The 69,540-nt window shown below is 51.7% G+C and overlaps 5 protein-coding genes across 5 annotated transcripts; 2 read left to right on the top strand and 3 right to left on the bottom strand.

The window, feature by feature from the left end:
* The first annotated feature begins 2,205 nt into the window (after positions 1-2,205).
* On the top strand, positions 2,206-4,748 carry MCEMP1 (mast cell expressed membrane protein 1). The gene is made up of 7 exons (XM_081136735.1): positions 2,206-2,340; positions 2,700-2,789; positions 3,345-3,467; positions 3,660-3,710; positions 3,800-3,946; positions 4,222-4,287; positions 4,386-4,748. Exons 1-7 carry the CDS (start codon positions 2,286-2,288, stop codon positions 4,400-4,402), a joined length of 549 nt encoding a protein of 182 aa, XP_080992861.1. The 5' UTR covers positions 2,206-2,285; the 3' UTR covers positions 4,403-4,748.
* Positions 4,749-5,773: 1,025 nt separating this feature from the next.
* TRAPPC5 (trafficking protein particle complex subunit 5) lies at positions 5,774-7,861 on the top strand. The gene is made up of 2 exons (XM_081135589.1): positions 5,774-5,839; positions 7,246-7,861. The coding sequence occupies exon 2, from the start codon at positions 7,261-7,263 to the stop codon at positions 7,825-7,827; it is 567 nt and encodes a 188-aa protein (XP_080991715.1). The 5' UTR covers positions 5,774-5,839; positions 7,246-7,260; the 3' UTR covers positions 7,828-7,861.
* Positions 7,862-12,012: 4,151 nt separating this feature from the next.
* Positions 12,013-16,456, bottom strand: FCER2 (Fc epsilon receptor II; the record flags this gene model as incomplete). Its single annotated transcript, XM_081134022.1, has 9 exons — positions 12,013-12,151; positions 12,433-12,539; positions 12,677-12,828; positions 14,781-14,870; positions 14,960-15,022; positions 15,120-15,182; positions 15,381-15,443; positions 15,978-16,031; positions 16,270-16,456. 9 exons carry the CDS (start codon positions 16,454-16,456, stop codon positions 12,013-12,015), a joined length of 918 nt encoding a protein of 305 aa, XP_080990148.1.
* Positions 16,457-33,703: 17,247 nt separating this feature from the next.
* CLEC4G (C-type lectin domain family 4 member G) lies at positions 33,704-36,920 on the bottom strand. Its single transcript, XM_081136732.1, has 9 exons — positions 36,843-36,920; positions 36,429-36,530; positions 36,008-36,061; positions 35,796-35,858; positions 35,517-35,621; positions 35,100-35,189; positions 34,756-34,904; positions 34,489-34,604; positions 33,704-34,205 (listed from the first exon to the last, which is right to left on the bottom strand). The coding sequence occupies exons 1-9, from the start codon at positions 36,895-36,897 to the stop codon at positions 34,067-34,069; spliced, it is 873 nt and encodes a 290-aa protein (XP_080992858.1). The 5' UTR covers positions 36,898-36,920; the 3' UTR covers positions 33,704-34,066.
* Positions 36,921-55,746: 18,826 nt separating this feature from the next.
* Positions 55,747-59,477, bottom strand: CD209 (CD209 molecule; the record flags this gene model as incomplete). The annotated part of the gene is given in 7 exon segments (XM_081134021.1): positions 55,747-55,853; positions 55,856-55,896; positions 56,970-57,018; positions 58,435-58,511; positions 58,554-58,620; positions 58,883-58,962; positions 59,404-59,477. Coding segments are annotated over 7 exon segments (495 nt in total).
* Positions 59,478-69,540: the final 10,063 nt, after the last annotated feature.

The raw sequence follows: 69,540 nt of genomic DNA, 5'->3' as shown, positions 1-69,540 counted from the left end.
CATCCCCTACAGGAGCCCAGGGTTCTAAACCCCACATGTTCTGTGAGCCTGGCCCTCCCCAGATGGGCAGGGCTGACCCAGCCGTGGGTCTCTTGGTTCCCTTTTCCAGCCCCTGCAAGATTAAGGCTCTCTCCACCCCCCTCCTCCGCATCCTGGGGCTGCTGGTGTGCGGCAAGTTGCCGTGCCCTGTGGATGAAGCCATCCGTGAGAAGATCCAGGGTGTTATCAGCTCCCTGAGTAAGGACTTTCACATCCAACCCCAGCAGGGGCCTCAGAGGCCCCTCTGATTCCTGACCCGGAGCGAAGGTCAAGCCAGCCCCAGCCCCAACCCAAACTAAAACTGACCCCAACCCAACCCAGTCCTAACCCCAATCCCAAATAAGCCTCAACCTCCAGTCTAAACCAAATTTAAAGTTCAAACCTCACCCCCAAGCCCAACCAACCCCAAGCCCAACCAAACCTCAACCTTGAGCCCAACCCCAACCTTCAAGCAAATCTCAACCCCAAAACCCAACCCAACCCCAACCCCATCTAGCTCTAGCTAAATTTAACCACAGCTCCAAACCTTCCTTCCTCCAAAATGCCCACAGACTCCAGGTGAGCTCTCCGTCACCAGAGCTCCCCACCAGGGCCTTCTCTAGGGGAGTTTTCTTGACCCCCCCAAACTCCAAGCCACCAGGGCCTAGGCTACATGCGAGTGGAGGAGGGGCAGCTTGGTCTCACAGAGCCCCTCCTTCCTCCTGCAGCTCTTGGGGCAGTAAGAACCAGTCATCGGGAGTGTCACTTCTGGGAGGTCCTGGTCACCTGACCAGCACATGAGTACAGAAGTCCGTTTTCCATGCTCTCAGCTGTTCCCGGCGTCGTATAACCCCCTTTCCCCATGTCCAGCCTCTATTTCTCGAAGACCACGGAGCCAGCCCCCGCCTCTGCTTCCATAGGGTCCTGGTCCACATTCCCAGCCACCTCCAGGGCTCCATTTTCTTAGGACACTGATGTCTAGGCCCCCAGCCTCCATAAAGCTCACGAATCTGGCTTCCACTCCTCGGTGTGGGAGCCTCCAGCCCCCCACCCCCCCACCCCCAAGCCTCGAGCTTGGGGTCTAAGCTCCATCCTCTAGGCCCACAGGCTTTGCTGTCACCGGCTGCACATGTGACTCTGTCTGTGGCTCGTGGGACGTGCCTTCCGAGACCCCCAGGAGCGTGCAGCTGAGGTGCGCAGCCTGGGTAGGTGAGCAGGGGCCTGAGAGTGAGTGTGCTTCTAGGTGTTTCTTTGAGCGGGGTCTCCAGGTTGAGGGAAAAGTAGTTCCAGGGAAGGTCGAGGCACGGACCTGGCCTCAGTTGCAGGCGGGGGTGTGGAGTCCAGTGGTTAGCACCGTGGCCTCACATCTGTTCCCTTACTCCATGGGCCTTGAAGAAGTAGAATTTCTTGGGGTGGGATGGAGGTATGGGATTGCTGCGGAAGGAAGAAAGGTGTGGGGGACCCAGGAATCCTGCCTCTGAGGCTGGCTGCCCCTACCCTAGAAGGTGGGACTCGGAGGTGTCACAGCTTCTCTCTTGAGAGAGAGGAGACAGGAGGATGAGGGTCATCCAGACAGACAGACAGACAGACACACACACAGCTTCCCGTGTTCCTTATCTTTTTTAAAAAAGCTTATTTTTGCCCTGGCCAGTCTGGCTCAGTGGTTAGAGCGTCGGCCTAAGGACTAAAGGGTCTCGGGTTCAATTCCAGCCAAGGGCACGTGCCTCGGTTGCAGGCTCGATCCTGCCAATTGATGTGTTTCCCTCACATCAATGTCTCTCTCTCTCCCTCCCTCTCTCTCTGAAAAGCAATGAAAAAAATATCCTCAGGTGAAGATTAAAAATAATAATAAAAAACTTATTTTTATTGAATATAATTGACATACATTATATAAATTTAAGATGTATAATATGTTGATTTGATGCATTTATGTATTTTGAAATGATGACTGTAGCACTTGCTAACATCTATCACAGGTTCCTGACCATTCTGATCCGCCTCTAGGTCTGCAGGCTTCTTTTCCTGGTCCACCCTGAGACCTCTGGTCTCCTAAGACCCCTCTTGATCTGGGGGAGTGAGGATGCCCCGGGGTGGGAGGGTTCTGGATCCCTGAAAAGAGGAGGCTGACCTCTCCTTCCTCCCCCACACCCCAACCCAGAGATTTCCTCATCTGCTGAGAAACCTTCCGGTGGGTGGGGATGTGTGTGGGCAGACTGGCACACGGGACCATGGAGGCTGAGGGAACCTGAATAAACCAGGAGGCCAGGATGCAGGCGGCAGCCTTCAAAGACAAGCAACAGGAGGCCCCAGCCAATAACAAAGGTTAGGTAACTTGGCGTGGGGGGGGGGGTCAAGAGGGGGAGGCTGGGATGGGAGAGGTAAGGAGCTGAGAGTGGGGGTCAGAGGTTCTTCACCTCCCCAAAAGGCGTGTGTGTGTGTGTGTGTGTGTGTGTGTGTGTGTGTGTGCACGTGTATCCCCCAAACGTTCACAGACCCTCTTCTCTTAACCAAGAAGCAGGTCTTACTTAACTTTTATCCCCAGAAATGTGTTGTAGGCAGGGGTGCGGCGAACCAGGATTTCTGAGCCCCCTCCCAGTCCACCCCCAGCCCCACCCCCACCCCCAGCTCCACCCCCGAGCTCCAGGCCGGGTTCCAAACCCTTCCCACTGACCCACCCGCAGGTGCAGATGATCCCGACTACGAGAATATCACCTTGACCTTCAGAAAGCAGGACAAGGCCCGGGGCAGACATTCACCACCCAAGAGTGAGGGTAAGCAGCCCCGCCAGCCCACACCTGCAGCTCTGGGAGGGCGTCGCGGGAACAGCGGGCAGCACCTGGGGGTCGGGGTCGGTGGTGCAGGGGGTGGTGGCGCCAAGGCTTACGCGAGACGGGTGGGGGCAGCTTTGCGGGCGGCGAGGACCGCGGCACGGTGGTGACTGTGTAGGTGGAAGTGTTGGTGAAGGTCTGGGTGATGGGGAACAGGTGACAGGGAGGATCCACCGAGACAGCTGGCAAGGGTGCAGTTGGTGGGGACAGTGTCGGCCACAGTGAGCACTGATGTTGGTGGCTGCTGGTAACAGCTTCTGCTGACATTGCTGATTAGTGGCCATGGTGATGACAGGGGGGCATGGCGGTGAGAGTGTTAGAAACAAGCGCTGGTGGTGCAGGCCAGGCTGCATGCTGGCGGCAGTGTTGCTGGTGGGCACAGCTGCCAATGGCATTGGGAAGAGGGAGTGAGGTGACCGTGTTGGAATCGGTACTAATAGTCCAAGTGGTGGTCCTGAACCCTGGAGGTCACCCGCCCTGCCTCTGCCCCACTGTCAGCCCGGTCCAGGCCATCCTCGGACTCTGCCCAGGGCTCCCCAGGGTTGTACAGAGCCATTGTGACCCTGTACATTCTTCTTGCTCTGCTTTCCATCGTCCTGTTGGCCTGGATCCTGGTAAAGAGTGAGTGGGCTTTTGGTTTTGGTGGTGGGGAAGGGGACCGGGGCAGCATGGAGGGGTTTGAAGAGTTGGGGAGGCCCAGTGTTCCCACTGTCCCCTTTCCCCCCAGTCCCTCTCCCTCCCCCCACCCCTGCTCCCAGGGCTGCAGAACTGGGGCACTTCAAGGGGTTTTCTACCCTCCCCCATCCTGAACAGATTCTGAGATGTCCCGGGAGATGCTGTTCTTGAAAATGGAGCTCTCGAATGGTGAGGGGAGGCCCTGGGGGAGGCCCAAGGGGTTAGAGGGTGGGTAGAGACAGCCGCAGTGACACAGACATCCCCGCCCATACCCTCAGTCTCTCACTCAGCACTTGAGTGCCAGGAAGGGCAGAAGGAGGGCTGGAGCAATATCCAGCAGAGCATCAGTGAGGTCAGAACGTACATCGGCAAGGTCAAGAGCGATGTCTACCATGGGAATGAGAAACTGAAGATGCTGCCAGCAGGTGCTCCTGTGGCCCTTCACTGCATGGACTGTGGTGCTGGGGAATCTGGGGAGGGGACAGCAGAGGTCCTTCCCTCCCAGAGGGCAGGGTTTGGAGGGGTGATGGATGTCACCTTTCAGTGACTTGGGGGGTATTTAAATGCTGCTGGGAACCCCAAGTGCAGGGCTCTGCAGCACCCTAGCCTGGGGGTTTGGGCAAGGAGAGGACTCCCAATGAAGGTGGGGGCCTTGTCCGAGGCCCCACCCCAGAGTTCTCCTGTCTCTCCCCAACCCCAGACATAATCCAAATCAAGAGTCAATTACAGAAAATCTCTGAAATGCTGCATAAAATGCCAAGTCAAGGTAAGCTGGGGCCAGGGGAGGCGGAGCCCTGGATTTGGCCCTAGCTTCTCTCCCAGGGGGGATCTGTCTGATTTTGGATCTCCATCTCCCTCCTTCAGCACCCCCATCTAAATAAATGAGAAGATATGGAAGCCCTGGGTGCAGCTTGGAGGACACGGTGGTACCTCCCAGTATAGGTGAAACATGGGGGCCCCAGCCTGGTCGGAACCTGTTCATCTTCTCCCACATAAAAAATCGTATGTCGCCCGGCCGGGCGTGGCTCAGCAGTTGAGCATCGACCTGTGATCCAGGAGACTGGGGTTCGATTCCTGGTCGGGGCACATGCCCTGGTTTTGGGCTCGGTCCCCAGCAGGGGGCGTGCAGGAGGCAGCGGATCAATGACTCTCACCATTGATGTTTCTCTCTCTCTCCCTCTCCCTTCCTCCCTCTGAAATCAATAAAGATATTTATAAAAAATCCTATGTCATGGAGAATGAATGTTGTGGAGTTGCACGTGTGCACGCGTGTGTGTGGGGGGGCGTACGCGTTTCATGGAGGGCGGGTATTTCAGTGTGTCCCACAGGAAGGTGTTTTGGGTGAATGTTGAATGTGGGTGTGTGTGCACAGCTGTGTGACTGTTCATGTGGCACGTGTGCATCATAGCACGTTGTGAGCGTCATGCACGTCACAGTGGGTGGCTGTGTCAGCAGAGACCGCAAGGGTGTCACAGTGAGCGAGGGTGTTGGTGACACGTGTTACCCATGCATGTTTCACTGTCAGTGTGAATATGCATGAATGTCCTGCAGTATGTTGTGTGTGTAAACGTGTCAGGGCAGAAGTGTGTGTGGAGCACACTGTGGGAATGTATCATTTTAACTGTGGGTGTCAGGGTGTGTGCCCTGTTACTCCCTGTGCCTGTGTGAACAACTGTGTCAATGTGAGCGTGCCTGATTGTGTCACGGAGAGTGCTCAGAGCACGTACACACAGGTGGCCGGCTGTTTTTGCATCACATTTTGTGATTCATGGAAATAAAGGCCAAAGGAAAACAATGTGGCTTTCAGATCTGTTATTGGGGCGACTGGGGGTTTGGGGGAAGTCTGCAAGTGTTTGGACTTGGGCAATGGGAAAAATCACACCCATCTGGTGGACGTTATGCCAGAAACGCTGGGGACACGAGGGTGCATGAGAACGATGTCCCCAGCGGGTCCCTGTGTCCGTGAACGTGCTCAGGGAGCGACCGAGTCCCTGTGCCCCTGAGTGTGTGCCCACCAGAGTTTGTGGCCTGAGCTGTACATGTGTGCACATGTGCCCCTGAGACAGACGTGTGCCCGTGAACATGTGACCATCCGCGCTGCCGTCCCCCTGAACCGGGCCGACCAAGGCCGGCGAGATCCCAGGCCCCGGACCGCACCCTCGGGTCGGGCTCGGCGGACGCGCGCGCCCTCGAGCGGCCGCTCTAGCGAATCGCGGCGCGCGCCCCGCCCACTCGCCTGCCCACCGCGGCGCCTGCGCACATGGGGCCATTTACGGCGTCGTAAAGCAGCTCGGCCGAGCCGCGGGCCGCAGTTCCCGGTGAGACTTTGCCCGCCCGCGCCCCCTGCCCGCGCCGGGTCTCGTCCCGACCCCTCCCTGCGGCCCTGTGGGTCCTGGGCCAGATTCTCGGCGTCCGCGACCCCCGGGCGGCCGGCTGCGGCGCACCCAGGAGGCCCGCAGGGAGGGAGTGCCCCTCCGCGGCCCCTCCGCCCGCCCGGGCCGGGGTCTCGGGGCCCTGGCCTTTCCGTGGTTCGGCTCGCGACCCGCGTCACGGCCCAATAGAGGGGCCTCAGCACAGCCCCTCCCGTCCCGCGCGGCGCCCTCCGTGTAGGCGGCTGCTCACCCGGGCGGGGGCGCCCCGGACCCCCGGGCCCTGCTCGTCTTCCACCCCCCACGCGGAGGCCGCGGGCGCCGTCCCGGCCTCCAGACCCCTCCGGCCGCCACCCCGTCCCCGCCTGGTGGGGGCGGGGCGCTCAGTTCCCCTTCCCCACCTCACCGGGGCGGCGGCTGCCCACCTTAGTGGGCGAGGGTGGAGGAGAAGAGAGGGGGTGTCAGCGTCCTTGGGCTCCTCCCCTCACTCACTGCCGCCCCCACCGCAGAGCAGCAGCGTGGGGGTCTCAGCCCCCCTCGGGGTTTCCTCCTTTAGCCCCCTCCCGAGTCTCCCCCACGGACCGCTGCGGCTCCTCGCGCTGGGACGGAGGGTCACAGCGCCCCCTCCTGGTCCCTTAGGCCCCGGGTCTGAGGGTCAGCCCCCTCCCTCTCCTCCCCTCACCTCTCTGGAGAGCCCGGGGGGAGGGGCCCCCCGCTCCTCCGCCCCCCGCCCCTCCCGCCCCGGCTTTGTTACAGATGCAGGTCCCTCTTTGCCCCAAGGAGGCGTGCTTCGTGCGCGCCGGGTTGGCGCTGCCTGCGCGGGGTTGGAAGAGTTCCCAGCGCCCCTTCCTGGCTTGCCCCGTGGATCGCGTCTGTTCCCCGAGCCGCTGGTGGTCTCAGCACACCCCCTAGTCCCACCTTCAGCGTCTCGCTTACGCCCGGGCAGAGGCAGGGGAGTAGCTGCACCCGCAGGGAGTCAGTGCTGGAGCGCACACCAGGGTCCTCACGGTCCCCATCCTTATTTGCCGCCTCCCTGCCCTCGTTTTCTAGTTGCTGCCACAGTGGTGGAGGGGGCGCAAAGGTGCTTTTCACGCACAAGAAATCACCTGGGGATTGGGGTTTCCCTCGTCCCCTCGTGGTTCCACTCTTGTCTCTCCTCCCACCTTACCCCCTAAGCTCTCTCGGGCCCCCGTTTCTCCTCTGCTGGATGGGGCAGGAGGCTAGGTTTACGCCCAGGTGAAAGCCCCTTTTCCTTTCCCATGTGAGAAGTCAGTGGTAGAGCGCCTGGGGGCGGGCTGGGGGTCCCAGGGCTCTTTCTCCGGCCCTGACGCTGCTGTTGCCTGGTCTCCCCGCAGGGAAGCGGCTGTGGCATGGAGGCGCGCTTCACGCGTGGGAAGTCGGCGCTGCTGGAGCGCGCGCTGGCGCGGCCGCGCACCGAGGTGAGCCTGAGCGCCTTCGCGCTGCTCTTCTCCGAGCTGGTGCAGCACTGCCAGAGCCGCGTCTTCTCCGTGGCCGAGCTCCAGGCGCGTCTCGCTGCGCTGGGCCGCCAGGTGGGCGCGCGCGTTCTAGATGCGCTGGTGGCTCGCGAAAAGGGTGCCCGGCGGGAGACCAAGGTGCTGGGCGCCCTGCTCTTCGTCAAGGGCGCCGTGTGGAAGGCGCTTTTCGGCAAGGAGGCCGACAAGCTGGAGCAGGCCAACGACGACGCGCGCACCTTCTACATCATCGAGCGGGAACCGCTCATCAACACTTACATCTCCGTGCCCAAGGAAAACAGCACGCTCAACTGTGCCAGCTTCACGGCGGGCATCGTGGAGGCAGTGCTCACACACAGCGGCTTCCCCGCCAAAGTCACAGCGCACTGGCACAAGGGCACCACGCTCATGATCAAGTTCGAAGAGGCTGTCATCGCCCGAGACCGGGCCCTCGAGGGCCGCTGACCCCGCAGGAAATAAAGGATGAGAGAGCCCCCTTTCCAAGAGTGTCTTGTGTCTTATGTGGGAGCCTCAGAGATCCATTCAATACGATCCAGATCCCTGCCCCAGACCATGAGGGAGGCCGAGGTCCAGGCTGTTTTTACCATGGGGAGGGCCAGGTTGGACCCAGCTTGGGCTTTCAGGTAGGGCTGGGGGAGTCCAGGGACAGTTGGGAGATAGACCAGGCAGAAGGAGTGGAGGGATGCTGGTAGTTTCTGGAATCACAATTGGAGGCTAACTATGCTGGAGAGGTCACCCCGATGGGGTGTCAGGCTCAGAAAGACTCCTTTAGGTCAGGGGCTAGCACACTTTTTCTGCCAAGGGCCAGGTAGTGAATTGTTTGTAGGTCAAGGACTGGGCGTGGCTGTGTGCCTGGAAAACAGGCTGACCTGCTGTAGACTTGATACTCAAAGTGTGGTCCAGGGACCAGCTTCATCAGTATCTCTGGGGAGTTTGTCGGTAATACAGACTTTCAGGCCCACCCCAGACCTACTGGCTCAGAGCCTGCATTTTAGCAAGACCCCCAGGGGGTTCCCGTCTACCTTAGTTTGAGAAGCAGTGTGCCGGGGCACAGAATATTAAAAATTTGGGCAACTGGGCTCCACCACCCTCCCCTCCTGAGTTTCAGATTCTGCAGGTTTGGGGGGTCCAGGAGATTTGCATGCTTAACAAGTTCCCAGGAACTGCTGGTGCACCCTGGGCTCCTCTTTGAGAACTAGGGCCCTAGACACCTGGCTCTCAAGGGGAAGTCAGTGGGCTCACTTTAGAATCATCTGGATGCTTAAAATAGCTTGAAGTTAATTTCTAAGTACACAATTGATAGACAAACACACCTTGTTTTAAAAATACTACACCTCGGGCGGCCCTTTCCCTTTTGCCCACTACCCTGCATCCCTAATCACTCCTCCCTGAGGGAAATCTTGCCACTCTTGGGGAAACTTGTTCAAATTTTCCCTGTTCCCTCACTCCACCAGTACCTGAACAAGTCCATTTCCAAAAGGAATCTCAGGTGCTTTCGGCTGGGCCCCCTCACTGCTTACGGAGCTTTTAAGGGTGGCATGGGGCAGCTCTTCAATGTGCTGCTTCAGTGCTCTGTCCAAGAGGGGACAGGGCGCCGGCTTGGTCAGGGGGCAGTTTCAGTCCCAGCAAGAGGTGATGAGCTGGGTGGGCTTCAGCACGTTGCCAAGGAGGCAATGTCCACACGGTAAATAAAACTACTTGGGACTCAGTGTGTGTAGCACAGAGGTGGTCAGGAAATAGCTGTTGGCTTGAGGTGAGGAGACCCAAGGGAGCTGGGAAAAGGGTGGCAGCCTGAGTCTGAGGTGGGGGGAGGTGACTATGAGGCCAGTAGGGATTTGGAGTCTGGAATCCAAGAGAGATCTGGGGATCAGGCAGACATGGAAGCCACAGATCTGGAGGAAGGAGAGCCAGAGAGTGTGATGGGAAGCGGATTTTGAAGGGAACCGCAGGGGTCATCTTCGGGTTTAGCAGACTGAGGTCTTCAGGGACCCTGGAGGGAGCGTCCTTCGAGCGCCTGCTGGGGGGTTGGGGGCCAGATTGTAGGAGAGAGGCAGGAGACAGGGATGACACTGCCAGCTCTGCCCAGAGTCCCAGCAGTGAAGGATGCCAGAGAGAAAGAGGGAGGGAGGGGAGGAGACACGGCCGGTCCCCAGGGGAGGGGAAGCAGGAGAGCATACACACTGTGAGAGGAGGGCCCAGGGCCTGTTTCCTCTGCTGAGGATGAGAGGCTGACTTGTGGAGAATGGAGCAGGTTTGGAACAAGCAGTAGGACTGTGGGACTGGGCACCTATTTGGGGCAAGGGAGGGTGAGGAGAGAGCCTGAGGCTGTGGTTCCCATCACGGCAGCTTTGAGTTAGGAAGCCCCCAGGCAGGTGGGGGTGGGGTGGGTGAGAGGAGGAACCCAGCACCAGCCCTTTGGTGACTCAGGCAGGCAGCGCCCACCCCCTATTTAACAGGCCACCAAGCAGGATCCCAGAGAAGAGGGCATTCACCCATGGTCATGCATTAATTAATCTGACAAATATTTACTGAGTGCCTACTGTTTGCCAGGTGTTGGGGACACAGCTGAGAACAAAACAAAGATACCTGCTCTGAAGCTGAGCTCTAGCCAGCACGGAGAGGCAACAGACAGATCGGTAAATTCAACATTTTGTTGAAAGGAGGGGTGCCGTGGTGAGAAAATACAGTGGGGCAAAAAAATCAGCGTTGGGGTGTCATTTTAAATGGGAGGGAGAGGGTGCTCAGGATAGGCCTAGCTGAGGAGTCGGGGGGGGGGGGGGGCAGCATGTTCAAAGGCCCTGAGGCTGGAGTGAGCCTATGTGCTTAAGGAACAGTGAGGAGGCTGGGGTGGTGGGAGGAGAGAGAGATGAAGCTGGGGAGGTGAGGCGTGTGGGATGGATTCTGTGATGGCAAAGGACTTGGACTTTTTTTTTTTTTTCTGAGCAAGAAGGAAACTTCTGGAATGTTTGGGACAGTGAAAAGTGAGACACCACCAGTTCAGGTGGAGTGAGGATGGGGCTACACCAAGGCGGCTGCTGGAGCGGGTAAAAAGGGGGCGGATTCTGAATATGGCTTGATGGCAGAGCCTGTGGCTCTCCTTATGGGTCTGGAGGGAAAGGGGTGGCAAGGATGACCCCAGTGTTGGCCTGAGGGACTGGTAGACTGAAGTGATGAGTTCCCCACATGGAGAGTTGTGAGGGGGGGGCCCTGGGGGAGACAAATATGGGGGTGGGCAGTGGACAGAGAAAAAGGTGATCTGGGATTCTAACCCATGTTTCACTCCAAGGGTTTTGCTCTGTCCCTGCCTCGTCCTGAGCCCCAGGACTCCCAGATGTCACTATAGCACCCTCCCCAGGCCCCTGGGTCATGGCTGGACCTTGGCAGTCCAGTGTGGGCATCTGCCCATGGATTCTTCCTCCCCCTCGAGTGGGCCTGAGAATCGTGTGAGCGTGTCTGGCCTCCTCTAAGCCAGGAACTGGGGATGGGGGAGGCAGGAACGGGGTTTAACAAGGGGTGTCCTGAGATCCTGGCCTGCTTCCCTTCTACCTTTGGTGTCCCTGCTACCCTGAGAGCCTGGGCCTGGTGCTGCCTCGGCCACTGAGTGGGAGTAGGGTTGGAACCTCTGGGCTTCAACTGACTGCCGGGTGACCGGGCCACCTCCCCATCGGTCTCTCCAGCCGGCTAGCGCTTACTGAGCACCTTCTGTGCACTGGGCTTTGTGTGGACTTAGGCCTTTCCCAGCAGCCTGGGCAGGGGAAGTAGGCTCAGTGTCGTCAGCCCACTGCTTCACCCTGAAGGATTCCTGGGGCACTAGAGATGTTCTGTGCGCCACTGGACCCAAGTCCTTATGTCCAGCCCTGCCTAGTAAATGCTTCTTGTAATGAAGGAGGGGGCAGAAAGGTGGGGAGGTAAAAATGCCACTTCAGTTGTTCCCAATACTCAGAGGTGGCCTCAGGCACCAGGCTCTGGACCTCCCAGCTCCCACCTTCCACCCCTGGAAACCAGAATGAGTGAGGCCCCTGAGGAGAGACGTGTGAGGGGCTGTCTTCGCTCCATTTATTGATGCAGGGAGGGCGGGGAGGCCTGGCTGCTTGAGCTGCAGGTCTGTCCTGTGGAGCAGGGACACAGGGGCTGCATCTGGGGAGCACAAGGGCTTGGTCCGCTCCTGCCTCCAGCAGCGGTGAGGTGGGGATGATGGAGGAAGCGCACAGGTCAGGGTGGCCCCTGCTCTCCCTGGAAAGCTGCATTGCCAGGCCCTGTACCTTAGCTGGAGGGAGCTCCCAGCCTTCAGGTTGATGGGCAGGGGTTCTTAGGGTGGGAACTCTGAGCACTTGAAGGCAGGGAGGTGGTGACAGCCAGTTGGGCTGAGGGGCAAGGGACAGGCCCTCTGGGAAGATGGCATGAGCCAGGGATGGGTCAGCCGCCCTCCTTTGGGCAGGAGAAAAATGTCTCCAGGACTCTTCAGCCATAAAAGAGGCACCTAGGCCTTGGTTGGTCATCCTCAGGGTCCCACTCTGGCCCTGGGTGTTCCCTGTTTGAGGTGGGGGAGTCACAAAGAGGGGAACACCTGGAGGGCAAGCAGGGGGCTGTAAGGTCCATGTCTGGGGGACCGAGGCGGCAGGTGGGCAGTCAGCATGTGGCCAGCCGGTCACATACCCAGCCGTCGAGATAGCTGTTGCAGAAGGCATCATTCCACTGCCCAGAGCCTAGCATCATCACGCAGTCCTCGCCCTGGCCCCCGTTGTTGGGTTCCCCTGGCCGCCAGTTGCTGGAGCAGAAGGCTTTGGGTCAGGTTGGGGTTGGGGGAAGGAGCCCCACTGCCTTCAGCCTAGACACACACCCCTGAACCTGGGTCCTTCTCACCCCACCCCTGGATCCGGTCTAGGCCTCCCTCCAAACCCTGAGCATCTCCTGCCATTACAATCCAGAAGCTCTCCTGAGGCCGGGCCTGGGGCACCTGCCTCCAGATACCCTCCCCTCTCATCACAGGGAGCTCCCGCTCTCTGAGTCTGGGCCCAGGGCCATCTCCTTCACATCCCCACTTCTCACCTATAGTCCAGGGGGTTCTCGTCCATCCAGACAAATTCCCCCTCTGTGTTCAGGTCCCGAAGGCCAATCCAGGAGCCCTTCTTGTTGATGTATTTGGCCAAGAAGTCCTGAGGAGCAGGACAGGGCTGGAGGGCTGGGGAGATGGGCTAGGGTCCCTCCACCACCCAAGAGGCTGTGCCAGGGCTCTGCCTCCCCCTCCCCCTCGACCACATGCTGGCCACGCCTCCGCAGAGCCCAGGCCCACCTGCTCCTCCTGGTTATGGATGCTGACCAGCCGCCCCTGGAGCTTGCTGCAGGCATACCGTGCCTGGATCCACCTCTTGGCGCCCTCGCCGAAGTAGTAGCACTTTCGTTGGAAATTGACCCACTTCTCAGGGCATGTGTTACACGTGGAGCCTGGGGTGGAGGAGAGACCCAGGGGGCAGCTGTGGTGGACACCACGGCAGGTGTCATGGCTGGTGCTATGGTGGGTTCTGAGCACCTTGTTGGGTACCATGGGTGCAATGGGCCGAGTGGGTGGCAGCACCTCTCCTGGAGTCACTCCTGGGATGTGGGCTGAAAGCAAACCCACCTGGAGACCAGAGGGTCTGGCGGGTACCCTCCTTCCCTGGAGCTCACCTGCTCCACCACAGGAGCACCTCAATTGCCAGCACCATCGCCACAAATGCCTCCACTGTGAGCAGAAGGTCAGCCGCTGACACCGTGGCCATAAGCATGCCTCGGCCACCAGCGCCGCAGCCGTCAGTGAGCTACCACGGCCACACGCCCCAGCACCGCAATCGCCCGCATCGCCTCCGCAGCACCAGCACAAATGGCCGGCAGCACCTCGATCACGTCTTTGCCACAAACATTATCACGGTCAGAAGCCCTCGACCACCAACACGTTACCACAAATGCCTCTGTGGTCCACAGCGTCTCATCTGCCAACACCACGTCCCCAGACACCACCACTGTCAGCAACACCGTCATCACTGACATCAGCACAGCACCATCCGCCCAATGCCAGGCACCTTCCCCAGCATCACACCAGCCACGTCTTAACCACCGGTGCTGATGGCGACGCTGGGACCAGGACGGCCAGTGTTACTTTACCCCGCACTGTTCTCGCCAACTGCTCCGGTAACCGCCCCGGCCACCATCAGTGCAGCACCCCCAAACCAGCACTCCTGGCCACTTTCTGGGATAGGGAGTTGATTTTCTTCTCATTGGCCAGGAGAGGCTGGCGGGGGGGGGACTGGAGAGTTGGGTCCCCATGGCCTCAACCCAAGGCCACCTTGGTCTCTCTCTCCCCCCTTGCTCCCACCTCGGGGAAACTCTCAGGCACTGTCACTACCAGCAGCATTTCCAGGGGGAGGGTTGAACCCACTGTTACTGGTCCACTCAGCCATGATTTAAAATAGCTTTTCTTAGAGTGGCGCTTGGGAGGAATTGTTGTAAGGAGCCTGGGGTCCCCAGAAGTCTGTGAGGCCCTGGGAGGAACAGAGCCGGTGTGCTTCCCACTCATGAAATGGCAACCGGTACGCAGCCCTCTGGGGGAGCCACGTTAAACAGGAAGAGAACATCTCTGGTCCCTTTAAGAAAAATTTGGGGAAGGTGTCGCGGCTGTGTGTCACCTGGTCATCGAGAGACAGCCCTGGAGCTGGCGATACAGCAGAGGTATCCTTCAGCATGAGCATGGTCCAGACCCCTCCTCCCAGCCTCCCCGGGGGGTGCACATGGGGTTTCTTGCTGGAATTCCCACAGCCACACCATGTCCCAGGGGACAGCACTCCTTCCCACCAAGCACAGATCCTTCCTCTTCTCTCCCCCAACTGAGGCAGCTGGGGCTTCCCAGAGGTGGAAGAACAAAAGTCAAGGGGGGGGGGGGAGCGGGACTTCAGGCTAAAGGCACAGTGATTAAGTATCTACTCCCTCCGCAGCCTACTGGCCTGCTGGGGCCACCCCCACGATCCTTGTAGCTACCAGCACTGGCTCTGTCACTGCCACCCCTGGGGACTATGTCACGATGGCTTCATCCCCATTGCTGTGGCAGTGATCCTCCTGCACCCTCTGGCTGGGTCAGACAATCTTCTGGCGGGTGGCGGGGCTGTGGCTGGGGCATCCTACTGGTGACCCTCTGCTGAGCCATGAGGGACAGGGGACTGGTCAGTAAAGAGAGCCCAGCGATGGCAGACACAGGGCTGCTTCTACCTGGAGGAAGACACTGGGCCCGCCCACCCTCAGGCCGGTGGAGGGGAGCAGCCAGACTCAGAAAGGGCTTTCTGCGTGTCCTTTGTTGGCCCCGCCACACACCTGCATTGTCACATGCACATACCTGCACACCTGTGGGCACAGGCCCACGCACTCACCGTTGGACACCCGGAGCTCTATCCACAGCTTCGCCACCTCCTCCCAGAGTCTTTCCAGTGAATTCAAGGCTGTGCGTCTCTCATTTAAGCCTTGGGTGGTTGGATGGGGCCAGCGGTCACAGACAAACTTGTGGGCCTCTCCTGGTCCCTCCCTGACCCCGGGCTGTCCCAAGCCTCACCCTGGGACTTGAGGTTGCTCAGGCCCTCTTGAAGTCCATCCAGGTTCTGAGAGAGCTCCAAGTCTGATGGGGCGGGGGCGGGGGGTGCAGGAAGGGTGTCAGGAGTGATGCCTGTGGATCTCGAGGTCCCCGTGGCTCTAGGACACCCCCAGTCTCTCACCCTGAGTTTTCATTCTTTTCTGCTCTACTTGGATTTCCTCCACGTTCTGCAACATCTGGGCAGCTGTTTGCAGGGAGGGGCTCAGTGTAAGCAAGTCTGTCAGGGCCCCAGGCCCCACACAGGCCCCCTTGGCTCTTAGCCTGGGGTTTCAGGGCCACCTGCTCACTTTGTAATTCACAGGTGACCTGCAGCACAGCATACACATGTGCTTCCAAGTCCCCTTCCTCTCTTTCTCCCAGACCCCCAGCTGAAGCCACTCACCCTGGGATTTCTGGGCCATCTGGTCACCCCTGTGTCTTTCCAAATCCTTGGAAACCTGAGAGACTGGGGGAGTAAGGGATGTGTCCTCAGGAGTCAGTCCCCCACACTCCCCAGCCCCAAGTGCAGGGACCCCCTCACATAATCACAATGGCTGCAGCTTTTTGTTTTTAATTTTGGTGGCAAAAGTACTCAGGAAAGTGCAGGCAATAGAATGGATTTGTGCACTCCACCCCCCGGAATGGAATATAAAAGCAGCAGGCATTTACTGAAAGCTCATTGGATAGCAGGCACCTTCTAAATGCTTCACAAGTCTTAGCTTGTTTCCACCTCATAGCACTGAAATGATGCCCATTTTACAGGTGGCTAAGCTGAGGCATGGAGCAGTTATAACATTTTAACAGGCACTTCTCAGAGTCCTCCCCTCCCAGAGTCACTGGGCTTAACCCCCACATGAGGAGAGAGGAACACAGGCTGACCCTTGAGTTCTGGGGGGACACTGGAGCCCAGTCCTTCTCCCATGTCCCACAGTGGTCAGTGGCAGAAGCAGGACAAGAGCCTGGTGTCCTAGGCCCCTCTCTCACCCTGGCCCCTCCATACCGTTCAGGGCAGCGATGTCTTCCAGCCGTTTCAGACCCTGTACAGTGTCCCAGTCTGGGCAGGGGGAGAGAAGAGGAGAGGAGAGGAAGGGGTTTTTCAGGTGCCCCACCCAGGTGGGGGGCTCTTGAGAGTGGAGGAAAGGAGAGACATGAGAAGGGGCTGGCAGGGACAGGGTGGAGACATGGTGGGGGAGTTGGGCTCCAAGGGCTGTGTTGGGCTCCCCAGGATCTTAGAGTGGGTGTCTGGGAGGGACCATGAGAGGCAGGCCACATGGGACTGGGGATGTTCTCACGCCACAGAAGAAGCAGGGTCAGCAGCCCAGCCCACAGCATGGCTGTCACCAGCCCCAAAAGGGCCATCTGCACCCCTGGCCTGCAGCATCGTCCTCTTCTGCGAAACTGCAAAACGTCTGCCAGGAACAGGGAGAGCGACAAGGGGCACAGGGTGAGGCTGGGCTCCAGCTCTGCCCCTTCCCCCATTGCTCAGAGCCCCAAAGTCCTGGGAGCCTGTCCAGAGCGCAGGCTGGAGCAGAGGGTCTCAGCAGACACCCCCCCCCCGCCTTCTCTGTGCACCTTCCCCCCACTCTACACCTCATGTCTGTCTGTGCAGCTCTGAGTCTGTCCCTCTGCATATCCAGCCCAAAGTCTGCCACTCCTGCCCTAACTCCAGCTGTCAGCAAGCCAGACTCAGGCCCAGGTCACTGTCCAGAGAGACATGCCAGGGGCCAGGAGCCGAGACCCTTCTTCCACATGCTCCTCTCTGATGGCTGACCCCACCCACCTCTGCCTCTGCCTCTCTTCCCTTTTATAGGTTCAGCTGCCCCCCACCACTATGCTGGGGGCCGGGGCTTCCTTCCCCTGTGACCCCAGCCCTTACCCTGGTGCCTATCTCCCACCGCGGCCCATTCCCTAAACACAGCACGTGGGGTCTCAGTTCTTCCCCATATCTGAGCTTCCCCCAGCCCCTTCCCCGGATACCGGCACCCCCGGGCCTCGCCCCAGCTCCTGCCCCTCCCAAAGCTCTACCTTGATGCTCCGCTGCAGGCCCAGGCCCACTCCCCTCCTGGCCGTGAGGACTCATCACACTGAGCCCCACTTGCTCTGGGTCCCCGTCTTCCAGTCTACTGGGCTTCCAGGGCCCCAGCTGGAACTGTTTTGCTGTTGAGTCAGAGAAGGGAGGTGCCCTCGGCTTCCCTGTCTGTGTGGCTCTGTGCCATGAAGGCCCCCCCATAGTGGGCCTTTCCTAGAAATTCACTCTCCTTCCCAAAGAGAGACGCAGGAGCCCTTCTCTTCTCCTGGATGGAAGGTAGGAGGTCAGGGCCCTTGCTTTTGGCAATGTCAGCTCCAGAGAGTCCTCTCACCTGAGTATAAACCGTCTTCCATGGCAGCCCTGATTGGATCCTCCCGGCGATGGGGTGCTCACCACCTGTCAAGGTAGTCCACTGGATGGACACAGGCACAGCTTGGGCTGGGATCTGAGTTCTAACAAGGCTTAGGGTTAGATTCAGGCTCTAGTTCTTGGCTCAGGACAGCATCTGAGGGTTGAGAAGCTCCGTGAGCTTGAACTGATTTTGTTTAGTTCACAACTGGGAGGTGCAGCTGGTGTCAAGGGCCGCAGGCTTAAGACCAGAGGTGAGGGCCCCAGAGTCCATCACATGTGAGGTTCATGGCAGATGCTCAATAAACGTGCACCCATGTGATCTTGGCAAGTGGCTGAACCTCGAAACCAATTTCCTCATTTATAAAATGACTATATTAATACCTGTACTATAGGGTAGTGGTCTCTTCTCCATGAATGTGTAATGTGCTTCAAACAAGGCCTGGCACATAGGAAGCCCCCAAATATCCTTGGCTCTTGTAAGTCTTGCTCCCTGTGCAGCCTTGGCCGGGGACTCAACCTTTCTGAGCCTCAGTTTTTTCCTCACTAAAATGGGATCGATGATAGCATCCAACTCATGAGGCCGTGGTAGGATCAAATGTGTGTGAAGCTTTCGGCACCGTGCTGAACACAGTGGGTCTTCAGATACTAAACCTTTATCAGGTATTTACTCTGTGCCAGGGCTGCTGGGAAATGCAGAGGCCCCGTCCCCAGGCCTCAGCTACCTCTTCTGCCAACCTTTCCAAGACATCTTTAAAGTTGCTTGACTTTATTTATTTTTGTTAATCCTCGCTGGAGGATTTTCCATTGATTTTTAGAGAGTGGAAGGGAGAGAGGGAGAGAAACATCAGGAGGAGAGAGACATCAATTGGTTGCCTCCCACACGCACCCTGACTGGGACCTGGGATCGAACCTGCAACCCAGGTACATGCCCTTGGCCAGGAATCGAACCCAAAACACTTTTGTGTGCAGGCCGACACTAACCACTGAGCAACACTGGCCAGGGTGAAGCCACTGACTTTAAAGCACCTACTATGTGCTGAAGAATGTGGACTTTTGGTCAGACAAGCCTGGCGATCATTGGCTGCCCCTCTTGCTGTGTGACTACAGGCAAGGGGCTTCCCTTCTCTGAGCCTTGGGGAAATGAAGATGTGGGGCTGCCAGGCTCTGATTACTGGCAGCTCAAACCAAGTATTTGGCCAACCTGGAGGAGGCCAGAATGTCACCATTCTGTGGCAGCACATGCCTGAGCCCAAGCCCGCCAGACCTGGGGCTGAGTCCTGGCTTTGCCCTGGATGAGTGATTCAGTTTCCTCCTCTGTAAACTGGGGGTGAGTGACACTGCTGACTCCACTGTGTGAAGTACAGTCGACTGTGTGAGATGCTGGCGTGCAGTAGGTGCTCAGTAAGCCTACTGGTGGGGTGCTGGGCAAACTGAGGTACTGAGAGGGTAATAAGTTGCCCACTTCCCAGTGCTTGAACCCAGGACCTGTGACCTTGGAGCTTGTTTGCTCAGCCACCTGGGGACATGGCCTCCTGGTGGGTGTTTGCTGGTAAGTGTCAAGGTGGCAAGGTACAGAAGCCAGGCCATTTTTCTAACATGAGAGCTCTTGCCTCTGCTTACAACCTTCTATAGCTCCCCAGGGCCCTCCATCAACAGCCCCCAGTATACAGGCCAAGCTCATCTTTTTGGCTGGCTTTCACTTTGCCCAACCAGGTCCCTGCACACCTGGAGGTTCTGTCCGTGACACCCATCGCCCACTGCCCTCTTTGCATACAGATCTCCCCTCGGTTATTTCTTGAGACAGCCCAGAGCTGGTTTCTTCTAGTAAACCAATGTCCACTTCCCACCACTACCCAATACACACATGGACTCACACATGTGCACACACATTCACACACTCACACAGGCACACACTCAGAGGCACTCACACACAGGCAGACACACGTGCTCAGTCACAAGCATCGCACATTCACACTCACCTGTTGCTGTCCTTCTGGTCCGTTGGGGCCAACTGGAAAGGCCACAGAGGCACCAAGCTGCGGTGAGAAGTTGAACCTGGAAGCACACTTTCTTCTGAAAGCAGAGCCACCCCCAGCTTCTATTTTCATGACCCAAAGGCAGGCTCCCACCCAGATAATCACGCTACATGCATGGCCTCATCTGGGGCGCCCACACCCGGTAAAGTCCGTACTATTATTATCTCCCTGTCTCAGGTGAGCGAACTGAGGGTCAGAGATGCCAACCCGCGTCCCCAAACTGCTAAAGGAGGTAAGCGGTGGAGTCAGGGTTTGAACCAGAGGGACTAGGCAGGAAGAGGGGAGGGAGTGGGAGAGGGAGGGAGAAAAGAAAGAGAAAGACACATGCGGTAACATGATAAAACTGTGGTCAGACAGTGGCAATTTTGTTGTACAGTTTAATTTAGTAGCGACATGTGCTAGGCACACTTCTTAGCACCTTAGGTGCAGAAACACATTTGATGGTCATAATCACCCTATAAGGTAGATGCTTTTGTTATCCATGCTGCCTTATGGGTGAAGAACATGAAGCACAGAGAGGTTAAGTAACTTACCCAAGGTCACACAGCTCTTACATGGCAGGGGCAGGATTTGAACTCAGGCAATTGGAGTCCCAATGTCCCCTGGCCCTTAGCGCCATCCTGCTAAGGGAATGCCCTATAAGGTAGAATAGGGAATGCCCAATGCCAACGGCCCGCTCCTGGATGGGCCGCCTTCTCACCCCACGCCTGACACCCTTGCTCCCACTGCAGACGACGCCCACTTGTGCCCCATGCCCCAACCCGAACTAAGCCGGGCCATCCCCCAGATGCGGAGGGGCCTGGTGGGAATGTCCTTTGGAGCATGCCCTCCAAGACAATGGGACGGTGCTGCTTGTCTGTCACACTGTCCCCAGCGTGGGGATGTGGAGCCCTCTGTGCATGTGCATGGAATGAATGGCTCTGGTGAGCTGGGTCACTCATGCACCTGCACTGTCCCCCTCGACCTTGATGGGAGCTGTTGCGGGAGCTTGAACCCACTGCATGGTGTGCCAAGTGGCAGAGGATGACCGTTTAAGTAGGGAAGACAGCTGTCAGGTGGGCAGCAGAGAGGTCTCTGGGGGCTGCTGGGGGGACAAAGGACAGCAGAGGCCTAGAGGGACCTGGGAGCTGTCATGGGCGAAGGAGGGGGAACTCTGAGAGGGCTGTTTTTAGAGGGCCTGGGGGGCTGGAGACACGGTGGGGGACTGTCACCTGGCCCAGCGGCCAGAGGAGGTAGCCTGAAGTAGCGGCTTGGGGATGGAGAGAAGCGGATGGGTTTGAAAAGGGCCAGGCCTTGGGGACGGGCGCTTGGAAGACGCCGTGAGAAAGGCCGGGGCTCAGCCCCGTGTCTGGGTGGACGGTGGCGCCGTCCTGGTGATGGAGGCAGACAGAGGGGCAGGTGTGGGCCGCAGTGAGGCTACGGGGCAGGTGGGGGCAGAGGATGGGGCGGGATCGGACCTGCGTCCAGGCGCCGCTCTGCGCGGTGCCCGGGCGACAGTCCAGCTCGGACCCCGGGCTTGGTCCAGGCGCCGCGCCTCTGGCCGGCCGGGCCCCTGCCGACATTCAGTTTAGACCAGAGGACGCTCCGGGGGTGAAAGCTCACGGGTGCCCCTCAGCTGAGGGCGGCCCCTCCTTCCCCTCTGCGGCTCCACCCACGCCCCCCACCGCCCGGGGTGAAAACAGGAAGCTGCGCTGCGGCCTGGGGGGGGGGCGGGGGGGGGGCGCCAGGCGCTTCTTTCGGGTTTGGGAGCCTTGGGCCTGGGCTGCGCCGCGCTCGTCGCCAGACCTGGATCCTGGCTTGGGAACGGGTCGAGTTGGGGGTCCCCAGACAGGACCCCGCCGCAGCCGCAGCCCTGACCCTACACCACCCCAGCTCGGCCCCACCGACGCTCGGATTTCCAGGGGAACCTGCGCTCCCGGCTGCTCCGAGCCGCGTCCACAGCGCCCAATTCAGGGCCTGAGCTCCCGGGACAGGGCCCACGCCCACAGCAAACGTGATGCAGGAGCCACACCGCCCGGACCCCAGCCGCATCCTGAAACAGCCCTGGGCTCACCCCACCTGCTTAATCTCCGCTGGTGACGTGAGGCAGGCGCTGTGTCGAATCCAGGAGGGCTTCCAGGAGGAGGTGTCTCTAAAGCTGGGTTTCTCTTTCTCAGGACTGCGGCTGGATGAGTCTTGGGTGTGGGAGGTGTCCTGTGCATTGTAGGTGATTTAGCAGCATCCCTGGCCTCTACTTACTTGTTGCCAGTAGCAGCTCCCTCTCCTCCTCCCTTTCACCAGTGGTGACAACCAAAAATGTCTCCAGCTATTGCTAAATGCCCCCTGCGGGGAAGAATCACCCCAGTTGAGAACCACTGCTTGGAAGCATGATTTTTATTTTATTTTATTTATCTTTATTGTTGAAAGTATTACAGATGTCCCCTTTTCCCCCAGTTACCCCTTCCACCCCACACCCACTCCCCTCCCCAGGCCTTCACCACACTATTGTCTGTGTCCATGGGTTATGCATACATGCATATAAGTTCTTATGTTAATCTCTCCCCACCCACCCAGCCTTCCCTCTGAGATCCCTTAGTCTCTTCCATGCTTCTATGTCTCTGGATCTATTTTGTTCATCAGTTTGTTTTGTTCATTAGATTCCACATATGAGTGAGATCATGTGGTCCTTGTCTTTCTCTGACTGGCTTATCTCACTCAGCATAATACTCTCCAGGTCCGTCCATACTGTCCCAAAGGGTAAGAGATCCTTCTTCTTTACAGCTGCGTAGTATCCATGGTGTAAACGTCCCACAGCTTTTCCATCCACTCATCTCCTGATGGGCACTTGGGCTGTTCCCAGATCTTAGCTAGTGTAAACTGCGCTGCTATGAACACAGGGGCGCATATATTCTTTCTGATTAGTGTGTTGGGTTTCTCAGGATACATTCCTAGAAGTGGGATCACTGGGTCAAATGGCAGCTCCATATTTAATATTTTAAGGAGCCTCCATACGGCTTCCCACGGTGGCTGCACCCGTCTGCATTCCCACCAGCAGTGCACCAGGGTCCCCTTTTCTCCACATCTTCGCCAGCGCTTGTCACTTGTTGACTTGTTGATGGAGCCATTCTGGCAGGTGTGAGGTGATACCTCACTGTGGTTTTAATTTGCATCTCTGATGATTAGAATTATGGAGCGCTTCACGAATTTGTGTCATTCTTGCGGGCCATCTAATCTCTGTACCGGTCCCATTTTAGTACACATGCTGCCGAAGCGAGCGCTGGAGGCCTGATTTCAGGAGGAGAAGGCGCTGGCTTTAGGCTTCAACTTCCACTGTTTCTCTGTCTCCATCTATCTCTCCATTTGTTGTCGACAGATCACCTCCTTCCTCTTTCATTCACTCAGCCATTCATTGATCACATACTGTGTGCCAGACTCTGGGGACAAGGTAAAGTCCTAGTTTTCATGAGGGAGGAAGACAGTTTTATTTTTAATTATAGTAAAATATACATAGTATGAAATTTATCATTTTAATCATTTTCAGTGGCACTAAGTACATTATTGTGTAACCATCCCCATCACCCCTCTCCAGAACTTTGTCATCTTCCCAAACTGAAACTCTGTCCCCATTAAACACTAACTCCAACACCCTTCCCCCAGCCCCTGGCTCCCACCATCTACTTTCTGTCTCTATTGATCTGACCCCTCTAGGGACCTCCCGTGAGTGGAGGACACAGTATCTGTCTTTTTTGTGACTGGATTTTTTTTACTGAGGGTTCATCCCTGTTATAGCATAAGAGCAAAAATTAAACTTCATACATCCCAGGGCAATTGTAGGTGGTGGGAAGCAGGATTGAGGATACTTTGGGGAACAGCTAGTTTAGACTGAAGGATTAAGAAACCTGGGGCCCGGGAAGTGACTCTGAGCAGGCCACTCCGGGAGAAGCCGAAGCTGTGGCTGTGTTTTCATCCTGATGTTCCACGCGCCGCAGGTCCTCCCTGGGCTTTGCAGTCTCAATGGCATGAGCTGATCCCACGCGCCCTCCCAGCCAGGGGAAATCCACGCCACCCTCCTCCAGAGGCGCCAGGTCCTGGAGCAGGGCCAGTGCGGCCCCCACCCCACCCCCACCCCAACCTTGACCGTGTGGCTGAAGCAGTCTCTGCTTTCCTTGGGTCTCAGTTTTTCTCACAGAGAAGGGCACTGGACTCCTGGCCCTGGCAGCCTGGAAATCTTATAGCCTCGGGAGCTGGGAATCCTAGAGAGCTGGGGCTGGGCTCAAGTGACAGCTGCTGTGACAGTAGGCTGAGGGATGCAGGGTGCGGGGCTCTCAACATTAGACATACAGATACAAACACGTATTCACAAAGTGCCACAACATCATCACTTGCAGGGTCACACACATAGACAGAGACTGACAGGCACTACACAGCTGACCCAGACACATGCACAACACACACAACACATGCACACAGACACAGTACAGTAAAAGCTCAAACACACACAGACACTTACACCACACACATGCAAAGATTCAGACATACAGACAAACGCAATACAATCCAGTCACGCCACACACACCACATACACACAGTCACAACTCAGAGACGTCTGCACAACACAGACACAGACACAGACACAGACTACAGGATACAACCAAACCACACACACATTACAAAGAGACACACGTGATGTACATAATGCATACACACAGACACAAACAGATACAGACAAATATATAGAAACTCAGACACAATACAGCCAACCAGACACAATACAATAGGACCACACATACAACCCATAGACATTTATGCAACACAACACAAAGATGCAGAGCACATGCATGCAGACACAACACTGCAAAACCACAGACACACACACAACACATACACACAGAAACACAGATACAAACACATAGACACCCACAGAAGTACACGCAGAGCACACACATGTCATAAACACACAGATACAGACACAACACAATTGAACTACAGGTACAATATAGACACAACCAGTGTGCGCATCGATACAACACAATCGCATGTACAAACACATACATACACATATAAATGCACAGAAACATACACACAAACAAAATGCACGCACATACAGACACAACAGATATGAGCGCATGCACAGACACGCACATCTGCCTCTGCTAGCCTTCTGCAGAGCTGGACGGGGGCTGGACCCGAGGCGCCTTCCCGCCCGCCACCCTCCTGCCTGACTGCTCGCCTCCCTCCACTGCAGGCCTCTTCCCCTCCCCCCCCTCCCCTCCCCTCCCCTCCCCCCCCTCCCCTCCCCTCCCCTCCCCTCCCCTCCCCTCCCCTCCCCTCCCCTCCCCTCCCCTCCCCTCCCCTCCCCTCCCCCCCTCCCCTACCCTCCCCTCCCGTCCAGCGTCCCAGCCTTTGACGACTCCCCCATCTCTGTGTTCAGTCCAGCCCCCTCTCCTGAGCTTCATTTGTTAAAGCTCTGACTCCCTCCCTCGTTCGCTCCTTCATTTATTCAGTGAAGCACCGGGCACTGTCCCGGGCAGTGAATGAACCAGACAGAACGCCCTTTCCTCGGACCTGCCCTCTATCCAGCGGGAGAGAGACCAAGGGCGGATGGTGGCGAGTGCCATGGGGACATGCAGCAGGCGGGACTGGGACACAGGCGCTGTTTAACTAGAGGGATCAGGGATGGCTCTCTGAGTGGAAGCTGTTTGAGCCGCCCCCCCCCCCCCCCAAGGACTGAAAGAAGCAGCCTTCAAGGGTCGGGGGAATAGTAACCTTGGCAGAGGGAACGGCAAGTGCGAAGGGCAGTAGCCTGCAGGCCCAGTGTGGCTGTCACTCCCCCTCGTGGTTCCCCTCTGCTTGGCTGGGGATCCGGGGGCTGACTGTACCTGCGGTGCTGGAGGAACACCCAGGAGGCCAGTGTGGCTGGAGCGGAGTGAGCCCAGAGGCGTCGCTGCCCCAAGCTGGGTACTGCATCGCCCCCCATTGCCCCCAGCCATGGGCCCCACTTTCTACATTTCTCCTTTGATTGCTCCTGTTTTTCCTCTCCTACGACCCCACCTTCGGTCCCTGTCCTTTCTCCCAGACAATGGCGGCAGCCCCACCCACCCCGTCTCATCTGCCACCAACTTTACAGCCCCTCCCCGCACAGCAGCTGCCTGACCGCATCCTTCCCGTGCCTACAATCTGCTACGGCGCCCAAAGTTCCAGCTCCCCATCAAGAGCCTTACTGCTCAGGCGCCCAATGCTGTCTCTCAGCCACCCCCAGCCCCACTCCTGCATGATCCTCCAGGTGCCTGACGTCACAGAGCTCTGCCACACCGTGCTCTCCGCACCCCTTTGCACTGGCGGGTCCCCGTGCTTGCAGTGCCCAGCTGGTCTGCAGCATCAGTTTGCAAAGAGGCCTTTCTGACTGCGGAGGCCAGGCCAGGGGCCTCCTCTGAGCCCCTGCAATCCTCTGGACCCCTCTTCCCCAGCGCCGAGCTCCTGTGCTGCATGGGCCTCTCCTAGGACTGGGAACTCCCCAAGGGCAGGATCTGGGTCCCCTTCCAGAGGGGACAGCCATGTGTACCCCCCTTTGCACTCCTTCCTGACCCTCACCCATGCAGAGAGCAGGAAGAGGGAAGGCACCTGGAAGAGGCTGGTTCTGCATTGTCACCTTCCTGGAGTGTTGGGCTCTGGAGCCAGGCTGGTTTTGTTTTTGTGTGTTGTTGAGGGTGGAGAGAGGTTGTGGGAGCTCAGGAGGAGGGGACACAGAAGCTGGCTTATCCACAGCTTTCCTTCTGGCTGGCCTCTCAGGCCCACTGACCACTCCCTCCAACGCCCAGGTCCCAGCACACCTGCAGGCGCCAGCGGGCTGAGCTGGTTTATCCAGGAATCCTGAGAGCATTCTAGGCCTGCACTGGTAGATTTGGGGATTTCTCTCTGACAATCCCATGGTTTAGTGACAGAATGGGACATTATGTGGGGACCAGAATGGAGGATGGCTCTCAGCCCCTCAGGAATCCAGAAATTCCTCAGGGATCCAAAAGTCCAGGACCCCAGAATCCCTAGCCCCTTAGGGACCCAGGAATTCAGGACCCAGGTACTGACTTTCAGGGGCCCAAAAAGCCAGGACTCCAGTCCTGCCGTCAGGGACCCAGGCCCCCAACCCCTTAGGGACTTCTATCTAAGATTGTGGGTTTTTTGGTTTTTTTCTACTCCATCCCAATGGACTGTTTTGCCGGCTAGTGCATTAGGTGGGCCAGGACAGTAGGGGTGCTGCTCCCTGCTGGACACACCTAGTCACTGTCCCCCACTGGGTGTAAGTGAAAGTTGCAGAATCCGAGCCTCACCCCCTTTCCCTGCAGAGTGACTTTATCCTGTCCAGGCCTCAGTTTTCTCAGCTGTAAAGTGGGGATAAGCACAATTCTCCCACATAGGTTGTCATGTGCGTTAGGCCTTCTGCACCAGGCCGGATGGAGAGACATGCTCAGCACATGGAGAGTTATTAGTGCTACTTCTGCAAATTCGTGGCTATCCTGTCTCTCCCATCATTAGTCCCCACCTCCTGCAAAGGCCCTTAGAAGAAAATCCAAATTCCCTGCATCCAGCAAGGCACTGTGTCACTGGCACCCGCCCCGCAAGCATGAGTTTCCCTTTGCTATGCACCCCCCCCAGCCATTTCCGATGTTTAAGCCCTTTCCCTGGTCCTCCTTCATCCTCCAGGACTCTGCTCTCTGAGGGAAGTGACCCTGGCTAAGTGGCCCCAGCCCCTCAGCCATCCCTTTAATGGTCTCTGTGACCCCTGCCCCATGTGCGAATGTGTTAGGTGTGCCTATGGTCATCACCGAGTAGTCAGCTCATGGCTCAGGGCTTGGCACACAGTAGGTGCTTTACAGGCATCATATCTGAATTCGTTTCCTATGACTGTTGTAAGAAATTACCAGAGACTTGGAAGCTTTAAACAACACAAATTTATTATCTTGCCGTTGTGGAGGTCAGAAGTCCAACACCATCTCACTGGGTTAAAATCAGGGTGTCAACAGGGCCAGTTCTCTCTGGAGGCTCAGGGGAGAATCTAGCTTCTAAAGGCACTCACATTTCTTGGCCCATGGCCCCTTTCTCCCTCCTCAGAGTCAGCAGTGTAACATCTTCCCATCTCTCCCTGACTACTTCTGTTGTCATGTCTTTTTCTCTGACTCTGACCACCCCCCCCGCTCCCTCTTGTAGGAACCGTTGTGACAACATTGCCCCCCACCCGAGAATCCAGGATCATCTCCCATCTCTAGATCTTGACCTCAATTCCACCTGCAAAGTCTCTTTAACCATGTAAAGCCACATGTTCACAGGTTCTGGGGGTGAGGATGAGGCACCTCTTAGGGGCTGTTATTCAGCAGATCACAATATCCTAGAAGGTGGATGCTGTTGTTATCATTAGTCCCACTAGAGAGATGCAAACACTGGGGCTCAGAGAAACAAAGTCACGTGCCCAGGCTCACTCAGAGTGAGTGGCAAGCACCAGCTCGGACTCTGGGCTTTCTGTCAGCGTCTGCCAAATTCATCCATTTGAGCCATCTGTAAGTGGATCTGGGCACAAAGGAGAAGTGACTCTGGGGGCCGGGGTGTTGAGGGGGCATCAAAGAAGATGGGGAAGGGGCTGGGCTGCCCAGGGCTGGAGGAGAGTGTGTCCTGTCCCACCCTGGGGGCTTCCCCAGACACCTCAGCCAAGCTGATAAGATGCCTTGGGATCCCAGGGGCTTTCCTGGCATTGGGAGGAGGGGGTGGGAGGTTGGCAAGGACAGGCAATTCTGTGTCAAGGCCATTTCCTTGGAAAGTGGGTGACGGTGGGGCCACTTTGTCCAGGAAACCCTGGTTGGCCTCCAAGGTCACCACTGACCTACTGATTGAGCCCCAGAAAGTGTGGTCGTATCGTCACTCAGGGGGTTTCAGGGACACACACTGGAAAAAAGGCAGAGGGCAGCTGAAAGTGACTTCTCCTGCCCCCACCTCCTGCTTCTTGGCAGAAGCCCCCTCTGCCTCTCCAAGGCACACCGCCCTTCCCCCACCAGCCACCTCGCCCCTCAGGCTAGAAGTTGGGGGGATTGATTTTCTAGAAAATTCCACCTCCAACCTCACCATGTGGGCATGCCAACTTCTATTTCTCCTCACCATCTCCTCTCCCTGCCTGACTGTGAGCCCCAGGGAGGCAGCAACCAGGACCTGAACCCCAATATTTCATTGTGACAGTCTTTGAGCATACAGAAAAGTTGAGCTTTAAAATGAAAACCCCATCCCTAGATTCTGCAATCAATATTTTCTATGTGTGCTTTATTACAAGTCTATATATCTATTTACCCCTCAATCCATCTTATTTTTTATGCATTTCAAAGTTAGTTGTATATACAACTCAACACCAGGAAGACAGACAATGCAATTAAAAAATGGGCAAAGGACCTGAAGAGCCACTTTTCCTTAGAAGACATACAGATGGCCAAGAGACACATGAGAAAAGGCTCAAGGTCCCTAATCATGGGGAGATGCAAATTAAAACCACAATGAGGTATCACCTCACACCTGCCAGAAGGGCTCCATCAACAAATCAACAAATGACAAGCGCTGGTGAGGGTGTGGAGAAAGGGGACCCTGGTGCGCTGCTGATGGGGATGCAGACTGGGGCAGCCACTGTGGAAACAGTATGGAGTTTCCTCAAAAAATTAAAAATGGAGCTGCCTTTTGACCCAGTGATCCCACTTCTGGGAATATATCCTAAGAATCCTGAAACACCAATCAGAAAGAATATACGCACCCCTATGTTCATAGCAGCGCAGTTTACAATAGCTAAGATCTGGAAACAGCCCAAGTGCCCATCAGTAGGTGAGTGGATGAAAAGCTGTGGGACGTTTACACCATGGGATACTACGCAGCTGTAAAGAAGAAGGATCTCGTACCCTTTGGGACAGTATGGATGGACCTGGAGAATATTATGCTAAGTGAAATAAGCCAGGCAGCGAAAGACAAATATCACATGATCTCGCTTATACGTGGAATCTAATGAACAAAACAAACTGATGGACAAAATAGATCCAGAAACATAGAAGCATGGACCAGATTGAGGGATCTCAGAGGGAAGGGGCTGGGTGACTGGATAAAGGAAGGTGAGAGGATTAACTAAAGAACATATATGCATAGCCCATGGACACAGACAAGTGTGGTGAGGGCCAAGGGAGGGAGGTGGCTGGAGCTGAGTGCAGGTGGCAAAGTGGGGGGAAATTGGGGACATCTACAATAGTGTCCACAATACAAAAAAGTTAGTTGTAGACTATCTGCTCACTTCCCCTGAAATAGTCCAGCCTGTGGAACATGAACTAAAGTCCAATATTTGTTTGCCACGCTCCTTACTTTTTTTCCTTTGAGTAAGATGACATAGAGTGAAATGCACAAATCCCAAGAGTGTTTCCTTTGAGCTTTTACAAATGCATTCACTTTGTAATTCAAATATCTATCAAGATCACAGACCGTTTCCATCACCCCAGAAAGTTCTTTCCCAGCCCTTCCTGGGAAATCCCTGCCTCTGCTCCCAGACAAGCATTGTGCCACTTTTTTTCCTATCTAGAATAGTTTTGCCTGTTCTAGAACCTCATATAAATGGGCTCCCGGAGTCTACACTGCTTGGTGAATGGCTGCTTCCACCCAACCTAAGTATTTTCAGAATCCTCCACATCCAATCTTCTTGTTTTCTGTTGCGTGCCAGTGCCCGATGTATAAAAGGTAATAAGCGTTGGAGAAATGTTTGTGGATGAGAAAGTGATTGCACTGATGGAATGCAAATGATTTCATTGCATGAATGAATGAATGAATGAATGAATGAAATTGTTTCTTGTTCCCAGGATGCTTGTTCTCACTCCTCTCCAGCTTCTCTTGACAGCCTCCTTCTTGGTCTTGGTTGAGGGGGCTTTGTTCCAAATAGCAGAGGCCCCCCCACCTCTTGCTCCCAAGTCCCCCAGTCTTCCCAGGAAAACACATGTCGTCAGGCATGTTTCCACCAGCTTCCTACCTTCCCCGTTATCTGCTCCACCTTCCAGCTTCATTTCCTTCCCTCCTGCTCTTCTCTAGATAAACCCCCCACCTGGCTCTGGAACTGCGGAGTCCCTCCTGGGTCAAGAATGCCCTTCCCGGGCAACCAGAGGCCCAGACACTGCCGACGTGGCGCAGAGGGCCAACCAACTTTGGAAAACGGTTCAGCAGTTTCTTATAAAAGTTAAACACTCATCTACTGCCTGACCCACTGCCGGGTATTTTTCCAGGAAAAGTGAAAACGTAAAGCCATGAAAAGACCTGTACCAGAATGTTCATAGCAGTTTAATTCGTAGTAACTTTCGTTGGAAGCAATGTGACCGGCAGCCCGCAGGCGAGTGGATGCCAGATGGTGTCCAGCCGCGCCGTGGAACATGGGCCAGCATGGACAGGCACACGCTGTGGGTACACGCCCTGTGCAGGTAAACCTCAAAGGTGTGATGTCTAGAGAGGGAATCTAGGCACAGGGGACAGCGTATGGTGTGATTCAATGGATATGACATTTGGGGAAAGACAGGCCTAGCCAACAGTGATGAAAGCAGATCCTGGTGGCCTGGGGCAGGGGTGGGGAAGGGACCTGAAGGATGATAGAAACGTTTTATATCTGGGATGTGATGGTGGCTACACAACTGTACACTTTTCTCAAAACTCTGACTTGGAGCTTGAAATGGGTGCATTAAAATTGAAAACATTTAAATTGTGGTATAAAATACACGTAACATAAAATTTACATCGTAACCGGTTTTAAGTAGATAGTTCAGGCCCCTGGCCAGCGTGGCTCAGTGGTTAGAGCGTCCTCACATCCACCAAAGGGTTGTGGGTTCGATTTCCAGTCAGGGAACATACCCAGGTTGTGGGTTCGATCCCAGGTCATGTTAAATATATTCACATTGTTGAGCAACCAATCTCTAGAAGTTTTTTTGTCTTGCAAAACTGAAACTCTGTACTCATTAAATAACTTCCCATATCTCCCTCCCCGCAGGTCCTGGCACCCACCATTCTATTTTTCGTTTCTGTGAGTTTGGCTACTCTATGTACAAGTAAGTGAAATAATGCAGTGCGTGTCCTTTTATGACTGGTTTATTTCACATAGCAACAGAGACTCGGCAGATGTAATTAAGGATTTAGAGATGGAGGTTGTTAAGTGTTAGAGAATTTGATGGGTCTTTGTCCCTGTTTTTTAGCAAGGAGCATCTAAACCCTTGGGATTTCCCTACAATAGGAGTGTCTTTGATCTTCAGAGTGGGACCCCTTGGCTCATACCTGAGTTTATACCAAGGAGATGGCTCAGGTCATGCCAGAAAGACCAACCATGAGGGGTGGGACTTTCAGCCACCCAACCTCCAGGGAGGGGAGTGGGGCTGGAGATGGGGTGCAGTCACATGAGCAATGATTCAATTAATCACACCTGCATAATGAAACCCCAATCAAAACTCTGGACACCAATGCACAGAGGAGCTTCCTGACTGGTGAACACGTTGAAGTGCCAGGACAGTCACCTGTCCTGAGTCCATGGGAAGAGAACATGGGAGCTCTTTGTTTGAGACCCTCCCAGCCCTCACTCTATGGCTCTCTTCATTTGGCTATCTGAATTTGTGTCCTTTTTAATAAAACTGTAGGTATAGAGCTTTCCTGAGTTCTGAGTCATTCCAGCAAATTGTGGAACCAGAGGGGATTGTGACATCCTCTGAATTCATATCGGTGGGTCAGAATCAGTTGGTCAGAGGTGTGGGTGGCCCGGGGACCCCCAAACTTGCAGTTAGGGCAGCCTTATTAGGAACTGTGCTCTTAATCTGTGAGTGTTATCTGCGCTAACTTGGGGTGGTTAGTGTCACAACTGCATTGTAGGATTACAGGAAAGCATCCTGGATTATCCGGCTGGGCCTAAAAGTGCAATCACAAGTGTCCTTATGAGAGGGAGACAGAGGAATATTGACCCAGAGAAGCAAATGTGACCACTGAAGCAAGATGCTATTCTACTGGCTTTGAGATGGGAGGAGCCAAGAGCCAGAAAATGTGAGGGATGCAGTTATAGAAGCTGGAAGACAAGGAAACAGATTCTCCCATGGAGCTTCAGGAGGGACCCTGGCCCTGGTGATGCCTTGATTTTGGCTCAGGGAAACGAATTTTGGGCTTCTGGCCTCCAGAACTGTACAGAATGTGCTGTCTTAATCCATCAAGTGGTGGTCATTTGTTACAGCAACCCTAGGAAACATACACTCCCCCACGCTGACCATCTGAACATCTATCATTCTGGCCGACAGTCCACGAGGCATGCTACCTGTCTAGGACTCAGGGAGCTCCTGGGGCTGGCCAGTGCCCTGCTCTGAGCTGCACTTGTAGAGGGCCCAGAGAAGGGTTGGAGTGTTGGCTGGTCACATCACTGAAAGGCTTCACCTGGCCAGGGTGTCTGGGTGTTACTCTCTCTTCTTCCTGCTCAGTCAATGCTCTCAGGGCTGAGCATCCTAGGGGATCCCAGCAGCTTTGGTTTTGAACTCAGTTCTACACAGAAGTACAAGCTGCTAGCCTGTCCTGCCTCTTAGACCTGTCTCCATTGGAAATTCCAGGAAAGCCTCCAGGTCCCCCAGCCGGGGACAGGAAATTTTGGGGGTACAGAGTGAATTCAGATCAAAAGTTCCTAGTTGATAAAGCCAGGCTCTGTGAACCCTGCACCCCCAAATGTGTTCTACCATACTTAATACCTTCCAGTGCTCTCTGCCTGCAAAACTTTCCCCTTTCAGTTCCATGTGCTCAAATCTCATTATACCTCGAAAGTCTGTCTTCTCTGGGATGTATTTCCTGATCACTCCACCCAGTGCTCACAGAACCTAAGTGCCCTAAACATAAGGGACCTGCTCATCAGATCCCAGCAGCTCCTCTCACACCTGCCTCAGGGCCTTGTCTCAAGCTGCTTGAAATCTCCACATGCAGTCTCTTCAAGGAAAGGGGCCACCACTTTAGTATCTCAGCAGAGTCCCTCTCCCCGACTACACAGGTGGCTCCTTCAAATGCATCACGTGTCACTCATTCATGCATTCCTCCATTGAGTCACTGGTCACATTGTTCCTGTGCCCAGCTAGACTGGAATGAGATGATCTGGATGAGGGGTGGGGGTTAAGGACTGGGTCTGACTCACTCCCATGTCCCCAGTGCCCCACAGCCGTTCTGGCCCAGTGCAGGCTACTCACAGAGCCATGAAGTCACTTCGAGAGGCTGGGGTCACTCACAGGGGTCATTGTCAGGGTCTCAGGGATAAAGCTTAGAAGAGCTCCCCAGAACAAGGAGCTAAGATTCACATTTCAAACTTTATTGATGCTTCTTAGGGCTTTGAGGACAGTTCACAAAACCCCTATCTTTGAGGCCTCCCAGTCTAGGGAAAAATGCAAGAAAACCAGACATCTCCAAGTCACCTGATCTTCGGTAGGGAGGGAGGTGGGGCCAGATCAAAGGACCCAGGAGTCAGGATTTTGGAAGAGGTGGAGGCTAAAGATAGGTCCACGTGGGAGGGCTTGTGATGAGGTTGCAGAGGAGGTTCAGATGGTTCTTAGTAGCGGCGGATGGGGGCGTCTGATGATGGTGGGCGAGCCAGGAGGGTGAAGAGCTTCAGGGAGCACAGCGGTGGGTGTGGCTCAGGGGCACGGGGTGGGCTCAACAGCTGCGTCTCTTCTCACAGATCCAGTTGTCCCTCTCATTGCTGCAAGGGGCGTCGTTCCATAGCCCCGTGTCTAGCATCATGATGCAGTCCTCCAGCCCCCGAGAGTCATTGGGCTCTCCCTTGTTCCAGTAGCTGCAGGGGTACAGCGGAGGTGTTGCTGGGGGTCTAGGCTGAGGATGGCCCTGGGGTCCAGCCTTCAGGGGCTAGCCTGTTTATTGCTTGCTTGGATCTACTCTAGACACCCTGAGGGTCTAACTTAGGCATCCACCTGGGGTATAACGTTCTAACCCCCAGAATTTATCTCTCAGCCAGTTCCTGGTGGCTGGACTGCCCATCCCTAAGGAGTTCCTGAAATCTGTCCAAAGGACTGTCCCTAGGGTTTGACCTGTTCCCTTCCCCAAGTCCCTTCCTTCACCTGAAGCTGAGCCGGACTCCGTCCACCCACTGATAGCTCTGGATGTTTCTCCCGCGGCGCACGGCCCTCAGGCCCAGCCAGTAACCGCGGCCTCCTGTGTTCCGACTCAGGAAGCCCTGGATGGAAGAGAGACTGAGCTCCCCATTCTGTCCCGCCTACACCCCCCCCCACCCCCCCCACCCCCCCGGCCAGCCTCCCCTCTCTCCCCTCCCCCCTCCCCGCCTCAGGTGAACTCCGCCTCCCACCTGGGACGCCCAGGCTGCGCACCTGCTCATCCAGGTCCCCGACAATCACCAGGTGCGCACCAGCGCCCGAGCAGTTTTTCTGCGCCTCTGCCCATGTGGCCTTCTGCACCGAAAAAAAGTAGCAGGAGCCCCGAAAGGGCAGCCAAGACGTGGGGCACTCCAAGCAGGAACCTGTGCGGTGTCAAAGGTCAGTGAGGTAGACTGCTCCCCGGTGGCGCAGACGGAGGGGATTGGGGGGCGCAGGGGCAGAACCATCGCGAACAGGTCAAGGGCAAAGGGCAAATCCGGGCGGATCGGGGAACCAAGAGCCCGCGGGGAGGGTCCACTTATCCCCTCTGTTCCCTTCCCCCTCCCCGCCCTGCTCACTGTTTCCAAGTCGGACTCCCTCCAGCGCCCGGTGCAGCTCGCTGCGGATGTCCTCGCGGTCCCTTCCCGCTTCAGCCAGGCTCTTGGTCACTGCGAGGTCAAGGGAGTCCAGATTATAGCTGGGGTTAGGGTCAGGAGCAGGGTTGCGATTAGGTAAAGGGCAGCATCCATGTTAGTGGTCAGATTTACGGTCCAGACTACCACGGCCAAGGCCCAGCCTTATAGCTGGGTAGGGTCCCCCGGGGTTGGGGTTAAGAGTTGTAGTCAAGGGCAGAGTCCAAGGGTCAGAGTCAGGATGGGAGACAGGATCGGGGTTAGAGGTCAGGGTCACAGGAAAGGGTCTGGGTACAGAGGAACCAGGGTGTAAATCAAGGGCATGGTGAGGGATCAGGGGCCGTGGCGGGGTCCCGGCCGTACCGCGGTCGCTCAGCTCCTTCAGCGCGCTCTCCTGCTCCACGAGTTTCACCTGCGCCTGGGTGAGCTCGGAGCGCGCGCTCTTCAGATCCGTCTGCAGGCTCTGGCCTGGAAAGGGGGCGGGGATGGGGCGGGACATCAGAGGCCTCCTCCAATCCTGGCTGCAAGCCCCGCCCAAGCCCGCGGCCCCGCCCACAAGCCCCGCCCCCGCCCCTGCCCCGCCTCCGAGCCCGCGGGCCCCGCCCCGGCCCCCCGCCCCGCCTCCGAGCCCGCGGGCCTCACAGCAGCTGTTGCAGGCTCCGACGTCGTCCTTCAGGGCGCTCAGCACCACCGTCTGCTTTGAGGCTGGAACGACCCCGCCCGACCCCCACACGCCAAGTCACCCTTGGGAACTCACGGGGACACCCTTCCCCACTCCGGGCCAGCTCCGGGGACCCTGAGGTACCCACCCACCCACCTACTCGCAAACCCAGGAGCCCCGGGTCTGCACGCACCGTTGATTTTCAGCAGGTCCTGGCCTCCGAGCAACTCGCCGTTCTGCTTGGAGGCTGTGGAAAGAGGCTCCTGCAGGCGCGGCCCCGCGGACTCGGAAACATTCTCCTCGCCCGAGGGGTGCGGGGACCCCCGTCGTGGGACGCACAGAGGGGGTGGGTAGGGGTACAGCACACATGATGTGCCCAGGAGCCGAGGGGAGACAAACACACGGGGCCACACACACGTTCATGCATGCACATGTGCACATGTGTGCGTGCACACAGTCCGAAGATACACACACACACTCTGTTCACACGCAGCCCCAGGCAGGGGTCAGGGACCCAGCCGGTGTGCCCTGGGGTGGAGGAAAGAAACTAAGCAGGGAGTTGGGAGGTGGGGCAGGACTGCGACACAGTCTCCCCATCATAGACGGTCACTCACCCTTGGAAAGTAGGATGCTCAGAATGAGGGCCCACAGGACTGTGGTGACCATGAGAGCCAGGGCCACTAAGAGGAATCGCCATCTCCACTGTTTCCAGTGTCCTTGGATAACAAAGGACTCATGGGTCCCTCCTGTACAGGACAGTCCTGGACCCCTGAGCCCCAAGGACTGAGCCTGAGCCCTTTAGGTCCCAGAAAACTGGGATTCAGAGAGGTTAAGTAACTTGCCTATGGTCATAGCCCTTAAGTGACAGAGTTATAATTTGAATCTATGTCCAGTTGGCTCTAGAGCCTGTGGTGTCTCTCCAGCACCCAGGACTGCTCCCTCTCTTGGCTGTTCTCCCTTCTCCCATCAAACCTCAAATCAGAGGGACCCAAGGGAGCCAGTGAGGCAGTCCCACTGCTCGCTCATACCTCCGGGCCCCTCCTCGAGGCTGCCACTCCAACTGCTGTACCCCGCAGTGTTCATGGTGAATGGGATCCCTGCCCTGGGTATTGGTATAAATGTAGCCCCCTCCCTCCCCCGCCCGCCTCCTCGGTCTTCCTTCCTTTCCATCTCTTTCCTTTCAATTCCTGGTACTGCGAACCCATTGACTAATCACAGGGCTGGGCCCTTTCTGGGCTGAGCCAGGGGGTAAGGGCGAGGTGCAGTAGGGGAAGTGGGAAAGCGGTGAGGGGGTGAAGGGGGGTAGAGGGAGTGGAGGGGGAAGGGCAGTGGAGTATGAGCACGCACACACACACACACACACACACACGCACACACGCACACACACACACAGGCTCATCTGTGCTCAGTACCAACCTCCCTGGGCTGGTGCTGGGGTCTTTTCTTTGGTTCCCATCTCTTATAGGTCAGAGGCTGGGCTTCCTCCCAAGAGGGACAGGCCTCCTTCTGGGTCCCTCAGGCCTGGACTCCTGGGCTAGCTCAGCTTCACTCCTTAACTCGCCCACAGATGCCGGCCAGAGGCTGACCCTTAGTTCAGTCCTTGTTCAGAAGGGAGGACACAGATGGTCAGCTAAGCTTCTGGACTCAACTCTTGGGTGGGTGGGTGGAGGAGTGTATGTATGTAGTTTCTAGAAGCCTCAGTTTTACTCCTCTGTGCACAGGGGACAGTGACAGGGCCTCTCTCCAAGGGATGCTGTGATAAAGAAATGAGGTTATGAATATTAAGCCCTAGCACCGTCCCCAGGCACAAAACCCACGAAATGTTCATTCATCTTTTCAACAAACACTGAACACCTCCCACGTGCCAGGCATCGATTTAGGAACTGGGCATTGTCCGATGGTAGGGTAAAGGTATAATGGCCACTGCAACGAGAAGTTAACTTCAGACCAAAGAACAAGGCAGGCAACTCCATAGAATATAATAGAATTGATTATACTTACGGGAAGATTGGGCTGGAGCAGAACAGATGGCCCAGCAGTCTGTGCGAACTATTTTCCACTACCGGACCCCTGCTACTGCGCTTTTTTATAGTATAACTGAGGTACTAATGATTGACAAGACAAAGGGACGAAGAATGGAGTAGTGCCAGGGGCCATTCCTCATGGCGGTCTTGTGATGGATGGTTCTTTAAATCGATACTATCACCAGTTTGATATTTATCTTGGTTGTCATGCCATTCTGGCCGTTACTAACAAATATATTTATGGCTACATTTTAAGGAACATAGGTAATCATCAACTAGAAGGCTTGATATGCTCGCTAAGGACCGTGAAGTTGGTCACAGCACGAAATTTAAAATGGAATCTAGACACAGAGATGGAGTTGATTTTGTCTGCAGCTACAGCGGCATACATCAATGCCCACAGGAGCAAATCAGTGCCCACAGGAGCAAATTCCCTCCTTGGAGCAAACATTCCAGTAGGGGGTAGGGATAGACAGACAGTGAACAATGAACATAATGAAAAAGTAAGTTGTATAGATAGTGGTTCTCAACTGGGGGTGATTCTGCCCCCCAGGGGACATTGGGCCACACATGGAGACATTTGTGGCTGCCGTAAGTTGGGGGGTGATACTGGCATCTAGTGGGTGAAGACCAAGGATGCTGCTCAATACTGGCCCCCAATGCTGAAGGTGAGAATCCTAACATAAGATATTAAAAAGTCCTAATGCACCCAGCCAGGCGTGGCTCAGCGGTTGAGTGTCAACCTAGGATCCAGGCGATCGGGGTTTGATTCCAGGTCAGGGCACATGCCCGGGTTGCGGGCTCGATCCCCAGTCGGGGCGTGCAGGAGGCAGCCAGTCAATGACTCATCATTGATGTTTCTCTCTCCCTCCCCTTTCCTCTCTCTGAAATCAATAAAGACATATTGAAAAAAAAAAAACACCTAATGCTATGAAGGGCTTGGAAATGCTAGGCTGGGACAGTGGTCGATAAATTGGATGGATGACCAGGGTAGGCCTTGCTGAGAAGGTAAAATGTTATTTTTTATCCAGCACCTCCTACATTCTAGCCTCTCTCTTTTTTTTAGTTGAAAATGTAGCCCACCTTCTCAAATCCTCTCAACGACCCTCAGAAATAACAAACATTATCCACATTTTATTTAAAACTTTTATTCTATGCCTGTTTTCCTGCCTTGTTCCAGGAAGGAATGAGAGAGACATGCGCAATAAAATAAAATAAAATAAAATAAAAAGACAAGAATTTTTTTTTAAAAAGGAAGGCAAATAGGAAATGAGGCTCAGGGAGGGAACTTGAATCTAAAAGACTCTGCTGGGGCACAAAGTTCAGACCGAGGTGGCCGGCTTGTGACAAATGCAGACCGCCCCCTTTGTTGCAGCAGAAAATAGCGTTCAGACACCTGGGGAGGGGTAGAGAATTCCTTCAGAGGAATCTGCCTGAGGATGTGTACACTGAGTCCTCACTGAGCTTTCCATAAATACAGTAGCAATTTTCTACCACTGGGCCAAGGTAGATGGCTTCAGTCATGGCCAAGTGCAGTGTTAGGAAAGGCAGACTCTCCCGCACTCAAAGCGGATGGCCATCAATGCCATGCAGGCTCTTAGCATGTTGCAAGTAGTGGTGAGTTTGAGGAGTTTGAGGCCATGAACAGAAGCTGGATGAGGGGCCAGCTCTGGACTTCTGTGGATACCTGAAAAATGTCTGTCACTCTGTTTCTCTCTCTTGCTTTCTCTCTCACTTAGAACTAAAGGAGAATCCTGAGCTGAGGGGGCAAATGATCATTTAAGTACAGGGGAGGAATTCTGTTCCAAATTAGAACCAGGAGATGCAAAAATGTCAATGAGTCAGATGGTAACCTCATGCAGATCATGGGGCCTCTGGGTACTCAGTTTCTTCATCTTAACCATCAACAGGTGATAAAGCTTTTGAGGCCCAATTTATTACGTTTCTGTGGCTTTTAAGAAGACAGATGTAGCCCGGCCGGGCGTGGTTCAATGGTTGAGCATTGACTTGTGATCCAGGAGATGGAGGTTTGATTCCTGGTCAGGGCACATACCCGGGTTGCGGCTCCATCCCCAGCAGGGGGCTGCAGGAGGCAGCCGATCAATGACTCTCATCATTGATGTTTCTGTCTCTCTCCTTCTCCCTTCCTCTCTCTGGAATCAATAGATATATTTTTTAAAAAGATGTAAACGAATTGTGAAATATTTAATATATCTTCATTACCCCCCAGTCACCACTGGTGTGCTTTCTGTCATTAGATTAGCTTGCATTTTCTACTCAGCATAGTTAACACTCCATTCCTTTTGATTGCTGAGTAGAATTTTGTTGTGTGGATATACCAGTTTTGTTATACACTCACCTGTTGGTGGGCATTGGGGTTGTTCCCAGCGCAAGTATTTATGTGGATGTATGCTTTCATTTGCCCTGGGTAAGAGCATCACAGGTACCCATCCCCGTAGGGCTCACACACAGCAGCCCTTCACTAATTTATTTAACAGATATTTATTTGGTGCCTACTATGGCCTCTCATTAATTCATCTAACCAACCTTTATTGGGCGCCTTCTGTTGGCTCTGTTGAAGTTCTTGGCCATGTAATGGCAAATAAGGCAGCCAATCCCTGCCCAGATGGATCTAAATCTAAATATTTGAAAAGCTAACCTTTGGGAAGAATATCTGGGTAGAAACAATTTCTTGGTCAAAATATCAAGAAGACAACAAAAAATGATTAATAAATTAAACCATTTTAGAAAATTCTATTTTGACTTGGGTAATGTTTTGTTAAGCTGATCTTTAAGTTTATTGTCATACAGGCACACATACTGTTTTCTTAATTTCTAATTGCTGCTGTATTTTCTTTCTCATTCCAGGCTTATCTCAAGTATATCCCATTTGTAAGTCTTTTTTTAAAAAACATAGGTTTTTTTCTTTATTCATGGTATTGCTTACTAGTTAAGGGTCAAACTGCCTGGGTTAAATCCCAGCTATGCCACTTATGAGCTATAGCGTCTTTCCCTCATCTTTTTCTAGGAGGTGGTTTGGTTTTCCTTATTAATTTATAGAAGTTCCGTATGTATTATAGACACAGATGCAATCACCATTTCCCATGCGGTGGCTGCTCTTTCCACTTCATGGTGCTTTTTGTTGTTAATCCCCGCCTGAGGATTTCTCCATTGGTTTTTTTTAGAGAGAGTGGAAGGGAGGGAAGAAGGGAGGCAGAGAGAGAGAGAGAGAGAAACACTGACACAGACACATCGATTGGTTGCCTCCTGCACCCGCGCGCCCTGCCCGGGGCCGGGATCCGACCTGCAAGCCCAGGTACCTGCCCTTGACGGGAATGGAACTCGAGACCCCTGGATGCGCGGCAGGCGCTCTAACCACTGAGCCACACAGGCCAGGGCTCATCAATGAGTAAGCAAATAAATCTTGGTGGGTCCGCACTCTGAAACAAACTGGTAGTAAACCAGTTGTACAGGAAGCAACGTGCCTGGTCTTCAGTAACCTGGGGTCTCGAGACGCTGGAGCCCTTTGAGGCCCACGGCACCGTGGCGATCGTGAAAATTACACACACGGCCGCTTAGGTCTGTGCACCTAAGAGCGTGCACCATGCACATCTAGTGGGTGCCTGCGGTGCGGGGAGAGGAAAAAAGATTAGACAGCGAAGGTCAGCAGTGCTCACGGAACAATGCAGGGCTGAGAAAGGTTATCTTCCCCAAGTGGGAGGGTCCCGCTCCCCCTGGCAGGCCCTTTGCTCCGACGCTCGAGGCTCATCTTGCCTTGGTCATCAGAAGCCGAGCTGGAGTCAACAGGCACTGACAGCTGACTTAGCAGCGGGGTTTACTGTGGGGCACATCCTCCTTCTGGGGTTCTTGAGGACAGCAGTGCTCAGGGGGGGCGAGCGCTCAGTGGGAGGAAACGGGCAAAAACCACAAGGATTGTACAATCTCATCAGAATGTGTTACTGGGAAAGCACTTCAATGGAATTGATTTATCAGCCCTTATGCAAGAGAGAGAATGAATGTGTCTGGGGGATCATGGGAGATTTTCTGGGAGAGGTAGCATTGGACTGGGCCGTGATGGGCAGGCATGTTGTTGAGAGAAAAAGGAAGGGTCTATCAGGCACAGAGTACAACCGAGGCACAGGCAAGGAGGCAGGGGGATGAGTCTCTTTTTTATATACCTGGAACTAAAGCGATGTTGGGGAGCCGGGGGGAGCTGTCCGACACAGTGAGGCAACTGGAAAGCTGCCTGCCCCAGGCCCCTTGCACAGAATTTGCCTCAGGGAAAATGAAAGGGGAAAGGAGGTCCCAGGCATGAGGCTGGCCACAGACCTTTAGCTTCTGGCCATGACCCATAACAGGGAAGGGAGACCCGTTTTGGGTGGTGGTGGGGAAGGAGAGTGCAGAACATGTGACTAGGGATTTTAAAACAACATAATGAGTCTAGGAAGCACAGGGGACTATGAGGTCCCCTGGAGGATCTAACTCAGTCTGGGAAATCTGGGAGGACTTCCTGGAGGAGGTAATGCCTGGAGAAGTAGAATTATAGATACAGTCAAGCCTCGGTTCTTGGACATCTCCTATCTCGGTCAATTTGTTTTTTCGTTTTTTTTGAAATATATCTTTATTGATTTCAGAGAGAGAAAAGGAGGAGAGAGAGAGATAGAAACATCAACGATGAGAGAGTCATTGATTGGCTGCCTCCTGCATGCCCCCTACTGGGGATCAAGCCCGCAACCTGGGCAAGGGCCTTGACTGGGAATCAAATCTCGATCTCCTGGATCCTAGGTCGATGCTCAACCACTGAGCCATGCCTGGCAGGGCGAACAATTTGTTTCTTGACCCAACTGTTCATGGAAAAAAAGTCTTCGTTGTTGAACAAGCTTCAGTTCTCAACCTGACAATCCTTTCATGTTCATACATCAGCATGACAAAAAGCCTCTCTCAGGCCACTACCAAAGGAGAGAATGCACCAGTAAGTCAGTTTACCACTAAACCTCGTGTTGTTAACATCTCAGGAAATTGTGCTGTGAATATTTTTGTGTTTTTTTGCTTGTGTTGCTGGTGAAATGGATTATTAGCACAATTTTAAAACATGAATAGGCCATCAAGAGTGCTAATGTTGCTAAGGGTGTTCACAGGCTACGAAAGAGCTGGAAAAACAGTTGTTGATTTGGATAAACGAAAAGCAGTTAGCCAGTGACAGCATTTCGGAGGCAGTAGGATATGAACAAGTGAGGATGCTGCATGCTGACCTGAGAGGCACCCCTGGAATGTGTGCTGAAAGTGATTCCTTTAAGTAGGGGGTGGTTCGATAAATTTAAGAAAATAAGTGTTTGTTTACAGATTAAACAGTATATTAGACAGGTACTGTGTATAAGAAAGGTTAAAAGGGGAAATCATTTGGGGGTCTGGAATGAATTAATTCAATTTACATTATTTCTAATGAGAAGAAATGATTCGGTTTTTGAAGAAACCGCTTCTTGAACAGCCTTCTGGAATGAATTAAGTTCTAGAACCAGGGTTCCACTGTAGATAGAGTTGTCTTATTGTGGTAAGATACACAGTATATGGGTGATGAAAGAGTTTTCCCAACATGAAATTAACACGTGTAAACATTGGGAGTGGGGAGCAGGCAGAACTCTTCAGAGAAGCTGAGACTAATTGGTGGGCAGTAGTCTGGGACTGGGGTGTCAGGTGGGGCCAGATCATAGCAGGACTTGAAGAGTGGGGACAAGAGGTTTGGATTAATGTGGAAAGAAGGCAAAAACCACAGGACTTAGCCCTGAGGCCAAGGCCACTCTATGATTTTATTCTCTCCAGAGACAGGAGGCTTGCTACTCACCAGGGAACCCAGGTGAGTGCAGAGGGTGTGTTGTGCTTGGATTGTTGCGGTTAATTTTGGGGTTGCTTTAAAAAAATTATGCATGCGAAAATGTATGCAGAAAAAAAGCCCATGAAAACCCACTTCTTCACTCACCTTTATCAAGTTTTGACATCTTCACAGATGCCTTTTAAAAGCAAATAGATCAGTCCTGCCGGCGTGGCTCAGCAGTTGAGCATTGACCTAGGATCCAGGAGATCGAAGTTTGGTTCCCGGTCAGGGCACATGCCCTGGTTTCGGGCTCGATCCCCAGTGGGGGGCTTGTGGGAGGCAGCCGATCAATGACTCTCTCATCATTGATGTTTCTCTCTCACTCTCACTCTCCCTCTCCCTTCCTCTCTCTGAAATCAATTTTTAAAAAAGTAAAATATCATAGCAGAACATGAAAGTCCCATGCACCCCTTATGATCCTATTGTCTCCTTCATCCCCTAAGACAACCGCCCTCCCAAACTTGATGTTTATCATATTAAAACATACTGTAACGATTAGTCTTTTAGACAACACACTGGGTTGCTTTGCATATCTGGAGCTTTATATAAATGGTACCACATGGGCCATATCCTTACAAAGTTGTTTTTGTTCCCTCCATATTAATCATGAGATATGACTATCTAACACTCAGTCTTCATTAGAAAAAAGATAAACACAAGAAAACAAATGCTTAGTAAACAAAAACCAGAATAAAACTTCCTTAATTTGATAAGCGGTCATTTCCAGGAACCCACAGAAATGTCTCACTTAATAGTGAATTCTGAGAACCAGTTTTGGTAAAATTAAGAACAAAATAAAGATGCCCATCTTGCTCTTTTGCCAATGCAATAAGAAAAAGAAGTCAGGCCTAATAATATCGGAAAGAAAGAGTCAAAGTTGACAGTATTTCAAAGCCATGATCATCTAGCAAGGAACTCTTAGAGATTTAACTTTTGGATTAATGAATGGATACAGCAAGATTAGCCTATAAAGGGACTAGCTTTTGGCCTGGCCAGTTTGACCCAATAGTTAGAGTGTCGGCCTGCCCACTGAAGGGTTCCAGGCTCGATTCCGGTCAAGGGCACGTACTTAGGTTGCAGGCTCGATCCCTGGCCCTGGTCAGGGCCCATATGGGAGTCACTAATCGATGTGTGTCTCTCACATCAATGTCTCTCTCTCTCTCTCTCTCTCTCTCTCTCTCTCTCTTCCACTCTCTCTGAAAAGCAATGGAAAAATATATATACCCCTGGGTGAGGATTTAAAAAAAAGAAGGGAGCAGCTTTCCAGCAATAAGCATCTGAAAATGAGAGAAGAAACAGCCTTGGCTGGGTGGCTCAGTTGGTTGGAGCATTGGCCAGTACAGCAAAAGGTTTCGGGTTCGATTCCCGGTCAGGGCACATACCTAGGTTGTGGGTTCAATCCTGTGGCAGCACGTACAACAGGCAACCGGTCAGAGTCTCTCTCTTTCCTCTCTCTCCTTCCCTTCCTCTCTCTCTCAAAATCAATAAAAACACATCCTCACGCGAGGATAAAAAAAAAATGAGAGAAGAAACAAATCCTCTTCCCAATAGAAAAAAACCCTATAAAATTAAGAATAACTCTAACAAGAATATGAGTAAAACTATTAAACTCAACTAAGATCTTGAGACAGCCCAGTGAGCCAGGACAAGTGGTCACCTCCCTAGAAATGATATGTAGGCCTCCGTTGTATTTCAGCTCCAGGCCAGAAAAGCAGCAAAACCAGGTGGGCGACACCAGTATTAGCTTTGGCGACTGGCTCCCAGCCTTAGCACTGACCAATTGGTGGAGACCACGGCCCTGGAGAAGCACACCTAGAAAACTGATGACTATTCTGCTGAAACCCTCCCCTGAGACCTCCCTAAGATTCCCTCATGCAAGAAAGAGATAAAAGCCTCAAGACAAAGGCCCAGGGCATGCTCTCCCTCTGGGGAGCAGCCCCCGCCATTCCCTTTCCCCTCTTCTTCCCCTACAGGCCTGCATCTCCTAAACTCCGTAGGACCCCATGAGGCTTGCAACCAGGGGAGCAGTGGGCAGCGGCAGCTCATCCCAGGCTAACCCCTGAACCTGTCTCCAAGGCCCCCTTTTCTCTGACTTCCCAGAGAGCCAGGGCAGCCCAGCCTAGGCTCTCCTAATGCTTCTTCCATGCTAAGCCCTTTCTTGTTTTACTGTCCCCAGCTTTAAGAAATGTTCCCTCATACTCACCTGGACTCATGTTGTGAAATGTTTCTTGCACAAAGTCAAGAACCCACACACTACCTGCCTGTCCTAGGCAGACCCTCTCAGGGCCAGGTCCCATTTCCGGTAACACAAGTTCGCCAAAAGAACAGTTGGTGTTTTATTTATTTTTTAATTATTATTATTTTTTAAATTTTATTTTTGTTTAAAATATTACAGATGTTCCTTTTTCTCCCCAATGACCCGTTCCTTCCCCCTCCCCAGTTCTCTCTCCCCACCATTGTCCGTGTCCTTGGGTTGTGATAGATGCATATAAATTCTTTGGTTACTCTCCCCCCCTCCACCCACCCGCCCTCCTCCATCCCTCTGAGATTCATCAGTCTCATCTATGCTTCCATGTCACTGAATCTATTCTGTTCATCAGTTTATTAAGCTCTTTAGATTCCACGTATAAGCGAGATCATGTGGTATTTGTCTTTCGCTGCCTGGCTTATTTCGCTTAGCATAATACTCTCCAGGTCCCTCTATGCTGTCCCAAAGGGTAAGGGATCCTTCTTCTTTACAGCTGCGTAGTATTCCATGGTGTGAATGTCCCACAGCTTTTTATCCACTCACCTACTGATGGGCACTTGGGCTGTTTCCAGATCTCAGCTATTGTAAACTGTGCTGCTATGAACATCGGGGTACATATATTCTTCCTGATTAATGTTTTAGGATTCTTAGGATACATTCCTAGGAGTAGAATCACTGGGTCAAACGGCAGCTCCATTTCTAATTTTTTAAGGACCCTCCATACTGTTTTCCATAGTGGCTGCGCCAGTCTGCATTCCCACCGGCAGTGTACCAGGGCTCCCCTTTCTCCACATCCTCGACAGCACATGTCATTTGTTGATTTGTTGATGGAGCCATTCTGACAGGTGTGAAGTGATACCTCATTGTGGTTTTAATTTGCATCTCCCTGATGATTAGTGACATTGAGCATTTTCTCATGTGTCTCTTGGCCATCTGCATGTCCTCTTTGGAGAAGTGTCTATTCAGGTGCCCATTTCTTAATTGGGTTGTTTGTCTTCCTCTTGCTGAGTGCTATGAGTTCTTTGTACACTTTGGAAATTAGCCTCTTATCAGATACATCCTTGGCAAATATGTTTTCCCAGACAGTGGGGTTCCTTTGTATTTTGAGGCTGTTTTCTTTTGCTGTGAGAACAGTTGGTGTTTTAAAGGATTTAGTTCTTCCCAAATTAATTTATAAATTCAATGCCATCCTGATTAAAATCCTAAATAGATTTTTAATAAAGTTGTTTTATTGTGGTAAAATACACAAGACATAAAACTTGCCATATTAATAATTTTACATGCACCGTTCAGTGGTATTAAGTACATTAAGTACATGTTGCTGTGCAACCATCCCCACCATCCATCTCCAGAACTTTTCCATCACCCCAAACTGCAACTCTGTCCCCATTTTCCTGCCCCCCAGCTCCTAGAGACCACTGTTCTTTGTGTCTGTATGAATTTGACTATTCTATGTACCTCATGTAACTGGAATCCTAAATAGATTTCTTTGAAACTTTTTCAAACATTTAAGTTTGAAAGAATTTCAGATGTACAGATGAATTGCAATTATAGCAGAGAGAGTTCCCTGTACTGTTACTCAGCTTCTTCTGACGTTAACATCTTACATTACCGTAATACATGTGTCAAAATGAGGAAATCACTATTGGTACAATACTATAAACTACAGGCTTCTTCTTCTTTTTTCTTTTTTTGGTACTTCAGTTGCATTTTTATTTTTAAACTTTCTTTTGGACATGTTTTATTTATTTATTTTTATTGTTGAGAGTATTACAGATGTCCCCCCTTTCCCTCCCTTTGCCCCCCCTCCACCTGGCTCCTGCCCCACCCCAGGCCTACACTTCACTATTGTCTGTGTCCATGGGCTGTGCATATAAGCATATAAGTTCTTTGGTTAATCTCTTCCCACCCCCCTCCCACCTTTCCTCTGAGATCTGCCAGTCTGTTCCATGCTTCCATGTCTATGGTCCTATTTTGTTTGTCAGTTTATTTTGTTCATTAGATTCCACATATAAGTGAGATCATGTGGCATTTGTCTTTCTCTGACTGGTTTATTTCACTTAGTGTAATACTCTCCAGGCCCCTCCATGTTGTCCCAAAGGGTAAGCGATCCTTCCCTTTTACAGCTGCATAGTATTCCATGGTGTGAATGTCTCACAGCTGTTTTATCCACTCACCTACTGATGGGCACTTGGGCTGTTTCTAGATCTTAGCAATTGTAAATAACACTGCTATGAACATAGGGGCGCATATATTCTTTCTGACTGGTGTTTCAGGATTCTTAGGATACATTCCTAGAAGTGGGATCACTGGGTCAAAAGGCAGCTCCATTTTTAATTTTTTGAGGACCCTCCATACTGTTTTCCATAGTGGCGGCTGCACCTATCTGCGTTCCCACCAGCAGTGCACCAGGGCTCCCCTTTCTCCACACCCTCGCCAGCGCTTGCTCTTTGTTGACTTGTTGATGGAGCCATTCTGACAGGTGTGAGGCGATACCTCATTGTGGTTTTAATTTGCATCTCTCTGATGATTAGCGATGTTGAGCATTTTTTCATATGTCTCTTGGCCATCTGCATGTCCTCTTTGGGGAAGTGTCTATTCAGGCCCTTTGCCCATTTTTTAATTGGATTGTTTGTCTTCCTGGTGTTGAGTTGTATGAGTTTTTTGTGTATTTTGGAAATTAACCCTTATCAGGTGTATCATTGGCAAACATGTTCTTCCATACAGTGGGCTCCCTTTTCGCCTTGGCTATGGCTTCTTTTGCGGTGCAGAAGCTTTTCAGTTCGATGCAGATTGCATGTTTTCCTAACTGAAGTCCTTTTTCCGTTACAGGATCAAGTTCAGAATGTCACATTGCACTTGGTCATTGTATTCATTTACTAGGGCTGCCGTAACAAAGGACACAGACTGGGTGGCTTCAACAACAGAACTGTATTGTGTCTCAGTTCTGGAGGCCGGCAGTATGAGACCAAGGTGTCAGCAGGCTTGGTTTCTCCCTCGGCTCTCTCCTGGGCTTACAGATAGGCATCTTCTCCCTGTGCCCTCGTTGCCCCTTCCTCTAAGGACAGCAGTCAGGCTGGATTAGGGTCTATCTTAATGACCTCATGTCAGCTTAATCACCTCTGTCAAGAGCCAGTCTTCAAATACATTTCCATTCTGAGGTGCTGGAGGTTAGGGTTTTAACATATGAATTGCGGGGACACACCAAATTCACCTCACAACACCCATCATGTCTTCTTAGTCTCCCCCAAGCTCTGACAGGTTCCTGGTCCTTCCTTGTCTTTCATGATGTTACAGTTTTGAAGAGTAGCTTTCAGGCGCTGCGCTGGATGGTCTCTGATTGTTTTTCCCCCCGATATTTTTTTAATAATTAGATTGAAGTTATGGATATGGGGGAAGACTACAACAAAGAAGAAATGCTCTTGTCATCACGTCATGTTGGAGAGGAGAGCACACGATGTCCACGTGGTTATCCCCATTGGTGTTGTAAAGGTTAACTTTGGGGGGGTGGTGTCTTCCAGGTTTCTCCACTATAAAGTCAGTTCTCCCCTTTGCATACTCTATTCCATGCATCCTCAGTGGGGTTGATATTGCCGCAACGGGGCAAAAACATCTTAAGCGTTTTCTTGTCTTGTGGCCCTCTAAAGCTCGACTCTACCCGACAAAATCTTGTTCCTTAATATTTAATATGGGGGATGGTAGGGGAAATATGTATAAAGGCCACTTAGTTAGGGGTGAAAATGGGGCAAAAAGGTTGAGCCACATGGTTCCATCCCTATGAGGTGAGTCACCAAGTCACCCCAGTTAGGGGGAGAAGCCCCTTCTTCTCATGGGAGCACAAAAAAAATGTGGGAGCACTGGACAAACCGAGCCAGGTAATTAATAAACATATTTCAGGGAGAGGTACTTTGAGGCTATGCGCATATACTGACTCTCTCATTACAGTCACGCGTGTGCACGGAGCGGCCTCCGGGGGGCTGGCTGCGGCGTTCATTGCCGCCATGCTCCGTGGTGAGTTCCACTGTCTTCATTTCCTCTACACTGGAATCATTCCATGAGTAAAACCAGGTCAGTTATTTTATTTTTTAAATATGTCTTTATTGCTTTCAGAGAGAGGAAGGGAGAGGGAGAGAGAGAGAGAAACATCAATGATGAGAGTCATTGATCGGCTGCCTCCTGCACGCCCCCGACTGGGGATGGAGCCCGCAACCCGGGCCTGTGCCCTGACCGGGAATCAAACCCCGATCGCCTGGATCCTAGGTCGATGCTCAACCGCTGAGCCACGCCCGGCCAGGCCAGATCAGTTATTTTAAGTAGACTTTATGCTGTCAAGTGGTTTTAGACTCATAGCCAAATTGAGTGGAAAGGACAGGGAGTTCCCATGTACCCTCTGCCCCCCCCCCCAGCTTTCCCCATGAGCAGCATCCCGACCAGAGTGGTACCTTGGTTACATTGAGGATCTCACACTGACATGTCACTATCACCCAGAGTCCACAGTTTACATTAGGTTCTCCCCTGCTGGTGTACGTCCTGTGGGTTTGGACATATGTATCATGATGAGACAGGCCAGTAAGCCAGGGCAGGTGGAATGGGGAAACTGAGGCAAGAAAATGAAGCAAGGCCAATCAGTCTGGGCAGCTTGCAGCCAGCTTGTGAATTGCAAAACCTCATCTTCCCCAACCAAGGACACTTGAGAACAAATGGTTGATACCTCACTTCCCTAAACAGAAAATACACAGCTTAAACCACCCTGGAACTGGTGAGGGAGGAGGGGGGAGGGGGAAAAGGGGGAGTTTTATCTCACCCACTGAACAAAGAAATCAGCGGCCTTAGGACTAGTCAAACAAGATGACCAGGTGTAAGTACAAACATCCCCAAATAAGCCTCAACAAAGTAAAAGGGGTTGTTGAAACCTAATCTGCTACCCAAGATACCCAGCAGAGGAGCCTTGCAACCTATAGGGGGAAGGGTATAAAAGCTCTTGAACCCCCACTGGGCAAGTGCTCAGATTAGCTGGGTGCCAGCTTGTGCTTTATGCCAAGTGTATTTTTAATAAATTTGCTTGCTTTGCTTCCTTAATAAATTTGCTTGCTTTGCCTCAACACTGTTGTCACTACTAGTCTGAAAATTTTCCTATGAGGCTGACAAGAACCAAGGAGGGGACAGCCCTCTCCCTCCAACTCGGGGCTGTCCGATAACAGAGACGTGTATCCACCACTATCCTATCACATAGAGTTGCTTCACTGCCCAAAAAATCCTGTGCTCTGCCTATGCACAAATAGATTTTAAAACATTTTATTGAAAGATTTCCAAGCAGATTTTAAGAAGAGCTTGACAAGCAGATTATTTGGAATAAAGTAGAGGTTACGTCTAGGGAGGGTAACATTTTGGGCTAGGAGAATGGGGACGGAGGGAGGGAGCTTTAGTTTTTACTGTATAGGTTGATATGTTTTGGTTCTGTGTGCGTGGAGTGCTCATTCAAAAACATTTAGGCTGTGGTAATTTTTATTTTTATTTTTAATCCTCACCAGAGGGTAGGTCTTCATTGATTTTTAGCAAGAGAGGAAGGGATAGAGAGAGAGAGAAAAACATTGATGTGAGAGAGAAACATCACTGGGCTGGCCCCGTACATGCCCCACAACCCAGGCATGTGCCCTGATTGGGAATTGAACCCTCAACCTTTTGGTGTACAGGATGACGCTCCAACCAACTGAGCCACCAGCCAGGTTACGCTGTGGAAATTTTACAAAATCATCTTAAAAAGACATTGCACAAGAATAGCCAAGGACACTTTGACACAGAAGGCAAGTGCCTAGCAATTCGCCTTGGCTTTCCCCAGAAGCAGAGCCTAAAATAAGGATTTGGTCATAAGTAGTTTATCTAGGGGTGAAAATGGGGCAGGGAAAGGAGGGCACCAATACAAGGAGCATTGATGAGCAGACGGCTGATGCAGGCAACTGGGGCTCAAGCTCATTAGGGCCTCTGGGACACGGTCTGGAACATTCCTCTGAGTTATCCTGCCAGTAGCGGGTTGCATTTCCTGGGAGCTGACTCTAAGTGAGATGGAATTTAGCCTCCAGGTTGTTTATTATGATATTGTGATTTATAATAAGAGTACGTATTTGGTCTTCATTCAATTTCTCACACAGAACTCCTAAAACCATTGGAATTTCCTAAGTGATGAGAGTGCTAAAGGTATATTTTGTCATGTTAAGGAGGTTGCATTTGGAAAAGCCCTTTGGTCACTGAAGGATGGAGTCTGATGGCCAGTGGAGCCAACTATGTCATTAGAGGGTTGGAACTTCAGTCCCACCCCCAGGGGTGGGAAAAGGGGCTGGAGATTGAGTTAAATCACCAATAACCAATGAGTTAATTAATCAGACCTATGAAGCCTCTATTAAAACCCAAAAGGATAGGGTTTGAAGAGCTTCTAGGTTGTGAATGCTTGGAGATTTGGGGAGAGTGCGCTCAGAGGGGACACAGAAGCTCCATGCCTTTTCCCATACCTTACCCTACGCATCTCTTCCATCTGGCTGTTCCTGAGTTATATCTTTTTATAATAAGCTGATGACTTAATAAGTAAAGTGTTTTCCTGAGTTCCATGAGCTGCTCTAGCAAATTCATCAAACCCAAGGGCAGGGGCGGGGGCGGGGGCGGGGGGGGTGTCACTGGAACATCCAATCTCTAGCCAGTTTGTCAGAAGCCCAGGTGACAACCTGGGCTTCTGATTGATTTTTCTTTCTTTTTAAAAATATATCTTTAGTGATTTCAGAGAGAGGAAGGGAGAGGGAGAGAGAGATAGAAGCATCAATGATGAGAGTCATTGATCGACTGCCTCCTGCACGCCCCTGACTGGGGACGGAGCCAGCAACTCTGGCATGTGCCCTGACAGGGAATCCAACTGTGATCTTCTGGATCATAGGTTGTTGCTTAACCACTGAGCCGCACCGGCCTGGCAGGCAATGATCGATTTCTTAAAGTCAGGGCTGTCTTGAGGCACTGAGCCCTTAACCTGTGGAATCTGATGTTATCTCTGGATAGACATGTTGATTTGAATTGACTTGCAGGACACCCAGCTGTGTCAGGGAACTGTGTGAATGTGTGGGGAGACACTATCACCATACCCATATTGGAACTGAGTTCAGAGCCAGCACCAGTGGAAGGAAAGGAAAGTCTGTGCAATATTTTTACACCAAGCAGTTCTCTAATTCTGATACCATATACCTGGAGATAGCTCAGATCCCATAGGTTAAAGGGCTCAGTTCCACAAGACTGACCCCACATCAGATGCCAATTGCAAATGGGATTCCAGGCTACTTCTGCCTGGCTCACTCCAAGTTTGAGGGTTCTTATTGTTATCAGTGGAAGTAGTGTGTCCACCGGTGGAAGTGGGGGATCCCTTTCCACACTGGATGCTCAGGGTCGGGTCCTTACAATATCTTGAGAAAAAGAATTTTCTAAGACTCACACAGGAGGCTGGGTGATTTTTATTTGCTCGGAATTACATCTTTGGGTTTGAAAAGTCCCATTTCCCTTAGTCCAGTCCTGGAAGAGGTGCAGCTAGGGATTTGGTGGAGCTAAAAGCAAAGCCAGTGCCCAGAGTTTCTGTTCCATGGTGGAGTTGGGTCCCACACAGCATCAGGCCAGTTCCAGTCCATTAGTCCACTGTGTGGGGTCCACATGACAGTGAGCCACATGGGCCAATGCAGGGGAGTGCGCCCCCTGCAACAAGAGAGCCAGGAGCCCAGCTGCAAGACAGAAGGAACTCCTTTGTTTAGGAGTTTAAATATCTGAAATCTGCGGTGCTTGCAGCGACCACGCCTACTCTGTTCAACAACTTGTTCCCAGGTGTGACTGACAGGCAAGTGCCTTCCCTATGTCACCCAGGCTTTACTGGGCATGTGTCTAAATTGCAGCTTTCTGGCAAAGCTGCACGAATGGCATGCCTATATAATTTGGCCTTTTCTTTGCCCCTTTCCAGTTATTCATAACTAGGTTATTACAACCGTATCACCATGACTCCCTCTCAGCTTTTGTAATTTGTTAGAATGGCTCATGGAACTCAGCAAAACACTTCGCTTACATTTACTGGTTTATTATAAAAGATACAACTCAGGGCCACCCAAATGGAAGAGGTTCCTAAGGCAAAGTATGGGGGAGGGGGGGACGCATGGAGCTTCTAAGCCCTCTCCAGGTGTGTCACCCTCCCAGCTCCTTGATGAGTTCACCAGCCCAGAAGCTCATCCAGTCTCCTTGTTGAAGTGTCTTTATAGAGCTCGATCTTAGCCCCACCTCCCCAGGTCAGTAGGGAAGGCTGAAGGTTTCAATTCTCTAATCACACATTTGGTCTTTTGGGTGACCAGCTGCATCCTGAGGCTCTGTGAGAGCGGTCCCTAAGGGGTTTGTTACGAATAACAAAAGACACCCCTATGCTCAGTAAGTTCCAAGGGTTTTAGGAGTCCTGTGCCAGGAACCTGTGCCAGGCTAAATCTCTTTGTTATTCCACCACCAGAAGGAAGCAGGAGTGGGCGGAAGGAGGAGTGAGCTGGGCATGTCTGTCTACAGCCTCAGTTGACTCCACGGGGAGTTCTGAAGCCAGAATGGTCCCCAGGTTGGGCCAACATGGTCAGACCTTTGTCCCCCTGCACCAATATGAGCTATGCCAGGAAGGGACATGACCTTGGGTAAAGTGGCTCTCTGCAGCTGAATCTGTCCCCAAAGGGGCTAACCACTGATGCCTGTCTGCTAACAGCTCTCCCAGCAGATAGAAAAACACATCCTTCCTTGAATGGGGATCTGGGAGGCCCACCCCAGGGTCCACCACATCAGTTTCTTTTTGGCGCAGAGGTTGCAGTTCTGGGCACCTTGGGGTACCTATATGCCAACCCCCACAATCATTGGTTGACTGGGGTCACTAATTCCCTGGTGCATCCAGCGTTCAGAATAAGCTCCAGCCAGAAGTCCCTCTGTCAAGCGGCCAGGCGATGGGAGAATAATGTTGGGAAGATGGAGCGCACGGATGGATGTGATAAAGCTCCGGGGGCCATGGCAGCTACACCGGGTGATCCCACCATATGATCCTGCCCAGGAAGAGAGAGTAGATCAATGCAACACATGAGCCCTGATTGAATTCCACACCTGATCACCCTACGAAGCTCTGTTAAAGACCAAAATTCAATGGAGTAAATCTGAAGATCTAATTGACTTTATTGAACGCTTCATGGATCAAGCAATATCTCAACTAGCAAGTAGGAAGGAACTCCGAGGAGCTGAACAAAACAGGAGGCTTTTATAAGCAGGAGGGTGGGGCAAGGAACTTAAGAGTGGATGGTTTCAGGCAAGGTCACTGTCCCTAGGGGAACGCAGAGGGTCTTATCAGGCAGATGTCTTCACTAGTGCTTACCAGGAAATTCCAGATGGACTGGTTAAAAGTCACATTCTTGGGAGAGTCTGAAATGGCAATTAAGTCTTGGTTTGCTGACATGGGGATTAGCAGGAATGACTCCATTTTGAGCCAGTTTCCCCCCCTCTTCCTCTCCCTCCCCCCTCCCTGTTTTTCTAAGAGCTCAGTGGAGCAGGGTGCTCAGAGCTATGACCTCTGAACCAAAAGGAAACTTGAGGGACCAGAGAAAGGACAGTTGAGCTCATAGGGAAAGAGTCCTAAAGGCTTTGTCAAGAACTCAATACCCCCAGGTCAGGAGAACGGAAGCCGGCAAAATATGGGTGAAGTTCTGCAGACCCAGCAGAGGGGGAATTAGGACTACAGGGATTGGGGACAAAAACAAGCCTCAGTCACTGGAGCAGGAAGCTGAGAGATTTTTGCAGATCCAGAATTTGCTGGTGTCACATTTGGAGTCATTCCAGCCTCTGATCCTGAATTCTGCACAATCCTCCTCCCACTGCTGTTGAGTTCTCCTTTGTTCCAATTTTTCATGAAACTGCAAAACCCACCCAGATTGTGAGCCCCTGTCTCACTGCGTTAGCCTTGTCTCTAACTTCTGTAAACCCGATGCTTTCGCACCTGCCCCGCATGCATTTAGTGGGCATGCCTTACTCTGGACAGCCCCAGGACATGCCTGAGTCACCTTGCCTTGGCCTCCTGCCTGACTTGCTGCACACCTGCCCCTGCCTCTCCCCACCTGACAATTTTAGCAGGAGACCTCCCCAGCGCATGCTTTTCAAATACAAACCAACTAGTCCAGAGCCCACACCTCAACCACCTCCTTTAAGGAGGGTTTTCACTCAGGGCCATTGTTCCCCTGCCCCAATCAATCATCCCAGGGCCAGGGACCAGGCAAGGGCACCCTGACGGCCCAGAGCATGCTGAAATTATTCACACTAGCCGATCTCAGGCCTGCTTTTGCTGCCTCGCCCACTCCTTCCCATGAAAACCATAATAAAGGCTCTTTCCCAGTTTCTCCTTTCCTTCTACCGCCTGGCAGACCCTGGTGCTTCCCTGTGTGGCCCCCACAACATGCTGTGTATTCCTTCTTTTGGAATCTGTGACTATAACAAATTATTTTTTCAATGGAAATCTTATCAATGGGCCTTACTATACCTCAGATATTCTGCTACATATACTATATTTTATTATTATATTTTAATCCTCACCTGAGGATATTTTTTTCCATTGCTTTTCAGAGGGAGTGGAAGGGAGAGAGAGAGAGAGATGTGAGAGGGGCACATCAATTGGTTGCCTCCCACATGAACCCTGACCAGGGCCAGGGATCGAGCCTGCAACCGAGGTACGTGCCCTTGGCCGGAGTCAGACCTGGGACCCTTCAGTCTGCGGGCCGATGCTCTAACTGCTGAGCCAAACCAGCCAGGGCTACATAGAGTATATTTTAAAACACCCACACAAGCTGCACATTCCTCTGATGGTGGAATTTGGGGCACCTGCCATCCTATTGAGATGGGTATAAGGAGACCACTGTCCTCAAGTCAGTGTAAATCCCAGACCCTTAAGCCTGGGGTAGCAGGGAGTGGGGGCGGATGCCCAGGTAGAGCTCACGTCATGGTCCATCCCACTTGGTCGAGGACTCCCTTCACCTGAGACCTATCTGAACAATGGGCGGGGGGGGGGGGAGAGTGTCCACCCAGTGCCACTTGTCTTTGTGTGTCAGGTCTGAGAGCACCATTCAGGTGAGGCAGCTACTCTTGGAACTCTACAGCTGCAGAAAGTTCTGGTTGATGAAGAGAAGTCAGGAGTGAGCTCCTCCCTCCACTTTCGGGGCTCAGCATCTCCCCAACCTCTTGGTGGGAAGTTCTTCTTTCAGAGTGGCCTTCAGCCTTCTAGTTGACCGATCCTGAGCTCCCATGTGTGCTTAGGATGTCTGAGTTTTTCTCACATCTGTATCCTGAGCACATCTGTCTGACTTACAGACATACATGCACAAGTGGTTTCTCATTACACACACTTGGTAGCACAACTTGGTGATGTGCTTGACATGTGCTGAGCCTGCCCACATGGTTTACTCATGCCTGGGTTTAATGTACTGAAACCACATAAACCTGTTCATGAGAGAGCTGATCATGTACACTGAGTGACAACGCGTTAACAGCTTGAAATCAGTCACAGTGAGGGAATATACACCAGAAAAATTGGCAAATTCTTCAAATCAGGACCACCACCACGCCCGTCCCTGCTCCTGGGAGTTAGTATTTAAAACATTTGCCAGCACTCCACTGGGGTCTACTTACATTTTATGTGTTTCCCAAAACATACATATTCAGATCTTATTTATATCTCATTGCAAAGCGCTTGGGACCCCCTCGTTTATATTCTTCCCCTTACCACCTTTACAGGTGGAGTAAACAGCCTCTCTCCTAGAACATCCACTCTGACCATGTCGTACCCAGCTGGCCAGATGCATGCCCCAGGCCAGGTTGGGATCCCGCAATAGAACAGGTGTACCTGCTCGTTGGCACTTTTGATTGCCACGAATTGGGCCCCCACTTCCTGTCAGGCACCTACAGAATCGTGCCAGTTCTGCCGGGAGTTGGAGAGGAACAATTTCCTGGGAAGGTTCACTCCCAAGGACAGGGCAGCACAGGTGGGCTGTTGGGGGTGATGGGTCAGGGCTGGGACCTAGCTCCAGATGCCCTTGTCCCTGGAGCTGCACACTCTAATCCCTTGACAGTCAGGGTCCCTCCTTGACTCCACATCTCACATGAACCATTCCCCTCTCCAAGTCCACACCCCCCTCCCAACCTGAGGAGAACTCAGGAGTCACAACCTCCATCTCTTCTAGACTGGGAGAAACAGGAGTTTTAGAGCTCAGAAGAGGAGGCTGGCTGAGCTTAGTGCCTACTGTGCACCTGGACCCTGGGAACACCAAGTGCCATCATCCTTGTTCCTCTGTGTTCCCATTTCACAGATTAGGAAACTGAGGTTCAGAGGGGAGCAGTGACTCAAGCAGAGTCACACCACACAGAGACCCTTCCAGGCCATAGGACCCCAGCATCCAACCACTCACCCAGCCCAGCCTTCAGTTGGGTCAGTTCCTGGTAGATCTTCTGCTTCGACTGCTCCAGCCCCTGGGGACTGTGGAGACTGCGCCAAGAAAAAAAGGAACCGCAATTATCAAACACCTACTGTGCATTCTTCCCTATGCTGGGCCCTCGGGAGACATTGTTTCTGAGAGTCAAGGTTTTGGTTAATCCTGTTTGAAAGTAAGGAAATTTGACATCCAGAGAAGGCCGCACCAGGACTTCTCCCTAGGTCTCTCCCCCTCTTCTCCTGCACTAGAGGTGGAAGGACTGTGGCAGAGGCCACCAGGCAGCTGACCAGGGAAACCCAGAGGAACCTGAGTCCTGGTATTCCACCCCACCTCCTTCGGGACTTGCTGCCCCCTCCCTGAAGCTACGTTCTCAGACAAAGGGCCCAAGCCTGGGAGCTCCTGACCCTTGGGGTCTGCCCCTGACCTTGGACAAGAACGGCCACCAGGAGTCCAGCGAAGAGTGTGAGAGAGAAAAGCAGCAGGACCCAGCCCGGGCCCAGAACACTTGAGGAAGAAAGGTTGGGCAGTTCTAACACGCTTGTGTCCCTGCGTCAGCCTGCCCCAAGGTCAGTCTGTCCTCTAGCTCCCACCTTGCCCAGGACCCAGAAGTCCAGGCCCCCTACCTCCCCTCCCCAGGACCCAGTCCCTACCTCCCCAGAACCTAGGAGCCCAGGCCCCAGCCCCCACCTCCCCAGGACTCAGGAATTTGGCAGTGGTCATTCTTCCCCTGTTCCCCATCCTCTAATCAATCCTTTCTACTTATGAAGGTCTTGAAGCCATGAATCTGACAGAATCCAAAGGCTTTGGGGGAAAGTCTGATGTCACTGGTTATCAGCTCCTCCTGATTTAGCAGAACACTGACTCAGAGTCTGGGCAAGCTGAGACCAGAGCTAGCCATCCCCTTCCCCACTTCTCCAAGATCCCAGAGTCCCCACCCGGCCTCACCCGAGGCACCCAGATGCCGTGCCATTGGTTCCTTGGGGTCCCACATGTTCATCCACTGTCTCTAAATGCCTCATGGGGGATCCCGAGGACCAGTTTATTTCCTGCCCTGGGATGCTCACTCCCTACACCTACCTTTGTCTGGAAGAGAAATAGAGAACTGGGCAGTGACATATCACTAGAAAAAGCTAGAGGGAGGGGGCTTCTGACATGGAGCGAGATGGATTGGACCTTCTAGGAATGTCTGGGAGGTGCTGGGGGGTGGTCTGGGGTTGACAGCAAGAAGGACTTGTCTGCTCATGGCATGGTCAGCTATGAGATTTTTTTTTCCTTTAACTTAATTTTTATTGTTGACACTATCACAGATGTCCCCATTCCACTCCCCACCCCCCTAGCTGTGGGATGTTTTTGATAAAATCCAGTAACACAGATAGTAAAGCTCATTTGTCATGCCTCCTCCACTTGGGGGGGGGGGGGCAGGAAGCAACCCAATCTTCCTGGAATAATTGTCCCCTCTGACCTCCAGGCCCTGCTGCCTGGGCTTGCTGATGTCCATATTTACGGGGATTTCTGCTGACTTTGGGAGTTGCAGCTGCATCATAATTGCTTACGTTTATTTAATGCCTCTGTCCTGGGGCAGTTTTCTAACTATATATGAACTCATTTACTCTTCCCACCCCAGGGTAGATAATATGATCTCCATTTTACAGATGGGGAAATGAAAGCACGGAGTTTCTGGCTTAAGTTCACACAGCTGGTAAATAGTAGAGCTGAGGTTTGAATCTAGATAGTCCACCTCCAGAGCCCATGCTGTCCTGCGGCTCTGGAGGTGGACTATCTAGATTCAAAGAGTACTATTTATACTCCAAAGAGTATAAATAGTATCAAGGAGGAAACAAAAAATTCATAGAAGCTTTATTCATGAGTCCCAAACTGGAAACCCAAGTGGCCACTAACAGGTGACTGAAAAATAATTGTGGCACATTCACACACTGGAAAACTACTTAATAATGAAAAAGTAAACTACAGACACATGCAACAATGTGGGTAGATCCCACAAAAGAGCCAAAGAACCGATACAAAGACTACATGCAGTAAGATTCAATATTACATGAATTTTGAGAACAGCCAGAATTGGGGTTAATTGAAGGGTGGTTGAGATTGCCCAGGAGGAGGCACATGAAGTCCTCTCTGTGCCAGAAATGTCCTATATTCTGACCTGAGAAGTGGGTATGTGGGTATATTCATATGTAAAACTCCTCGAGCTGTACACATGAGATAAAATGACATAGACCTAGACACGCATATAGCAACGCCGGTTCCTAGATTTGACGATGTGCTGTAGTTATGTGCGATATCACCACTGGGGGAAGCTGGGGGAAGTGTCAGCGAGACCTCACTGGACTATCTCTGCAGCCTCCTGGGACTCTATTGTTATTTGAAAATTAAAAAGTCAAAACAGCTAACAATTGAAGGAGAGTACATAAACATTTTTTAAGGCTAGTAAACTCAGTAAAATATTTCCTGTATGACCCAAATTTTGTGCTTACCCAACAAAAATATTACACCATGAATTTTTCCTGTCTTTTGGAAATGCCAGTTTTATTTTATTATTATTATTTTTTAAAATTTATCTTTATTGATTTCAGAGAGAGGAAGGGAGAGGGAGAGGGAGAGAGAAACAGCCATGATGAGAGTCCTTGACAGGCTGCCTCCTGCTCGCCCCCTGCTGGGGATCGAGCCGGAAACCCGGGCCTGTGCCCTGACCGGGAATCTCCTGGATCCTAGTGGATGCTGCACCGCTGAGCCACACCCGGCCGGGTGAAAAGCCACTATTTTAAATGTTGAATATGAATTAAAAACTTTAAGTGGCCATGTAGAATGATCGAATTAGAGTAACTCGAATTCTGGTTTCTTCTTTCTTTTTTCACCTTTACGATCATGGACATCTTGTTGTATTTCAAACCTACTTTTTAAAGAAGAGAATCTGTAGAAGCACAGGGGTTGGGAACCTGAACTGTGCCCCAAGGGAAAACCAGTAAGTGACTCTAGATCTGCACAAACTCCCTCTAAAAGCTGTGTGGAGCTCAACATCGTAGTAAAGAATTTGAAAACCAGAGAAACAAGATGGAGGAGTAACAGCTGCACCCGCCGCCTCCCGCAACCACATCAAAATCACAACTAAAATACAGAACCACCGTCACTCGGAGCCTCCTGAGGTCTGGCTGAACAGAAGCCCCACAACCAGGGAACTGAGACCCATAGGAGGGGCAGAGATGCGGGCGGATCGGGGCTGAATCGAGGAGACGCGGCCGCGGGCCCACGCCCAGTGCCGCGGGTTACACCCAGGAGGGACATCTCGGGGTGGGGGTTTCCCGGAGGAGGGAGGGGTCCCAGCCCCACAGCAGGCCCCCAGCCCAGGGCTCCAGGGCCGGGAAGAGACATCCCCACAACTCCGGGCTGTGAAACCAGCGGGGACTGTCCCTGAGGGTCGCGGAGGCTGCGGGAGCCCCAGCAGCTCCTCTAAAGGGCCCGGCGCGGACTCACTCGGACGCTCCCTCTGACCCGGCGCCGGGCAGCAGGAAAGGACCCGGGACACTCGGGGAGGAACTAACCTGCCTGAGATCCGGGCGAGAGGCGGAGGGCGGCTTCCTCCCAGGCAGAAGGGCTGGCGGAGGCCATGGCTCCTTTGACAAGCCCTCTCCGCACACAGCCAGCAGGCAGGCGCCATGTTTGAATCGCCAGCACCTGACTCACCTTTGGCCCCGCCCCGTGATTCCCGGAGGCCCCGCCCCTCCCCACCTGCAGCTCATCCGGGCCATTTCCAGGGGCTTTTCTGTGCAAGTGGCCTCTAGAGCCTCATGCTTAGGACTTTCCTAAAATCTCTCAAACAAGCAGCAGCGGGACCCATACGGCTTGATAAGTGGCCCCAGGCCTGGCACTAGCGGCAGCTGCATTGGCTCATAGCTTGGCCTCTCCTGGACACCTCCAAGCCCAGCACAAGGAGCAGCCATCTGCGGTTTGCTGTGTAGCTCATGCTGGGTGGCCCTGGGCAAGGCACTGGCACAGGCTGACTTTGCACCTCCCGGGAGGCCCAGAGACAGTGCACCTGGTGGTCAGACTCGACCACGCTGGATTACAACCCTACCACATCCACGAGTGACACACTCAAGGGGCGCACTTGGCGAACACCAAAGCTCCACTGAAGCAAATCCTGCTCCATAGGGGTGTCTCCAGCACAGCAGCTCTTTGGATGTAGTTGCAGCTGGTCCTCACAGCTGATTGGCCTGGACGTCAGTTCCTCCCAGTGACCCCAACAGCAACCAAGGCTCAACTACAACAGGACAGTGCACACAGCCCACACAGGGGAGCACCTAGAAGGCCCAGCTCAGGTGACTGGGGAGGCTGAGCCACTGGACCCTACAGGACACCTACTACACAAAGCCACTCTACAAATTCCAGGAGACATAGCAGCTCTACCTAATACATAGAAACAAACACCTGGAAACAGCCAAAATGTGGAGGCAAAGAAACATGTCACAAAGGAAAGAACAGAAGAAATCTCAGAAGAGGAACTAAATGAAATAGATCCAAGCAAGCTAACAGATATAGAATTCAGAATTTTGTTTATAAGGATGTTTAAGCAGACTGTTAGGGAAATAACTGAGAAAATCGATAACATAATAAAGTACCAATTTGAAATGAAGGCTACAGGAACTGAAATGAAGAATTATTTACAGGGAATCAACAGTAGAGGACACTAAGAATTAAACCAGCAATTTGGAACACAAGGAAACAAAAAACTGCCAACCAGAAGAACAAAAAGAAAAGAGAATCTAGAAATATGAAAATAGTATAAGGAGCCTCTGGGACAACTTCAAGAGGTCCAACATTCGTATTATTGGGGTGCCAGAAGGGGAAGAAATGAGCCAGAAATTGAAAACCTATTTGAAAAAATAATTACAGAAAACTTCTCCCACCTGGGGAAAGAAATAGACTTACAAGGCCAGGAAGCACAGGGGGTCCCAAACAAGAGGAACCCAAAGAGGCCCACAGCAAGACACATAATAATTAAAATGCCAAAGGTTAAAGACAAAGAAAATCTTAAAAGCAGCAAGAGAAAAACAGTTAATTACCTACAAGAGAGCACCCATATGACTGTCAGCTGATTTCTCAACAGAAACTTTGCAGGCCAGAAGGGAGTGGCAAAAAATATTCAAAGTGATGGAAAACATGAAACTACAACCGAGATTGCTCTACCCAGAAAAGCTATCATTTAGAATTGAAGGTCAAATAAAGAGCTTCACAGATAAGAAAAAGCTAAAGGGGTTCATCACCACCAGACCAGCACTACAGGAAAAGTTGAAAGATATTTAAAAAGAAGCTAATGAACAAAAGAATCTGACGAACTAAATAGGTCCAGAGACATTGACACATGCAACAGACAATCATATTTCAGAGGAAAGAGGGAAGGGGGGTGGAGGGTGCGAAGAGATTAACCAAAGAAAATATATGCATATATGCATAACCCATGGACACAGTCAATAACAGGATGAAGGCCTGGGGAGGGGGTGGGAGTGAAGTGGAGGGGGTCAATTGGGGGGAAAAATGGGACACCTGTAATATTCTCAATAATAAAGATAAAATTAAAAAAAAAAAGCTTCTGCACAACAAAGGAAACCAGCATCAAAATGAAAAGGGAACCCACGGTCTGGGAAAACATATTTGCCAATGATACATGTGCTAAGGGGTTAATTTCCAAACTACATAAAGTACTTGTACAAGTCAACAAAAGGAAGACAAACAATCCGATTTAAAAATGGACAAAAGACCTAAATAGACCCTTCTCCAAAGAGGACATACAAATGGCCAAGTAACATATGAAAAAATGCTCAACCTCACTAATCATCAGAGAGATGCAAATTAAAACCACAATAAGGTACCACCTCATACCTGTCAGAATGGCTACCATAAAAAAATCAACAAACAAGTGCTGGCAAGGATGTGGAGAAAAGGGAACCCTAGTGCACTGCTGGTGGGAATGCAGACTGGTGCAGCCACTATGGAAAACAGTGTGGCGTTTCCTCAAAAAATTAAAATTGGAACTGCCATTTGGCCCAGTGATCCCCCAGAAGATAACATGTACTTCTTGGTATATGTCATCTTATGCTATATGACAAGTTGATAAAATAAGGAAGAATTAGACACATTTGCTTAATATATATGCAGGTATATCCATGTAATATGTATAATGCATATGAATATATATTTGCATTTGTATATACACATATGTATAAAATACATATGTATGTATGTACACAAAGATATTTATAACAGAATTTAAAAAACTCTTTTTACGAGGCCAGCATTAGCCTAATTCCAAAACCAGATAAAGACATACAAAGAAAATTACAGGCCAATATCCCTGATGAACATAGATGCTAAAATCCTCAACAACATATTAGCAAATCGAATCCAGCAATATATTAAAAAGGTCATACGCCACGACCAAGTGGGATTTATTCCAGGGATGCAAGGCTGGTGCAATATTCCCAAATCAATAAATGTGATACCTCACATAAACAAATTGAAAGATAAAAATCACATGATCATATCAATAGATGCAGAAAAAGCATTTGACAAAATCCAACACCCATTTTTGATAAAAGCTCTCAGCAAAGTGGGAATAGAGGGATCATACCTCAACAAAATAAAGGCCGTATGTGACAAATCTACAGCCAACATCATACTCAATGGGCAAAAACTAAAACCATTTCCCTAAAAACAGGAACAAGACAGGGATATCCACTTTCACCACTCTTATTCAACATAGTGCTGGAAGTCCTAGACAAAGCGATTAGACAAGAAGAAAACATAAAAGGCATCCAAATTTGAAAAGAGGAAACAAAGCTGTCATTATTTGCAGATGACATGATATTGTATATAGAGAATCCTAAAGACTCCACCAAAAAACTACTAGATTTAATAAATGAATTCAGCAAAGTAGCAGGATACAAAATTAACACCCAGAAATCAATGGCATTTTTATACACCAATAATGAACTCTCAGAAAGAGAAACTAAAAAAACAATCCCATTTACCATTGCAACTAAAAAAATAAGATACCTAGGAATAAAGTTAACCAAGGATGTAAAAGACCTTTACTCAGAAAACTATAGTAAACTGAAAAAAGAAATAGAGGAAGATATAAACAAATTGAAAAATATACCATGTTCATGGATTGGAAGAATAAACATCATTAAAATGTCCATATTACCCAAAGCAACCTATAAATTCAATGCAATCCCTATTAAAATACCAACAGCATATTTCACATATTTAGAAAAGAACACTTCAAAAATTTATATGGAACCAAAAAACACCCCAAATAGCCACAGCAATCCTGAGAAAGAAGAACAAAGTTGGAGGGATCACAATACCAGATATCAAGTTACACTACAAAGCCACTGTAATCAAAACAGCCTGGTATTGGCACAAGAACAGACATATTGATCAGTGGAACAGACCAGAGAACCCAGAAATTGACCCATGCCATTTTGGTCAATTAATATTTGATAAAGGAGGCAAGAACATACAATGGAGTAAAGACAGTCTTTTCAATAAATGGTGTTGGAAAAATTGGACAGATACATGCAAAAAAATGAAGCTGGACCACTAACTTACACCACACACAAAAGTAAATTCAAAATGGATAAAAGACTTAAATGTAAGACAGGAAACCATAAAAATCCTAGAGGAAAACATAGGCAGTAAAATCTCAGACACCTCTCATAGCAATATGTTTGCTGATACATATCCTAGGGCAAGAGAAACTAAGGAAAAAATAAACAAATGGGACTGCATCAAAATAAAAAGCTTCTGCACAGCAAGGGAAACCATCAACAAAACGAAAAGGGAGCCCACTGTATGTGAGAACATATTTGCCAATGACACATCGGATAAAGGGTTAATATCCAAAATATATAAGGAACTTACACAACTTAACAAAAGGAAGATAAACAACCCAATTAAAAAATGAGCAATGGAGCTAAATAAACACTTCTCCAAAGAGGACATACAAATGGCTAAGGGATATATGAAAGAATGCTCTCAACATTGCTAATCATCAGAGAGATGCAAATTAAAACCACAATGAGGTATCACCTCACACCTGTCAGAATGGCTCCATCAACAAGTCAACAAACTACAAGTCCTGGTGAGGGTGTGGAGAAAAGGGCACCCTAGGACACGGATGGGGGGAATGCAGACTGCTGCAGCCACTGTGGAAAGCAGTATGGAGTTTCCTCAAAAGATTAAAAATTGACCTGCCATTTTACCCAGTGATCCCACTTCTAGGGATATATCCTAAGGAACCCCAAACACCAATTGCAAAAAACTTATGCACCCCTATGTTCATAGCAGCGCAATTCACAATAGCTAAGATCTGGAAACAGCCCAAGTGCCCATCAGTAGATGAGTGGATAAAAAGCTGTGGGACATCCACACCATGGAATACTATGAGGCTTTGAAGAAGAAGGACCTTTTGGCCTTTGGCATGGAGGGAACTAGAGACTATTATGCTAAGTAAAATGAGCCAGTCAGAGGACAAGTACCAAATGATCTCACTTATATGTGGAATATAATAAACAAAGTAAACTGATGAACAAAGCCGACCCAGAAACATAGAAGCTTGGAACAAACTGAGGGATCTCAGAGAAAAGGCTGGGAGGGGTGTGGGTGGGGAGAGATTGGTCAGGGAACTTGTATGTATATGGGCATGGTCTATGGGCATGGACATTGGTGTGGGGAGGGCCTGGGGGTGGGATGGATGTGGGGTGGAGGGGATCAGTGGGGTTAAAAAGGGGACATCTGTAATGGTCTCAACAATAAAGAAAGAAACATTAAAATAATAATAATAATAATAAATCCTCATAACAGCTATAGCCCTTATTTCTGTAACTGATCACATGGTTGTAGCTAGTGTTTATAATTTCTTTACTTTATTAGACTTACACATTACATATTGCCTTTGCCCTCAGCAAGAACCTCAGCTGGTTATGTTTTCCTTTCTTTCTTTTATTATTATTATTATTATTATTATTTTAAAAATATCTTTATTGACTTCAGAGAGAGGAAAGGAGAGGGAGAGAGAGAGATAGAAACATCAATGATGAGAGAGTCATTGATCGGCTGCAGCCCGTAACCCGGGCACGTGCCCTGACAGGGAATCGAACCCCGATTACCTGGATCCTAGGTTGACGCTCAACGGCTGATTCACGCCCGGCCTGGTTCTTTCTTTTATTTTTAATCCTCACTGGAGGATATATTTTTTCCATTGCTTTTCAGAGAGAGAGAGAGAGAGAGAGGAACATTGATTGGTTGCCTCCAGCATTCACCCCAACCAGGGCCTTGGATCGAGGCTGCAACTGAGGTACATGCCCTTGATCAGAATCGAACCCGAGACCCTTCAGTCCATGGGCCGACACTCTAACCACTGAGCCAAATTGGCTAGGGCAGTTATGTTTTTCCTTTTTTTTATAAGGAGATGGAGAGAAAGATATAGAAACATCAATGATGAGAGTCATTGATTGGCTGCAGCCCGCAACCCGGGCATGTGCCCTGACCGGGAATCGAACCCCGATCGCCTGGATCCCAGGTCAACACTCAACCACTGAGCCACGCCCAGCCGGGCTAGGGCAGTTATGTTTTTCTTACCTTTTGGGGTGACCCAAACCTTTATCTCTGAAGGGTCTGGGCCATCAGTAGTCCTACCTGAATTGTGTTATTATAATTTTCCTTTCACCTTAATAATAGGACAAGGTAGAAACAAGAGAACCCTAAGGGAGCTCCTCATTTCTAGACATATTCTTCCTCATCACTGCGGGGGGACAGTCATTTTCCGCTTGGTGGCCAGTATGAATTCCCCCAACCAGCACAGTAATTCCCGTCTTTGCCTATTGATCCAGAGGGACAGAGCCCACAGGGCCAGGCAACAGTCTTAGCTTCCAGCTCAGTGGAATCAGTGTTCTTTCTCTCAGTGTAAGCATCCCTTTCTTTGAAACTTCTGGACCGGCAGTGCACCAATTCCCAAGGAAAAATATTTAAAAATTAAATATTTGTAATGAGTCACTAGGGATAAGTATGAGTGGTGCCCTCCTAATGCCAACCTTTGTTCCCTGGGCCCACAAATCCTGGCTGTGCAAGATAGAGCACCATATATTTGACACTGATTTACAGCATACACAGTCTCCCGGGGAATCCTGCCCCAGCCCTGCAAGGTATTCCCACCCAGCTGGCAGTCACTGAGGCTTCAAAATACATTTCCAATGTCCTACGAAGCTACCTGCTTCAGGAGAATGGGAAACGTAGTCAGACGAGGGGGTTTCCTCACGGGAGCCCATTGCCACACTTTCTTTTCCGTGCAGTAAGTTCCTGGACCAGAAGCAATGCTGCGCAGAGTACTATGAAGGGGAATAAGACCTTCTGTTAAGTCCACAGATACTATATTTGGCAGAAGCATTGCATTCAGGGAAGAAAAACCCATCTGCAGAGTAAGTCTCAATTCCAGTAGGAACAAAATAGTGCCCCTTCCATGTGGAAATGGTCTAAGGTAGTTGACTTGGCACCAGGGAGCTGGCTGATCCCCACAGGAGCAATGCCGTGCTGGGCAGTCAGCGCTGGTCTCTGCTGCAGGCAGCTTGGACACCGACAGTGACCGTAACCAGGAGGCATTGGTGAGCCCACGCATCGCCTTCATCCCTGCCACCAAGGCCACTCTGTTAATGAGCCCATTGGGCGATAACAGGGACGGCCGGTGAAATAGGATGAATGGCACCCACAGAACAGGTTCACCTCCTGAATTTATTTGGATTTATTTCCCATATCTGGCACATAAATGTCTTATCAATAAGTCTGGGAATCCCAAAGATTGCGAGCAAATCACCAGAAGCTAGGAGAGAGGCATGACAGTTTCTCCCCTAGAAGCTTCATAAAAATAAAATGTGCTGACTTTGAGCTTGAACTTTCCAGACTCTAGGTTGTGAGGAAATAACTTTGTTGTTGTTTAAGCCACCTAGTCTATCTTGGCAGTCCTGGCAAACTAATACACTTCAATATTTGAATATATTTACAGCAGTTTTA

This window comes from Miniopterus schreibersii, assembly GCF_964146895.1.
Source record: "Miniopterus schreibersii genome assembly, chromosome: 4".
Lineage (NCBI taxonomy): Eukaryota > Metazoa > Chordata > Mammalia > Chiroptera > Miniopteridae > Miniopterus > Miniopterus schreibersii.
This window is presented reverse-complemented; position numbering and strand designations above follow the sequence as displayed.

Coding starts and splice junctions, on each gene's coding strand:
- MCEMP1 (XM_081136735.1), top strand. CDS start 2,286: ATGCAGGCGGCAGCCTTCAAAGACAAGCAACAGGAGGCCCCAGCCAAT. Junction 2,341..2,699: donor GGCCCCAGCCAATAACAAAG/GTTAGGTAACTT, acceptor ACCCACCCGCAG/GTGCAGATGATCCCGACTAC. Junction 3,947..4,221: donor ACTGAAGATGCTGCCAGCAG/GTGCTCCTGTGG, acceptor CCCCAACCCCAG/ACATAATCCAAATCAAGAGT.
- TRAPPC5 (XM_081135589.1), top strand. CDS start 7,261: ATGGAGGCGCGCTTCACGCGTGGGAAGTCGGCGCTGCTGGAGCGCGCG.
- CLEC4G (XM_081136732.1), bottom strand. CDS start 36,897: ATGAACACTGCGGGGTACAGCAGTTGGAGTGGCAGCCTCGAGGAGGGG. Junction 36,062..36,428: donor GAGCATCCTACTTTCCAAGG/GTGAGTGACCGT, acceptor CTCTTTCCACAG/CCTCCAAGCAGAACGGCGAG. Junction 35,622..35,795: donor CGGAGCCTGCAACAGCTGCT/GTGAGGCCCGCG, acceptor CCCCCTTTCCAG/GCCAGAGCCTGCAGACGGAT.